General features: G+C 43.8%; 2 protein-coding genes across 3 annotated transcripts; both read right to left on the bottom strand.

The window, feature by feature from the left end:
• Window positions 1-49,624: 49,624 nt before the first annotated feature.
• LOC136487176 (uncharacterized) lies at window positions 49,625-58,148 on the bottom strand. Of its 2 annotated transcripts, XM_066484306.1 has the most exons (13): window positions 57,351-58,148; window positions 55,962-56,391; window positions 55,210-55,831; window positions 54,709-54,749; window positions 54,558-54,626; window positions 53,061-53,161; window positions 51,841-51,919; window positions 51,150-51,248; window positions 51,012-51,080; window positions 50,887-50,936; window positions 50,712-50,793; window positions 50,324-50,418; window positions 49,625-50,149 (listed from the first exon to the last, which is right to left on the bottom strand). In XM_066484306.1, the coding sequence occupies exons 1-9, from the start codon at window positions 57,623-57,625 to the stop codon at window positions 51,033-51,035; spliced, it is 1,764 nt and encodes a 587-aa protein (XP_066340403.1). In that variant the 5' UTR covers window positions 57,626-58,148; the 3' UTR covers window positions 49,625-50,149; window positions 50,324-50,418; window positions 50,712-50,793; window positions 50,887-50,936; window positions 51,012-51,032. The 2 variants fall into 2 exon arrangements, with proteins under 2 accessions (XP_066340403.1, XP_066340404.1); XM_066484307.1 differs by lacking the exons at window positions 49,625-50,149; window positions 50,324-50,418; window positions 50,712-50,793; ... (3 more) ...; window positions 51,841-51,919; window positions 53,061-53,161 and adding an exon at window positions 53,172-53,769.
• On the bottom strand, window positions 50,017-50,927 carry LOC136489562 (serine/threonine-protein kinase CTR1-like). The gene is made up of 4 exons (XM_066486157.1): window positions 50,887-50,927; window positions 50,712-50,793; window positions 50,324-50,418; window positions 50,017-50,149 (listed from the first exon to the last, which is right to left on the bottom strand). Exons 1-4 carry the CDS (start codon window positions 50,925-50,927, stop codon window positions 50,017-50,019), a joined length of 351 nt encoding a protein of 116 aa, XP_066342254.1.
• Window positions 58,149-72,089: the final 13,941 nt, after the last annotated feature.

The following is a 72,089-nucleotide window of genomic DNA, read 5'->3' as shown; positions in this document are numbered from 1 at the left end:
TATGATCAGACCTCAAACGTGCCCCACCGAGAACAGACCCATCACTCTTCTTGCTGATGCGACAAGCACCTCCACCAATCTCAACAATTAGATCAGGATCTTGGGTTAGCTGCCCCACAGATACTTGGTTCATTGTGAGCCCTGGTACATACCACACGTCAGGGAGGACCACTGTCTCTGTGTTCACATACCCTCTGCCACACACCTGCATCCCCTCGCCTTCCCCTGCTTCGACGACTTGGTTGTTTACAGGTACCACCAGGTTGGAGATGAGACTCTGGTTTCCTGTCATGTGGTTGGTAGCACGAGTCGCAATGAACCAATCAGCCTCTCCTGTGTTCTCTGATGGCCTGTGAGAAGAAGTAACAAGTCAGGGTCAATGGACGAAGCAACCAAGAGGGATTGGATATATATTACTCCCTCCATCTCAAATTATAAGTCATTCTAAAAATCTTGGAGAGTCAAAGAATCTCAAGTTTGACCAAATCTATATGATAAGATAATAACATTTATGATGCTAACTATGTATCATTAGATTCTTCATTAATTATATTATCATAGTATATCTATTTGATGTCACAAATCTTTATAATTCTCTCTATAATTTTGGTCAAACTTGAGATGTTTTGACTCTCCAAGATTCTTAGAATACAACAACAACAACAACAAAGCCTTTAAGTCCCAAACAAGTTGGGGTAGGCTAGAGTTGAAACCCAACAGAAGCAATCAAGGTTCAGGCACATGAATAGCTGTCTTCCAAGCACTCCTATCTAAGGCTAAGTATTTGGGTATATTCCATCCTTTCAAGTCTCCTTTTATTGCCTCTACCCAAGTCAACTTCGGTCTTCCTCTGCCTCTCTTCACGTTACTATCCTGACTTAGAATTCCACTACGCACCGGTGCATCTGGAGGTCTCCGTTGCACATGTCCAAACCATCTCAACCGGTGTTGGACAAGCTTTTCTTCAATTGGCGCTACCCCTAATCTCTCACGTATATCATCGTTCCGAACTCGATCCCTTCTTGTATGACCGCAAATCCAACGCAACATACGCATTTCCGCGACACTTAGCTGTTGAATATGTCGTCTTTTCGTAGACCAACATTCTGCACCATACAACATAGCAGGTCTAATCGCCGTCCTATAAAACTTGCCTTTTAGCTTCTGTGGTACCCTTTTGTCACATAGGACACCAGACGCTTGCCGCCACTTCATCCACCCTGCTTTGATTCTATGGCTAACATCTTCATCAATATCCCCGTCCCTCTGTAGCATTGATCCTAAATATCGAAAGGTATCTTTCCTAGGCACTACTTGACCTTCCAAACTAACATCTTCCTCCTCCCGAGTAGTAGTGCCGAAGTCACATCTCATATACTCAGTTTTAGTTCTACTAAGTCTAAAACCTTTGGACTCCAAAGTCTCCCGCCATAACTCCAGTTTCTGATTCACTCCTGTCCGACTTTCATCAACTAGCACTACATCGTCCGCGAAAAGCATACACCAAGGGATGTCCCCTTGTATGTTCCTTGTGACCTCATCCATCACTAAAGCAAACAAATAAGGGCTCAAAGCTGACCCTTGATGTAGTCCTATCCTAATCGGGAAGTCATCCGTGTCTCCATCACTTGTTCGAACTCTAGTCACAACATTGCTGTACATGTCCTTAATGAGCCCGACGTACTTCGTTGGGACTTTATGTTTGTCCAACGCCCACCACATAACATTCCTTGGTATTTTATCATAAGCCTTCTCCAAGTCAATAAAAACCATGCGTAGGTCCTTCTTCTTCTCCCTATACCGCTCCATAACTTGTCTTATTAAGAAAATGGCTTCCATGGTTGACCTTCCGGGCATGAAACCAAATTGGTTCATAGAGACCCGCGTTATTGCTCTCAAGCGATGCTCGATAACTCTCTCCCATAGCTTCATAGTATGGCTCATCAACTTAATTCCTCGGTAATTTGTACAACTTTGAATATCCCCTTTATTCTTGTAGATCGGTACCAATATACTTCTCCTCCACTCATCAGGCATCTTGTTCGATCGAAAAATATGGTTGAACAGCTTGGTTAACCATACTACAGCTATGTCCCCGAGGCATCTCCACACCTCGATTGGGATACCATCCGGTCCCATCGCCTTACCTCCTTTCATCCTTTTCAACGCCTCTCTGACCTCAGATTCTTAGATTCTCCGCACAAAGCGCCTATTGGTGTCATCAAAAGAGTCATCCAACTGAAAGGTTGTGTCCATATTCTCACCATTGAACAATTTGTCAAAATACTCTTGCCATCGATGTCGGATCTCATCCTCCTTTACCAAGAGATGCTCCCTTTCATCCTTAATGCACTTAACTTGGTTGAAGTCCCGTGTCTTTCTCTCACGAACCCTAGCCATCCTATAAATGTCCTTCTCTCCTTCCTTCGTACTCAAATATTGGTAAAGATCCTCGTACGCTCTACCCTTTGCCACACTTACAGCTCGCTTTGCAGTCTTCTTTGCCACCTTATACTTCTCTATGTTGTCCACACTCCTGTCATGGTACAAGCATCTATAGCATTCTTTCTTTTCCTTAATAGCCCTTTGGACTTCCTCGTTCCACCACCAAGTATCTTTAGCCTCATGTCCCCTTCCTTTGGTTACTCCACACACCTCTGAGGCTACCTTCCGAATATTGGTTGCCATCTTGTCCCACATATTGTTTATGTCGTCTTCTTCCTTCCAAGAGCCCCCTTTGATAACCCTTTCCCTAAATACCTCTGACGTCTCTCCTTTTAATTTCCACCACTTTGTTCTTTCAATCTTAGCTTGTTTATCCCTACGGGCACGCATCTGAAAATGAAAATCTGCCACCAAAAGCTTATGTTGAGAAACAACACACTCCCCTGGTATCACCTTGCAATCCAAGCATGCTCGTTTGTCCTTTCTTCTTGTGAGGACAAAGTCAATCTGACTACAGTGTTGTCCGCTACTGAAGGTCACTAGATGAGATTCTCTCTTTCTAAAGAAAGTGTTGGCTATCATCAGGTCAAAAGCTACCGCGAAGTCTAGAGCTTCCTCCCCCTCCTGATTCCTACTACCATACCCAAAACCTCCATGAACTGTCTCGAAACCTGCGCTTGTAGTACCTACATGCCCATTAAGATCTCCTCCTATAAAAAGCTTCTCACTACTAGGTATAGCTCTAACCAGGCCATCTAAGTCTTCCCAGAACTGTCTCTTAGCACTCTCGTCGAGGCCTACTTGGGGGGCATACGCACTAATTACGTTCAAGACCATATCACCAACGACAAGCTTGACTAAGATAATCCTATCTCCTTGCCTTCTCACTTCCACCACACCATTCTTGAGGCTCTTATCAATCAAAACTCCTACTCCATTTCTATTCGTGACTGTCCCTGTATACCAAAGCTTGAAACCTGTATTGTCCACCTCCTTCGCCTTCTGACCCTTCCATTTAGTCTCTTGAACGCATAATATATTTACACGCCTCCTAGTCGCGGTATCAACTAATTCTCTTAACTTACCTGTAAGTGACCCTACATTCCAACTACCTAAACGGATCCTAGTTGGTTCGACTAGCTTCCTTACCCTTCGCACCCGTCGACTCTGATGCGAAGACCCTTGCTCATTTTTCACTACACCCGGACGCCGATGTAGCGCGCCACTAAGGAAGCGACGACCCGATCCTTGGTTACTTGACACCATGCCCAGATCACGACACGGCGCGTCACGGGGGTGACGACCCGGCCCTTGCCCATTTAACACCATACCCTGGTTCCGATATGGCGCGTCGCTAAGAGGGTTACGCCCCAACGATTTTCTTTCGGGTTTCATCTCCATTTAAGTGGCTAAGTTTTTACATTGGCTCGCCACGCCTAACACAACCCTCCTCCTTTACCAGGGCTTGGGACCTGCTATGCTGGGACACCAAAGGCGCCCCACCATAGGCGGAGTTATTCGTAAGTACAATAGCATGAACAAAAGCTTGTACAGAAATTATCAAGAGGGTTACGTTTAAATGCTACTTTCGTTCAGATGAATGACTGCTGGTGGAACCTAAATTGGATGGTCTCTGCGATTTTGTTACATCCGGTTCTTGGTTTCTATATTTGCCAGAAATTAACGATTTTTACGCGCACGGATATATACATATGCTCACCCTAAAGTCCCAAACACACATTATGACAGAAATTGAATAGGGCAGGAGACCACACGAATTAGGAATTCGTGAGAAAAACCTAACCAATCAAGAGGTTGGTGCCTCCGAACTTCTCGTAGTCCAGACTGATTCGAGAAACAATTAAGTAAAAGCTGATGAATCACTCGAATTTAAGCATGAACCCTAAGCCCCTCAATCAGGGCAATCTCTTGCAGTGCTGGAGACCGGATCTAGGAGACGCAGCAAATACTAGTAGCTTTCTATAAGGAACGCAAGAACTAGGAATCTCTAGGCGGAAAGGAACAGTGTCAGTAGCTGTCGGAACCTGGCGGCCGGGGGCGAGATGGAAGACGCCATCTCGGTGCGGCGGTCGCGGCGGCAGGCAGTCAGGCACCGAGCCGGGTCACTTTCCTGCCTCTGGGGCTTGTTTGGTTCAAAGCCTGGACCAAATTTGCCTAGGTGAAGAGGTACCCGGGTGCTGCTGTGCTCCATTTGGTTGGACCTGGATAGCTGACTGGGCCGGCAGGGGCTGCCTCAGCCAGGCGACCGAAAACGAGGGCCTGGGTGCAGCGCCGATGTTGTCTGCGTGGGCTACTGTAGTGCTGTCTTGTCGGTGTCTTTTTCTTCTTTATTTATATTATTACTTTGTTTTACGCTATATTATTTATATTTCTATTTTCTATTGTTCATTTATGATATGTGCAACTGAGATACATTTACATTTAGTACATTTTATTCTGTTTATTCCTTAATCATATGAATGAATTATTAGGAAAATAAAATATTAAAAGTATTTATATTTTATATTACTTTATTAAAGGTATTATTTATATTATTTTGTATTATAATAATATATATTACTCGAATGATGCTAAAGTTTTATATAGAAGAAAATATATTTTCTTTTTTATTAAACTTCTCAGGCATATTCTATTTCTTTTTTCACAGCCATGTGTAAAAACTTTTTGTATATTTTATATTTTCTAGTCTTTCTCCCCTCGGTTGATCATGTTCACGTTAAAATTAGCATAATGTGTGCAGTATAATTATAATTATCTTTCTTCCTCATACGTTCTTTCCTTATGACATTTTTAAATAGCTAGGAAATCTATTAACTTTATTTGTAATTGTAATTTCAAATATATTATTAATTGAGAAAATATGGATGCTTTTATTTATTTATTATTATTTATAACCATAACCGTGTAAGTTTAAATATGGTATTATACCTTTTATTAGCTTTTAAATATGTACCGTATCTTTTATTAGCCTTTCCAGGCACAGGCTTCCAACCAAACAGACCTTCTTCAGACTTGCCTGGCCAGGCAAAAATCATCAACTTTCCAGGCAATACTTTTTGCCAGGCAAGTACTCCAGGTCTCCAACCAAACAGGCCCCTGATGCGGGACCGGTTGCTGGAGCAATATAAAATGCATAATTTATCAATTAATTTGGCATGGTTATTGTTTGCAAAATTCCCGTGGCGTTTCACCCTCTAAAACATCGGTAACGATAAATTTTCTTGGTGGGTAGTAGGCTAGTAGCAAAATTCAACACAATAGCATCTCCAGTAATTTCGAAGAGCCACTTTCAATCTTGGTTTTGTTGGTAGAATTGGAAAAAAAAAAGAAACCTCTCTTCGATCACTTCTTATCCCAACTCCTAATCTTTCCACGGTTAGGAAAACCAACCGATGTGCGTGGAAATATCCGCAGAGTGGGCAACTTCTAATCTCGCGAGGCCTCTCGGATAGGTTGATAATGCAAATGTACAAGAGAAAACAAAATATAAAAATGGCTAAGTGATTTGAAAACAGTTCAGGGCTCCTCATGCAAAACTGTCTTCTATCTTTTAGAAGTGGGATATTGAAAATGATCGGAGAAGGCTAACAAATATGCTCCCTGCTTTCTTTAGCGACTTGTAGGTGTCACGATATATATAGCTTGTCTTTCATCTTTCTTAAATTCATGATAGGTGCATATAATAGCTACTTACTTAAGCTGAGCTAATTTTCTATCAGTTGTCCATATGAGATTAATTCTTTATTTCACTAACATTTATTATAGGTCTTGTAATTTATTTGATTCAATTGAAATAAGGTTTGGATCAGTCCAATTAAATCCAACAAAAATAGCTAACTATTATCATTAGAATAAGCACCACGTGACAAATTGTACGTCTGCAACACACGGACATGATTGCTAGTCTTTAAGAAAAAGACATATAAAGCAATTAGTATAATGTTTATTGGGATATCTGACGATTACATGTACCATAAGTACCTCCATCACCTAGAGAATATGATTACAACTAGGTCCGAGCCCCTCGTAATACCTACCACACGACGCGTACAGGGACTCAGAAATAGTTGGCTCCTAGGAGGACCAAGGTGAAGGGACTCAGGCCATCGGGCCCACCTGGCTGTTGGGAATGCATCTTTAAGTGCATCAATCCTATTTATGGGCTTTGGTAAATTGATGACAATGTATGTAAACAGCTAATGATGTTTCAGGGCCGTCCCAATGATGTATTGATGATAGTTTCTATCCTCATTAAATGACTTGCCACGTAGGTAAAATGCTGACATGGCAACGTAATTAATGAAAAAAGAGAGCAAAAATTCTAGAAATGATTTCCTCATGAAGAAATCAGGTCTTCTCTTGACCCAATGCACCAAGAAACCATGAAATCACCATTGGGGAGAAACCACCAGTTTCCATGGGGCTCGTGCCACACTCTCATTGGAGGAAGAAGATAGAGTTAGGAGAGAGAAAGAGAAAATAATTATTATACAAAGACACCTCCACTGTAGAAGGTAGTTTCTATAGATGATTTCTTATGCTATGAAAACCGCATCAGTTTCTTCTATTGGGACTGCCCTCGTGAAGTATTTTAGTTATGTTGTGAAAAGTGCAAATGGTAGCATATCTGCAGGAATCTTTTGCCGACACGTCTGTGTGACCCTACCAATATGTGCAAGCACAGTATGTATAGAATAACAATATTCTGTAGGTTCAAATGAAGTAAACATTTTAGCATCTCGGGTAGTAGACAGGAGGCCACTACCACATGATTGTTTGACAATAACAAGAAATCGTTTATATGCGATAAGCTCTACACACATAACCAAAAAAAACCAATAGAATGAAGAAAATGGAAAAGCAAAATAAATTGTGTACACGTTAGCAGATCATCAAATCTTCCAACAAATATAATCCAATATATCCGTGAATATTAGAGTTGTAATACAAGGTTCTTATTACTCGATTGACTGACGTAAACAGAACTCTACAAATCCAATGTGGATTATAAATCTCCAAAAATTTTAGGGAAAATTGCGTTCTTGTCCTTGTCCAATACTCAAATTGTGATTTTGCCCCTCTTTTTTAACTTTGTAATTTTACCCTCGCTTTTTTCAAACGAAGCTCCCGTCTACCCCTGCTTTGTAACACCGTCTAAAATGCTTGGATTAAATGGTAAAAAAAGAAAAAGAAAATACACCTACATGAAAAGACAATGATACCCCTCAGTCCCTTTCTCCTTTCTCACCCGTTCGCTCGACCCGTTCCCGACGAGAAGTCGTGGCTTGGTTTTGCGGCCTGGCAGCGGCGCAGCTATCGGCAGCGGCGCAGCTCCTCCTCCCTCCTTCCCGCTCCCCCCGGCGTGGCTCATCCTTCCTCCATCCCGCTCCCCCCCGGGCGTCTCCTCCTCCCTCCGCCACACTCCGGCGGCGCGGCTCGCGTGTTAGGGTTTGGGGAGTACTGGCGGCGGCGCGACTACTGGCGGCGGCACAGCTCATCCTCACTCCGCCCCGCTCCTCCCCAGGCTCGCGCCCGCAGTGGCTGGGGCGCCGCGTGGCCTGCGGCGGGCTCTGCCCCGACCCCTCCCCTGGGCTCGCGCCCGCTGCGGCGCGCCTGGGGGCCTCGGCCGCCGCCCCGTCCCCCGCCCCATAGGGTCGCGGCCGCACCATCTCTGCTCCAGTCGGGCACCTCTGGGATAGCTGGAGGGCGGGCGGAGCGGGCGGCTCCTGTGCCTGGACGTGACTTGTTTGAATATGTAGTTTACTAGTTTGCGGGTATAGTCAGGTGCCTGTCTTTTTAAACATGTGGCTGTGCACAGTTACATGCCCGGCAGAGTGGAATCTGCTCATCGTTACATGTGTTGGCTCTTGACATGCTGCCATGTGTTCCATTTGGGCAGAAAATATCTCTAATTTGATGCTCACTTCGTTTGTTCCTTTTCTGGTACATTGTTTTGTTTTTGTGGGGTCTTCTGAATTATGAATCATGCTTTGAAGCTGCATCCTGTGTTGTACAAGTGTGCTGCTGTCGTTTGTGCCCTACGTTCCTTGATTACACTGTCTTTTCACTTGTGTTTCATAAGCTGGATGGTTGTTTGCACATGCTTTTAGTAGAGCACAAGGGGCAGCACAGGACCATTGGATGTCCTTTCACTTTCTGTGTTTCATTAGTCCTTTGTCTTGTTCAATTTTTTATGCTTTATCTCTGATATGATTTTTCATGTTCTCCGTCCTTGCACAATGTTTCTCCAGTCTGCATATAGATTACATATATGTTGATATGCCACTTGTTTCAAACCAATTATCAATAACTGGCAGCTCATCCTGATTTCCTGCAGCACCTTCAAGAAGAAAGCCCCCAATGGGCACCACGAACGTCAGGATCCATGTGAAGCTCAACAAGCACGTCTGGAGCAGTGGTATCCGGAGTGTGCTGAGGCGCGTCCGCGTCAGGATCGCACGCAAGAGGAATTGCTGAGATCCCCCCGGAAGGGCCTCTCTGGTCAGGATCGCAGAAGCAGAGCAAGGTGGAGGCGTCGCGTTCGGACGGCGCCGCTGACTCGGCGGTCGTGCTGGTGCTGCCTACGACCCGGAGCGGCCGCCCTCCCGCTCCCGCGCACGCGCTGACGGCGAGGAGCCACCACGGGGCCGACCTGTCGGCTCGTGCACGCGGCCGCGGCCAAGCTACTAGACCCGGGCACACGCGCAGGCCCCAGACTGGCACTCGCGTACGCTTGCTCTTCCCCGCAGCACCGCAAGGATGGCCACGCCGGCGCCTTGCTTCACGGCTCGTCGGGAATGGCCGACGACTTCCTGTCTTGCTCTGACAGCTTGCCCTTGGAGCGTTCCACACGGCTATAGGTACAGCCTCCTGGTCTTCCTGCGGAGATAGATTGCGGAGACAGATTGCGACACGTTTATCAGTGCATGCATTTACTTATACAGTTTGTTAACCGATGTTCTACATGCATTCTTATACATTGAAGATTTTTGGTCCCATACAAAAGATTATATCGAAATATTTCTTATGGTGTTACATCTGTCATCATTATGAACCATTTGATCCCAAAATTTTGAATATTTATCAATATTAAATCTAAGTTCAAATAATTGCAAGTTGTGCCAAATATGTTTGACCAAATTTAATCAATTATTAGCATACAATAAAAAAGTCTAATTTCAAATCAGGATAAAATCACAATTAGGCATAACAAACAGGGGCAAAATCACATGGGCATTCATGTCCTTTTGTACAAAGTTTAACACCGTAAGGGGTGGATGACGGAGCAGGGGCAAACTGGTGCTTCGTTTTAAAATCATAGGGGTAAATTCACAAAGTCAAAAAAACAGGGGCAAAATCACAATTTCGATAAAAAAAAGACTACAAACGCATGAGCCCCAAAATTTTAACATCTGGCTCGTCAGAAAGGAAGTAATGGGAAGTAGACAATACAATATCTATGCAATAGTGCAGACACCAGGGCTACTGCTAGGGATAAAAACGGTACGGATATTTTCCGACCATATTCGAAACCGAATCCGTATTCAACTACCATATAAACTACGTCTACTTCAGCGAGGACGTGGGGCCTCGAACCATCATCTCCGGGCCCGAGTTGGATTTGCTCGGTTACAGCTTAAAGTTCGAAGGGCGCACGTGCGAGGTCCGGGACAAAGGGATTCTGGTAGGGAAAGGCTGCCTTTGTTGAAAAGAAAAAGTACTTGATGGATTATCTAAAGATCCCACTCGACAGGGTTCCTGTGCAGGTGCCAAATGTGGAGAACGTTCCACTTCCAGATGGACCCGTGGGGCCACTGTCAGTGCTTACCCCTGTGTGGACAGCTATCCGTACAGTTTGGCGCAGGTTCTCTGCTTAGGCGAGCCGGCGAACAGGCACCGCGGAGGCCTCCGGTTTAAGATAAGAAGAGGCTGTGAGGGTGCAGACCTTCTTAATCTTATTCAGATGTGAAATTGGGACTCAGGCACTCAGGCATCAATATGGAATTTTGTGTTTTCTTTACGTACGTCTTCTTCAATATCAGCAATGCCGATTAGGTATTGCATATGTTGATCCTGGTCATATCTGTACACTTATTTCAATATTCAGATTCACTAAGGCTGTTCAGAAAAGCGAAGACCAAGGGCTGTTTGGATGCGGATTGAGGAATCTTGTTTGATGTACACATGTGCCAGCATGTTTTTAGTGCCTCGGTTTGGATACATATCAATCCAATAAAACTAGTCATGTCTCATGCTCACCTCTCGAAATGTGTTGGACTTCAAATCCCATAGCATCCTATCGTGATAGCCATATTGCCCTAAGTAAAAATTTAACTGAAACCTCACGCGCGCGCGTCAGTGCACTGTGTTTACTCGCTGAAATTGGTTGTGTCTACGTAATAAACAGCCATTGAAACTAGTACCATATGTTTTGCTTCCATGGTCAGCTGTTGCATTGTGTTGAAGTACAGCGTGGATTCGGCCAGCTCGCTATATCGCAGCCCCTTTCTAGGCCGCCTCCCTTCTGCTTCTTGTACGTGTATCTAATCTAATTTATTCTATTTTATTCCATCAGAATGCTTCAGAACAACGTCTCAATCACACTGACAAACTACTTCCTTCAGAATACGTGACTTGGGTTCCCTGGAGGATACTGTCGTGTCTTCAGATTATGTCCCTAAACAATTGGACTTACCAACAGACATGAGCAAAAACCAAAAAACCACACAGAAAAGGCATTAATGAACAGCTAAAGCAACAAATCCAGTCAGGCCGAAAGTTACATCACAAAGGTTGAGGCAGATGGCTGGAATAACCAGTACAGCATCAACCCACCAAAAACATATAACAATAAATCAATACAGTATATGTATATATAGCCAAATTCAATATCAGACATGGTTTGCCTTGGGCCCAGACCGCGTTCAAACTATAATGTCTGCTCAACAGTCAGACAAACCCAGCTTGCAGAAAACATCACACACAAAGAGTAGAAGAGCAGCTGGCTAATATGATCACTGTTCAGAAATCTTTCATTCAGTAGCAAAATCAGAATCAGCTGCAATGAGGGTGTGTTTGGTTTGAGGACAAGGGTAGATGGGATATGGCCATCTATGGATTTCGGGATATGGATATCCATGTTGTCTGTTTGGTTAAATTGATGGGGCGAACCATTTTTCTGTTTGGTTGGATGGATGAGATTACATGGAATGAGAATACTTGACTAATTATATCTATTATTTAAAAATAATAACAACTAATTATACCCTAATAAATATGCATAGACACTAATCTTGTCATTATAATCACTAATGAAAAATAAAATATGTTAATTAGCACTATACTACTCTAATTGTCACACAAAACATGCGCTAATCAACACGTTGATATCCTCATCCGCCAGACTTTTGAGGGCTAGGATATCCAACATCTACCCAGAATATTCCCTATCGTAGATATCTAGATTCAACTTGTCTATCCAACCAAACAACATGTATCCATGGATATCCACGTCCCATCCATGGATATCCATGGAACCAAACACACCCTGAGTTAAGAGATCATGGGCTCATCCAGTACTTCTCACAACCTCCAATGAGTGAAGAGTCTTGGTCCTTAACAGCTATAAAGGTGTATAGATGCTGTGAATACAATATTCTAAAACCCATAAAAGTTGATAATCTGAATTTAACAGAAAAACTCTTGAACCTTACTCATTCCCATTCAGCACTACTCTACTATTTAAAAGGAAAGAAGCAGCCGACATCCCTACCATCTTTCTATGCATCTGAAGACACTATCATGCTGCCAAACAAGGCACCTAATTCAGAAAGTCCATCTCGTATAGTACTACATGTTATCAAATATCAAATGGACTCTGCCGATGACGGACACGTCAGGCCATCACTGATCTTGTTGATACGACACACACCACCAATCTCGATGATTAGATCAGGATCTTCAGTGAGCTACCTCACTGACACCAGGTTCATAGAGAGTCCAGGGACGTGCCCCACGTTAGGGAGGACCACCGCCTCCCTGGTCACTGACCCAGGCACGACAGTTACCCACATAGTTAGAAGCAGTCCACTTGCCTTGTTTCTTGGTAACTTTTTAGAAGCACTAGACTCATTCACACTAGGCTAGCTGCGCGTGTTTAGTTCCCACCCCAAAATCCCAAAAAGTGCTACAGTAGCCATCACATCGAATCTTACAGTACATTTATGGAGCATTAAATATAGACGAAAAAAAATTAATTGCACAGTTTGGTTGAAAATTGCGAGACGAACGTTTTGAGCCTAATTAGTCCATGATTGAACACTATTTACCAAATAAAAACGAAATTGCTACAGTAGCCAAATTTCCAACTTTCACCCAACTAAACAACTGTAGTATATAAATAAAAAGATCGGTCGTACCAACCAGTATATGCACTCTCTAAGCACAGCTAAAGAGACAAATGCAAGGGGATACTGTGGGATTTGCAACCATCAGGCAGAAAGTTTGGTTAGAAATTTGGAAGCGAAGTGCTCAAATCACGTTTGTAGTTATAAGCACCACTCAACCCACCAAAAATAAATAAAACCATATGTCAGGAATACAGTATATGCCAAGAATCAAATTCATCAAACAAACATTGTTTACCATGTGCATCAAAACCATATAGCACAGGTTCACAACCGCGGCACCAACAGATTGCAGACAGATAGTCACACATAAAAAACAAATTCAGTAGCAGAGCATAGAGCTGAAACCAGATCTCACTGGATTATATTATCACTGCCAAAAAGGACTTCCCAAGTTGCATAAATTAAATGCCCAAGAGGTCATAGACTCATTAAGTACTTCTTATATAGTCAACATGTAACAGTTAAACATATGCACAGATACCGTGCACACAATATCCTAAATCATAGAAATTGCAAATACCATATAAACTCCAGACCTTAGCCATTTTCAATCCAGCGTTACCATATAAAGGAAAGCAGTAGCCAACATCACTATCACCCCTCTATGCATCTGAAGACACCCGTCAAGCTCCACACCTAATTCAGCTTAATTTTCAGGAAGTCTACCACATACTTATGATCAGACCTCAAACGTGCTCGACCGAGAACAGACCCATCACTCTTCTTGCTGATGCGACATGCACCACCACCAATCTCAACAATTAGATCAGGATCTTGGGTTAGCTGCCCCACGGATACCTGGTTCATTGTGAGCCCTGGGACATACCACACGTCAGGGAGGACCACTGTCTCTGTGTTCACATACCCTCTGCCACACACCTGCATCCCCTCGCCTACCCCTGCTTTGACAACTTGGTTATTTACAGGTACCAGGTTGGAGATGAGACTCTTGTCTCCTGTCATGTGGTTGGTAGCAAAAGTGGCAATGAACCAAGGAGATTCTCCTGCGCTCTCTGACCTGCAGGTGCCCAGTGCCCGTGGAGGCAATATGACAGCAACATGTAAGTAACAGCAAGTCAGGAGTCAATGTACTGAAACAATCAATAGGGCAACATACTAGATTAAGGCCGCGTTTAGAAGCCAAAAATTTTTGGTTTTGGGTACTGTAGCCCGTTTGTTTGTATTTGGCAATTAGTGTCTAATTATGGACTAATTAGGTTCGAAAGTTTCGTCTCGCGATTTCTCACCCAATTGTGCAATTAGTTTTTTTTTTCGTCTACATTTAGTACTCCATGCATGTGCTGCAAGATTCGATGTGACGGATACTGCGCAAAAATTTTTGGGAACTAAACAGGGCGTAACTGGAGAGTATAACAGCAAGAAACAAAAGCAAGTTAGCAGATTGCAAGGTACAGAAACTCAAGAGGTTTGCATTTGCATCCTACATTGCCTCAGATGAATGGTTACTGGTGGAACCGAAATAAGATGGTTTCACATCGTTACATCACGATTGAAGATCACTGATTCTTGTTCTTTATATTTGCCAGAAATTAACGATTTTTGGCGCACGGATATACAGATGCTCGCCCCCCTAACACACATTTAGACAGAAATTGAACAAGGAAAGAAACGTACAGTAGCAATTCGTGAAGGAACCTAACCAATCAAGAGGACGGTATCTCTCCCAATATCTCGTACTCCAGATTGATTCGAGAAACAATCGATGACGGTTCACTTAAGCATGAACCCTACGCCCCCAGTCAGGGCAATCTATTGCAATGCTGGAGACCAGATCTAGGAAACGCACCAAATACTGTAGTTTTCTAATAAGGCAAACAAGAACAAGCAAATCTATAGACGAGAAGGAACTGTAGCAGTAGCGGTCACAACCTGGCGGCCGGCGGCGAGGCGGAAGACGCCATCTCGGTGACGTGGCGGCGGCGGCGGCGCGCGGTTGACCTATTCCTACCTCTCTACGGGACCAATTCCTGCGGGAATAATTAATTGCAGTAAACCCCTTGACATGGCCCTCTTGGCTTAAATATAAAAAAAAACGTTACTCCCACGTGCTCGGCTATGTTTGCAAAAACCCCCTGATGTGCTTCGTGTGTGTTTTTGACAAAAAACAATATTGGAAACGACATATTTTCGTAGTAAAAAATGCAAACTTTATAATTCAAAAAAAGTGCTTGAACCAATTTAATAAAATGTTAAAAAATCAAATTACTTTCCTGAAGTCTGACCAGTGTCCAAATAATTTTTTAAACTAACGTTTGGTTCAATTTGCCATTATGAACTATTCATTAAGCGCGGCCTGTGGCTATCTTCATTCGTCCGTTCCTTAAGCGCGCGACCTGTGGCGCCTTATCTTCATTCGTCCATGACAAATCCTCTGTTCTGGGATGCAAACCAGAGCATCGATGGGAGGAAGCAAGAACAGAGGAGCACATACGCGCATAAATGGCTTTTTTTGCAATATATTTTAGCATTAATGTTGCTGATGGACAAGGATAGAGGCCCACTACCCCATGATTCTTTATGATTAACCATAAATCATAACTTTTTTTATCATCAGATCAACTACACACTCTACCTTAATAACCAAAGGTGAAGATTGCAGAGAATGGAAAGGCTCAAAAACTGTACATGCTAGCAGTTCGTCATAAAACCTTGCAACAGAGGTAGCAGTTCATATACTGGAGTATAATTCTGATCCCGGGTGCCGATTGCTGACAATGTAACCATGGTCCGGTCCGGTTCCTTAGCTGTAACAGATTACAGCTATGGTGGAAGAAATTCCGTACCGTATATACAAAGCCGTTTCGGTTGACTCAATCAAGAGTCAATATTTATGTATTGTCAGTTATTAAATATGGAGCACCGGCGCCAAGTCGATTAATAAAGACATAAGAAGAATTCTATAGAGTATAGATATACTTACAGAATTCTATAGATATACAGTACTTATTATACATATATATACCCTAAGTAAACTCGAGTTCTATTAGAACATGTATTAATTACGCCAATTATATCACGGAAGCGCTTGGACGTCCGGCCCCAGGCCCATGTCCGGCGCATCTCCGCCACACCCTGTCCCGTCCCCGCGTAACAGAGCATCCGCCGCACCCGCGTAATAGGGGACCCCGCCCGCTCGCCGTGCCCGCAGGAGGTCTCAACCTTGTCGCGCCCGGGTCACCTCCATAGCTAGGGTCTGCATCTTCGTCGCGTGGGGAGATGTCACAAGCTTCTGCTCTAGGACCTCTGGCGGGGCCAGCGAAGGCAGCATGTCATATGGGGACGGGCCATGTGCGCCAGCGTGGACGCTTGCGCGTCCTCCGACAGAGCGCTGCCGCCAGCTTACAGCCGACATCGCCATGGCTCCCGCACGAGCCCTCTCTTCCTCGCTGAATAGGCCTACATTGAGATCTACTTTTGCAACACTCAGATTAAACAATTGCAACATATGACTGAAACAGACAAAACATTTGGAACATACACTTACAACATAGTCATTGTAACATATGCACCATCCAGATAGAACACTTGCAACATACATCTGAAATAGATGAAACATATGGAACATGTTGTTGCAACATATGTGTGAAACATATGCAAACATCCGGATCAAAATGCTTGCAACATATGTCTGTAATAGATGAAATATTTTGAACAAACTCTTGCAACATGCCTTTGAAACCATATGCAACATGTGCAACATCCACGGTCTACTTTCGCAACATCTATAAGAAACAACTGCAACATACCTTTGAAAATGCTGAAACACCTGAAACATACATTTGCAACATAGGGAAGTGGAAGCCAGGGCCGGTCGATTCCAGTCGGCAGCTAGCGGCGGCGCACGAGCACCACCAACACCTAGCACAAGTGGTGCGCGCGAGCACCACCACCAGCTAGTGCCACTGCACCGGCCTTGGCTCAGCCTGGCGGGCGGCACGTGCTACATGAGGGAGCTGCAACGCCGCGCGTGGCCAGGAGCGAGGCGTGGGTGGTGCACGCGACGGCGTGTGAGCGAGGAGCGAGCGAGCGGCGCAGGGTCAGGGCACGGTGGGAGAATGTCGAGCGGAGTGAGCGAGCAGTGTCTGGATGAGAATAGGAGACAGAGGGAGTCAGAGTTGTGGTGCATGCCACGCCACACGTCCATCCGGAGGGACTCGCTGGCGTCGTACGTCCTATTTGTAGCATTATCAATTATATAATGAACACATGCTGCCATTCTCTGCTCTCTGGGCCCCACAAGACTCACGTCACGCCAAGCTCGTGGGCTTGGACGGATGAGCAGAGCCTAGGTATTCTAAGACTGTAACACCCTAAAATTTGCATCATTTTTAAATAGGTAAATTGATTTAATTATGCTTATGTGTGTGCATGTAATGTAGTAAATAATAAAGTTTTATGAAATTAAAATCAACTATAAGGTATAACTACATGTTGATGCACTCATGCTGCTGTAGTTTGTATTTTGTGTTGCTAGAATTTGCTCAAAGTTCAAAGAGATTCAAATCCCTTTTGAAAATGCTTTTAGAAAATGAAAAGGAAAAAAAAATCACCTCTCCCTCCCTCCCTTGGCTTTTGGCCCGAAGGCCATCTTCCTCTCTCTGATTCCTGGCCGTAGGCCCGCTCGGCCGTTCTCCCCTCTGTAGGCCCAGTTGCCCTTTTCCCGCTCTTGGGTCGTCCGCTCCTCGCTTCTTTCCCCGCAGCGGCCCAACCAGCAAGCCAGCCCAGCCGAAGCCGGCACAGCTGCCCCGCACTCCCTCTCTCTCTGACATCGCGGCCGTGCCCTTTCTCTCATCGATAGGTGGGCCCGCCCTGTCAGGGTCACCTTCTTCCTCTATCTTGTGTTTGAGCCGGACACCGCCTCCGCCGTCGCCGAGTCTGCGCTGTCTACGCCGTGTCCAAGCGTGCGCTGCAAGCCAGTCGCTTCATAAATAGCGCCTGTGCCTGCGCTGCTCTCCTACCTAACCCTAGAGCAAGCATCCACCCTCACCTAGAGCTCACAACCACCGCGACCCTAAGCTCTGCCTCCATCATCAGGTCCAAGCAGCCGCCGCGCGCCATCGTCGGCCCCCCGCCCTTGTTTTCAGTCTCGGTGAGTTCGCCTTGATCTCCTCTCCCTCCCCGTGCCCTTGTTTCTCTCAGTGGTGTTCCGTAGGCCCTAAACCGCGCACGCCGGCGAGCTCCTCGTCGCCGTCCATGGAGGACCGCCGTGCTCGGTCCTGTTCTGGCCGGCCGACCACGCTAGCCCTTTCCCATATGTCCAATCTAAGATCAAGGGCCAGGATTAGAACATACCCTTTCACCTACCTATTTTCAAAAGAATCCTTGCAGTTTTGCCTAATCTAACCCGCCGTTCTTGTATTTTTCTAAAGAGCCCCTCGGGTTTTTTATTATAGAACGCGCAGTCCAATGTGCAAATCCAGAATCCGTTTTCTTCTTTAGAAAGCTTAGTTTCTTCGGTTTAGATCCAAAATACGTTTTCAACTATTTACAGTTTTGCCACTAATCTTGTTTTAGCCATAAAATCTTCGTTTTAACTCCGATTTGATCCGTTCAAATTGCGTTAGATTCATAATTAAGTAATCTACATGTTCATACTACTGTTAAGTATGTTTTCAACTTTTAAAATTCACAGTTAGATTTAATCTATTATTTTACTAAAGGAAATCTCGTTTAAATCATAACTTCTTCGTTTTAGCTCTGATTTTTGTGATCTTCGCGTCTATGTGATCTTAGCAAGACGTAGATTTGTTTTACAAACTTTTCATTTGGATTTTATGCTGATTGGTGTACTGTTCTAATCTATAGCTTTTGTTTGCTATGCATGATTGCTTCTGGATACTTGTATGTTGCTGTGGTAATCGAGTATAGACGATGAACAATTCATGTGTGACCAAGAATACTACTTTGACGAGCAGGAACATCAGGAGCACTTTGTTCAAGGCAAGTATAGCATGTGATTATCCTTGTTTCCTATCAACTTTAATACATTTAATTCATGTTGCATGTGTCACCTTGATAGGAAATTCCCTAGAATTAAACTTATACCTTGTATCCTATGGGATATGTATTGGGTAGCTTTGCTAGTGTTCAACTAAACCATGATCTTGTGACTTGACTAATGGTATATGCAATAAATATTAAAACATGACTTTTAGCAACATGGAAATAGGGGGCTGGAGTGTTTAGCTACTTTCTCAATGCTTTAGATTCCTCTCCCTAAGGACTTATCTATAAGCGAATATCCAAAACTTACAGTACAACTGTGAGGGCTACATGGCTCTGGCTTTAGCTCAGTATGAGGACCTTTTCTAGCTTATTAGTGGTTACCTTTATTGGCAAAAGAATGGCTTGCCGAATCGAGTATAGGACATCCTCTACTCTTATGTGTATAGCCGTGATGGAATTATGTCATTTGACAGGAGGGTTCCTATATCTATTTGCCGAGTGAATCTAATGGCCCTAACTTGTTAGGCGAACCTTTGAAAGGCTTCATAGTGACCCCTGCCTACTCACCTTGAAAGTGTTTTGGGAGTAATTAACCCGGGCATATGGGTATCATGACTCACAGTGAAAGTGTACAACCTCTGCAGAGTGTAAAGCTGGTATATCAGTCGTGCTTATGGTCACGAGCAGCCTTGGAACCCTTATGGAATAGAGGATCACTAAGAATTATCCGTTTATGCTATTCATTATCCATGTTTACTATGATCATGTGTTTTACTTTGGGAATTAAGACAACTTGTTGCTACTCTTATACTAAAATTGTGACAATTAAAAGCTGAATGCTGTTAAACCTGTGTCAAGCCTTTTGAGCCTCATGAACCCCATGTTACACTTGTTGAGTACGACATGTACTTACGCTTGTTTATTTTCATTATTTGGATAAAAATCCCGGATGGGTAACATATGTCTATGGTAATGACGATTTTCCTGAGGAATACTAGACTTGGGGTCAACCAGTTGATGTCCCTATAATATGGAGCTTCCATGAGAGATTATCGTTATACTTCTGCTACATTTATGTGAAGACTATGTCTTATTATTCGTAATGTAATAAACACTTGTGATGATACTATTTATAATTTGTTGGCTTATGTGTGTGACTGATCTCTAGGTGCACATAAGATTTTGCATCCTATTTTATCCTTAAAATTGGGTATGACAGATTGGTATCAGAGCTGTGTTAACTGTAGGATGCAAGCCTAGTTAGCGATGGTCATTTTAGCTTCTTTTGCTTTACTCATTTCATGCTTTCCATCCTACCCTTATTATTTGCTAAATTTTATGCTTCTTTTGCCTCACTCTGTTATGAAAATTATTGCTTCTTATCTGACTAAATCTAATTCTGTAGATGCCTCATACTAATAAGACCGCTCGTATTAGCACCGGAGGCTACTACCCACCTCATGGCTTGTACGAGTCCATGGAGCCACATGAGGAGGAGGAACCTCAGGAGATAGAAGTTGACTCGCTAGCATCTGCACATATGCCTGAGCTATTCTAGGAAGAGCCTGAAGAAGAAGAACCCGAAGAAGTGGAGGTCATCATATTATCTGACGATGATGATGAGGAGGACGCAGTTCAAGAGGATGAGCCGATCCCTCCCTTGGGATGGACTATGAAGGTATGGTACAAGCTAGGGTGTGAATCCTCCATTTCGCACCACCGACTTATGGGGATTCTTCAGACCTACTACGCTGATTCAGACGTAGTTGTGGAGTATGTCTGCGAAGAACATACGCACCCTCTAGAGGACACTTATTGGAAGACTAATGTGTGCATCTCCATCAGGGATGAACAGAAGAAAGCATACCAGCTGGACTCAAACTATGCGCATCACGCTCACTATGTCACCATGGAAGATATCATTGAAGATGCAGCCGCTGTAGCTTGCATGGGTCCCCGTGGTCGTCGCTTTGAGGATATGAATGAAGATCAATATTGTTTTCTCCCTTGCCAATACCATGACTTGGGATGGGCAATAATGGACCCTGAAGGCATGGAACCCACTACTCAAGTGATGGTACACTATGCCTATGAATTAGTAGACAAGAATCGATGGCTAGAAGATTAGTTGAAGGCACAGGAGGCGACCCTTAAGAGATATCGACAAGTGATAGATGAGCAAAGGGTGTGCCTCAACCTACCAAGGATCTACAAGGAGCTTCCCCATAAGTTTCACCCATAGGTGTTGGAGTCCCTTCTATGTAATAAGACGTTAGTAGCACGGGTCAAGTTGAGTCAAGTCGAGTCTAGTAGTGTGGTGTGAACTTTGTGTGCTTAGTTGATTTATTATTATGTTTATGTGTGAGTTTGATTTTTGTAATGAGTGCTGAAACTTTGTGGGCATGACCGCAAGTTCCATAGTTAAGAATATTAAAGTTTGAGTCAATAAAGAAATAGTTGGGTTTGGTATATATTGTTCTCTCGGAATCTGTTTTTTGAAGCAGTCTGCCCTTATCTTAGTGCCAATCTAAATGCCTCTGATGCCCTCTGGAATCACCCCTATATTTGATCTGCTTTGAGAGATATAGCTGTTTTAAGTTGAAGTTTCTGCGTAGTCTGGAATCTAGAATAGATTCAGTTATGTTCTGTTTTTGATTAACCTAACGATAGAATCTAGGCATGTACTCTGAATAAAAGTTGTAGATAATTTCTTTAGCTTTCCAACCATGTAAAGCATGCCTCTTTTGGATATCTAAAACTCGAGATATGACTATTTTATCGAGCTACTGATGTTGGAACTCGTCAAGAAAATTTTCAGAATGTATTCTATATCTATATAAGTGCCTATAACTTAGAAATCTCTAAATTTTGAATATTTGTGTTGGATGTCAAATGTCTAGAAGAGGAAGAGGCCAAGGTCATGGAGGTGTTCCCCCACATGCACCCCCACCACCACCGCCACCTACTATTGAGCAGCTTCTAGCAGTGCAGACATAGATTATGCAAGCTCTGGTGCAGAATCAGCAGAATCAACCAATTGATGGAGCACCATGCGACAAGCATGGTGAATTTTTGAAAGGCCGCCCTCGGTGTTTTCTCATGCCACTGATCCACTGGAAGCAGATAATTGGCTTTGTGTAGTGGAAAAGCAACTCAATATAGCATAGTGCGATGACCAGCAAAAGGTGTTGTATGCTTCAGAACAATTCCAGGGAGAAGCTCAAGACTGGTGGGAGGCATTGGAGTATAGATGTCCCACTAATGCTTCTCCTGTCACCTGGCAGGAGTTTAGAGAGAATTTTAGATCTTACCATATATCTGATGTAACAACCCAAAAATCCACACACCAAAAATCACAACTACAAAATTTTTGTTGTTAACCCCATGCAATGTTGAGTGACAACTGTAGGAGCCAACCCTAGGTTTTTCATTAGTTGTAACCCAACTAGACAATTTCATGAGCATAGCATGTCATTTGTTAATTATGTTTATTTAAATTCTAACAAATAAAGTAATGCATACATTGTCAACTCAAATTATGATTTGGATTTCCAATTGCTTTACAACTTCTTTAAAGTAATAAACCACAAAGTAATTATTAATCAAACCAAAGAATAAATGCTTAAAATGAAAACCATTTCTATTTTTGTATAACAAAACTACCACTACTTTTGAATAAACAAAATAGCTAAATAAAGTTCCTAATATATATATAAAAGAGTGTTGTGGGCCTCATATCTAAAAATCCAATGAATAAGGTACACCAGATTTGAATTCAAATTCCAAATAAAATTTGAATTCAAACAAAGAAGAAGAAAAATAAAATAGAAAAAGAAAAGAAAAGAAAAGAAGAAAGCAAGCCTTGCAGCCGGCTCGGCCTACTCGGCCCGCAAACCAGCCCTGCATCGCGTGCAGGCCGGCCCAACTCGCGCGACCGAACGACCGGCCCAGCAAGCTGGCCTAGCACGCTGCTCACGCCCGCGCGCCCATCTACCCCCCTTGCTGCCACTGTCACCCGGACCCCACACGTCAGCCACTCCTAGCACAGTGTCTTCTTCCTCCCCACGCCGGCATCCCCTCCCGACCGAGTCCCGACCAAAGCGACAGGCGCGGGCCCGGGGTCATGCGATTCACCTGGCCCTGCTCCCTTGGCACCGCGCCCACGCAACCCCTACGCCAACCACCCACGCCCATGATACCGTCTGATGCAATCGGTGCATCGTCAGCCGTCCGCCCTGTCTGCCATGGGTGAAGCTCGGACCTCGGGGCTATGAAGCGATGCCCAAAGCGCCCTAGGGATTCCTTAGCCCACGACGCCGCTGCTCGGTGGCCCAATTGCCCATACTACTCCGAGAGAAGAGGGCCGAGAAGGAAATTCAAAAGGGGGAGGCGAGCAGGGAGCTCGGAGATGTCGATCACCAGAGCCCAGAGTGCCGCCCTGAGCACCTACCCCCGACGTGGCCTCCACCACTAGGCAGCGCGTCGCCACCGCACCACCATCGGACGCCACCAGCACCACTCGGTGAGTTCCTTTGCTGAGACCTCCTCCTAGCCCATGGACGCCATAGCAGTGCACGCGCTCGCTGCACTCACAACATCGTCGTCATGGCGCGGCCACCACGTGTGCACCCGGCCGCCTCGCTGGACTAGGACGCAGCCATAGAGCACCGCCATGACGATCGAAGGATAGCTGTGTAGACTAGGACACCGTTAGCTAGCCACAGCGCCTTGGCCACGGGCACCGGACCTCGGCCGGAGCTCTGCCATGCACCACCACCGCGAGCGGACTCCACCGCGCCCTATGGTCGTTGTCGACGCTATATCATGCTTCCCACTAACCGTCTGAAAGAAAACGGGGCACCAGGACCCCTGGAACTGCCCCTAGGTGCCCCATCGGCGAGCACCGCCACGACCGAGCCACCGACCACCGTGGCCAAAGCCCCATGAAGCCCTGGCCGCCACCTTGACCCCACCACCATACACACCGAGGCCTAGTGAAGCTTTTCCCCACCTCAATTGAACGCTAGTGCCGCTGTGGGAGCTTGTCGGTGAGCTCACCACTAGCAGGAGCACACCGGGGATGGAAGCAGAGGAATTCCCCTCGCCGGCCACACGCACATGTATCCGGTGCACGTAGACCATGCCAAAGGAATGCAGGGTGGACTCGGTCCACCGAAGACCTAGCTTACGGTCCATGGACCGTGAACACAAGTCCACCGTGAGCCACGCGGTGTGGGCCGAACTGTGGATGAAGCCTAGTGGAGGCCCTTGGCTATGACATGGCAACGCCACAGCATGCCACGTGGTGGGCCAAAGCCCAGCCCGTATCCAGGCCCAACCGGCCCAGTTTGGACCCGGTCTGTGTTGACCATTGACCAGTCAACATTGACCGATTGACCGAACCCACATGTCAGTGACATAGAGACTCTGGACCCACTTGTCAGTAGGTGACGTCATGCTGACATCATGACGACGTCACGCGGGTCCCACCTGTCAGTAACAACACAGCCGAGGTGACGTCAGCTGCTGACGACAGCAACTCTGGCCCCACCTATTAGTGACTATGATCCGTTGACCATTGACTCGCCCATTGACTTGACATTGACTTTGACCGAACCCACATGTCAGTGACCCAAGAGCCCCCGGTCCCACCTGTCGGAACTGATGACGTTGATGACGTCATGCTGACATCAGCGAGACCCCACCTGTCAGCTCAGAATTGAGATGATGACATCATGCTGACATCATACTAATGTCAGCATGCCATGTGGACCAGTCACAGTGTGACACGTGTCAGCCCAGAACTAATTCAGCTTTTTCCCATTTTCAGAAATGATTGAAACTTCGGAAATTCATAACTAATTCATACGAACTCAGAAAAATACAAGACCAGGACCACAATTCATCTAAAATCGAGCTCTACACAATGAACCCATGTTTGAGTGCATTTGGTTCTTTTGAATTTTCATTGCTCTTTGTGCTATTCTATAGACGTCGCTAACACAACTATAATGCGATCGTTTGCAGAATCGGAGGAGAACCAGACAGACGAGGACCGAGAGTACCATGAGGAGTATGGGGACGACTACACTGAAGGTGCCACATCCCACCCAATCTCGTAGCACCTATTATGCATGGCTAATATAGAACTGCTATTGCTTTACTTTAGTGTTATAATCATACTATGATAGGACTTGCATGGTAGTATGCTTACTTGATGGCCTTTACCTTGACGCAATCTTACCCCTGCATACCCAGCTATTAGGCTAGACACACGCTTGCTGCTATATTTCATTGCTTATACTTCTACTACGCTTATACTACATTAATGCGTGGTGGAAACCGGTGTTATCTGGACTATGGGGAGAGTGCTGCATGTGTGACTTGGGTGTGTGGAGGGTGAGGGTTGTGTCAACCAAGTTGGAGTATACGATGAGCCTGGGGCAAGTCTTGCCATGGGGTGCTACCTAGGCACCCCTGGAAATGGATACCTGTGGTGGGTAAATGGTGTATGAGGTGGTCCTAGGTGGGAACCTGTGATGGGAGGAGCCTAGGATGGAGGTGTTGTGGTGGCATGGTAAATGGAAACCCTGATGAAGACATTCTGGCTTAGTCATCCCTAAGGACTTACTAGTACTCAGATTTACTAGGAAGCCTTACGTACCACTCGCCCTATATGGTGCGGGACGGCTGGACTACTTGGTAGAATATTGCCACTACTGCTAGGTTGATAGCGGATAGCGTAAGGAGGTACGGGGCATGGAGGATTTCCCCCCCACCCTTCCGAGACTTCATGGAGACCTTGTGGACCCGGCTCATGACTCACAGTTTTAGCCACCTCAGACTAAACTTGGGGTGTACCAGGGCTGAATGGTAGAGTGGCATTATCCTAGGCTAGCAAGCGGCCGGAATCAGCCCAGTTGATGACGGTCAGCGAAGAAGGCAGATCTTGTGGTTATGTAAAACCTGTGCAGAGTGTATGGTTGATCGATTGATACATATGCCGACTAGTTGGCTATGGACCTTTCCTGGGTGTCGCTTAAACTAGATAATGAGATGAGTCCTTCTCTTCTTCCCCCGTGAGAGAGTGTCGGTCGTAGCCAGGGGCTACGGCCCATGAGACAGTGCTGAGAGGGAGTTGGCCTATCGACTAAGCGATGGTATGGTGATGATATAGAGATGGTGGTGTAATGATCCTAGGATCAAAACCTGGCTCTGGATGGAAATAGGGTGGAATGTGTGTGGGGATGGTGTTAAAACTTGACTATACTAATATTTACTTGATATGCTACAACATAGGAAACCCTAGCTTTATAGGTTCCTTTTGATTATATCCAACTTGCATCCAATTTCCCCAAAGCATTGCTCATAGGGTGGGAGTGGCCAGTACAAATCATACTGATAAATTTTGGCACACAGGTTCTGCTGAGGAGTATAACTCCAAGGAGTTTGACGGTTGCGGGGTTCGTTCCTACGCTCGAGTTTGGCAATCTTATCTTCAAGCTGTTCTGAATGAATGCTACCTTTGATTCCGCCAATGCGGCGATGTAATAATTTATGTAATTCTACACTTTATGTACTATGATATTATCATTGTATGGATGTGGTATTCGACTAGAATTTGGGTAATATGATCTACAACTGTCATAATACACTTCGACTCTATGGATTTCCCTTCGCGGAAATCAGGTCATTTCACCTGAAGGACTGATAGAGCTCAAGTAGGAGGAAATCATAGCTCTAAAATAGGGATCCATGTCTGTAGCTGAGTATCATCACAAATTTGCTCAGTTGTCATGTTATGCTCCGAATGAGGTGGCTGATAAGCAACGCCGCTTTCTCAAGGGTCTGTATGATGGTGTGCAACTCCAGCTTATGTCCAATACATACCCCAATTTCCAGACGCTAGTGAATCGTGCTATTGTTATTGACAACAAGCGCAAAGAGATGGAGGCCAAGAACAGGAGGCTTCAGGGATAGGCCTCTAGGAGTAATACTCGTCTGTGCACCAACCCTCAGCAAGGCTTCTAGCAGAGGTACCAGAGACCACCCAATCAGTGGAATTGTGGTCAGTATCCTCAATGCAACCCAAACCAGCAACGTCCACTGTACCAGTAGCAGAATGGCAATCAACGTCCCCAGCAGTAGAATGGCCAGCAGACACCACGCTAGGGAATGCCTAACAACACTCCCATGAAGACCAGTGCACCTAGCACCCCCAATGTATGCTATCATTGTGGAGAAGTTAGGCATTATGCTAACCATTGTCCTAGGAAGCAGAATTAGCTAACACCCTAGGGTCAGCATAGTATTCTAAAAGGAATGCCTCAGAAGCCAGCACCCAACACAGGAAAGGTGAATCATGTGTCTACAGAGATGGCGCTTGTAGAACTAGAAGTCATGCTCGGTACGTTTGATGTTAATTCCACTCCTGCCACTGTTCTTTTTGATTCTGGAGCTTCGCATTCTTTCATATCACAAGCAATTGTTAGAACGTATAGCATACCCTTATGTGCCATGAAAGATCCCATATTAGTAAATTCACTAGGAGGTAGTATTCAAGCTTCTTATCGTTGTCTTCCAACTAGTCTATCCTTAAGGGGGGGTAGAGTTCTGTGGCAGAACCACCCGAAATAACTCACTTATAGAGGTGCTCGTCTTCCACCAGACACTAAGCACCTCGGAAGCAAGCTACAACGAGCGGGGTTCGTCGAGCACACCCCAAGGGAGAGCCCAAAAGATCCACATTTTTCCCCAAGGATCCAATAATGAGAACGAGTTACAATACTTAATCCATTTCATACATCTAGAGTTCTTAGAAATTCATTATTACATTGCCAAATTCAGAGTGTGGAATATTAAACAGCTGAATGATAATAAACATCTATCGATAAAGAACAAGGATCCATCTGTGCCCACCAGAAGAATCCTTCACACAATGGGTACTCCTCAAGTTGAACCTACAATAGGGGTAAATAAACCCTGAGCACACAATGTACTCGCAAAACTTATCCGACTAGTGGGAATAATTTTCTGACTCCAAGGGATATGCAAAGCTTTATGGTTTGCTGGGTTTCTTTTTGCAGAAAGCAATTCTAGTAGTAAATCCTTATTTATGTTATTATTAGTAGTCATGATTAATTTATTATCAAGCCATTCTATGTAAGCACCTGTTCTACTTTCAAGCAAGAGTTGAGCAACAGTTCCATTTCTTCACCTTTCATCTTTCAGTTCTTACTATGATGCTAGAGTTTAGACAAGTCGCATCGACATGGTGGCGATTCATGAATTAATGTGCCCAGCTGGGTACCCCGAAAACACACGCTCTGCTTGTATCCCAGGCACAAGTAGGACCATCCCATCACCTTCCTGTCATGGGGTCCAGGTCCCCGTCCAAACTTGGACTCCAAGCTCCCGCTCCTAAGTCTCGGACTTAGTGCGGTGCTTAGACCTCCACCATTCCCACCTCCAATCAATCGGTTCGGAAAGAGCTAGAACCCACGACAAGAGAGCAACAAGTCTTCCCTACGCCCATACCCAAGTATGTGCTCAGGATAATAAATCTGTGACTTGCCTAGCGTCCAATGCAACGGCCGATCCTTAACCGACACAGACAGGGAAAAAGTGTAACCAAGCTATGCTCTGTTGGCCATAGGATACAACCTCTTACACCCACCAATACCTAAACCATATCCCTACCTGGTCACCATTTTCCTTTCCACCATTTTATCATGAGTGATCATAATTATCACCTATTGTGAGTAACGACAGGTCACTCACGCTACCGATACCCTGAGCATAGCAACTACTCGACCTATACTAGTAGGACTCATAGGTAAGTATATCTATGCATGTAGTTTTCATAAAATGCCTATAACGTAAATGCACATCATATATATTCGGTAATCATTCCAAATAGGGGTTATGCACCGGGGCTTGTCTTCGGCAGGCGGTGGGCCAACAAAGTCAGCAACGAATGGCTCCAGCGCTCCCTCTTATACGAGAACCTCCTCCTCGTACTCCTCAATGATCTCCTCATAGTCTTGTTCATTCGCATGCACGAACTCTACCAACTCGTGATCTACATACATGAACTAATGATGCAACACTTAGTAATACGACAACAACAACTTTTAAAATACGAATACATCTGTTAAGCTACTAAGCTAGTTCTACCGACTAAGGTGCTATGCTACCTATTGTTACCACTAACAAGTATGAAACATGACATGTACTACTTTAACAACTAAAGGTATTCTTACTCTTAACACTGATTTACTCTATATATGATAAACAAGGGGTACTAGCTACTCTATTTATCAACCTACTCTAGGGCTACCAAAATTATAGTGAGTGCATAATAATCTAATGAGCGTACTATAAAAATTTCATGACTAAAGCTATCATCAATTTGCCACAAAAATTCCTACAAATATTAAGCTAACTAATACTAAACTTTCTAAATTGAATTTATGAATCTATTATTATCATAGCTAACTGTAAACTAACTACACCAATAGATAGATAGCATTTTTGTGGACCTAACAAATTTTGTTTCACTATTTTTGGATACCTACAACATTTACTATCATTTTTCAAAGTTTAGCTTAAAACCAAATTGAATAAACCTTTACTAATTCACTGGAAATTCAAAAACCGCATTCCACTGCGCGGCCCACTTCACGAGCGGCTCGGCCCACTCCACTCGGCGTGGGCAATGCGAGACATTAGCGTGGCCCACGTGCATGGCACGTGGACACGACCCACGGTGGAGCCCGCGTGTGAGCTGGCTCTTTTGCTAAAGAGCCCCCGTTATCTTTCCTATTCGTGAAGCTCACTTGAACGCTATTTAACTGAGTCACGGTCTTTGCATCAAGTAGCCTGCTCTTACCTGAATTCCTATTTTTCAAGGTCCCTGGCTGGAACTACTAAAGTCCACGGCATCTTTGGCCAAACGCTGGCGAGCATGAACCTCCTCGGCCTCAACCATCACCTCCCTAGAACTCTACGAGCGAAGCACAATCGATCGAGGTATCAAACACTAAAAATGGTACAGCGCATAGATGTGGCCATGCGCCGCGGTGGGGTCTGGCCACGACAACACCGACATTGACAAAATTACCTAGCTCAACGCCTCTACCGCTACACTTTATCCATCTACAGACTACGAGCAACAAGATAGAAGTCCTATTTGAATTGCTACTGCACTCAAACGTGCTGGCCATGGGACGGCATCAAACCCAGCTCGCCGGCGGCAGTGAACGCATCCCAAAAATCCTAGATCTCAACCGGTTCCACCACCTACCATAGGAGCAAGAGGGCCTCACCAGTGACTTGTAGGACAGCCTAGACAAAGTCGTGAGGCACGGCAAGGTGGTTGGCCACGTGCGCTGGGTCGTTCTGGTTCATGGCAAGCGTGGCGATGGCATCCCCAGTGACCTGCTACTTCACCGGTGAGTCTGCTACATGAGCTAGGCAACCAAGTCAACATGATGCAAAAGCACCGTTCAAATGAGATAACGGAGCACGGAGCGACGCCCTGGCCGAGCACCCGCCTCGATAGCCATGGCGGACCACCACGAGGGAAATGCCCCGCATTACCTCACTAGAGGATGAAAGATCATCGAGCCGACTCTAATCATGAGCTAACTACCAGGGCTAGTTGGGTGCATGGTTAATTGGACAGAGCTGGACTATGCACGGCCAATTGGGTCGACGATGCCATTCAGACTTAAGGGGGTCGACGGCGGGAAAAAACTCAAATTGAAGACAGACGCCGTATGACAGCAGCAGTGGCAAGCTTGGCGTGAAGTTGGACTCCAAATCAACCTCCAGATGTGCGTAATTACAAGGATGGGGCCAGCTCTGCGGGTTGGCCTTGGTGTGGCTCTGCCGACCGGTGCGACGCCATTCAAGGCGACGTGATAGGAGCTTGGCGTGGCGCAATCACTAATTGGGAGAGGACAGCAGCGAAGGAAGACAGCTCCATGTGCGTGTACAAGACCGGCACCACAACATGCGACCATAGCGCCATGACTCGCAAGACGATGGTGGCCACGCCATGTGACAGTGTAGAGGGCACACGCAGCAGCGGCAGCAACATCGCAACACAAATGACATGAGCGCAAGCGAGGTGACAACGTGATGTAGAGGCACGCACGTGTGCTGGCAACAATGGCAGTGGAGACAGAGTGGCCAGGCGAATGCAACGGCAGTGGCAGGGCGGCCAGGCCCGCCAGGTGTGGTGTGCGTGTGCGTGCGTCGTGGGCTCGAGCACAGCAATGGCGGTGCGGGTGCGCGCTTAGGCAAGCCAAAGCTGTGGTGCCGAGCTGAACCGAGGCATGGTGACCGCGTCCAGACACAGCAGCCGACAGTAACGTGCCATGCATGATTTTTAAAGCACCCCAAAAATTCAACTCGATGCTTCAATTGCTAAACCACCTATTTTACACTCAAGATGGCATGTTAGGCGACTAAAACAAGCCCTAAGACAATACCACTACTTAATCCAAATCTCCTACAAAAATTGCCGAACTTAGCTTCGTCAAAGCGTCGTCCAACTTAGGAAATTCGACTAAGTCTCAAACGGTTTCGTGTCGAATTCGATTTACAAGCTATTCGATACGCTAGCTAGTGAATTCTGTCCTCGACCACAAGTATTTCACCGTCACCTATGAAGCTTACTACAAACCCTATTAAAGTTTCATCTATGCGTTCTATAGCATTTTTATTCAATAAAAATTCGTCTACAACCCTAAGTGATATAACGTGACATGAAATATAACATTTGTTTCATGTTTTCGACAAACGTTTCAAGTTACGTACATTGCTTTACACCCTATATTACATACATTTACACATAAATATGATGCTCATGCAGTGTTTTAGCAAAGATTGTATAGTGTAACACCGAGGGTGTTACAAACCTACCCCTCCTAAAACAAAATCTCAACCCGAGATTTCATGTGCCTAGTGTGGGAAGGAGATAGGAAATACATTTCAACGTAACAACTACCTATCAGAACTAGAGAGAAGGTGGGGGTAATGCTTCAATATATAGCTCTCTTGTTCCCATGTGGCCTCATCCTCTGAGTGGTTCTACCACTGCACCTTGTAGAACTTCACCACATTGTTCCTTGTCACTCTTTCCTTTTCGTCCAGGATTTTGACAGGGTGCTCAATATACGTCAAGTCCGGTAGGAGGGGAAGCCCTTCAATTTCCATAGCTTCATCAGGCACCCACAAACATTTCTTCAACTGAGATATGTGGAACACATCATGTACCATAGATAAAATATCAGGAAGCTAGAGACGATAAGCAACTGGGCCGCACTGCTTCAAAATTTGGTAAGGACCCACGTATCGAGGAGCTAGCTTGCCATGGACACTAAACCGATGCACCCCTCTCATAGGAGACACCTTGAGGTACATGAAATCCCCAACTACAAACTACAAAGGCCTCCTTCGCTTGTCCACAAAAGCTTTCTGTCGGCTCTGAGCTACTTTCAAGTGACTCTGAATAATGCTCACATGCTCTCGAGCCTCTTTGATGAAATCAGGCCCAAAATATCCATGGTCTCCTACTTCAACCTAGTTAGTTGGTGTCCTACATTTCTTTCCATACAGAGCTTCAAATGGCACCATACAAATGCTCTCTTGATAGCTATTGTTGTAGGAAAACTCAACTAAGTTCAAGCATCCGTCCCACTTCTCCAAAAAAGAATTGGCACAAGCTCTCAACATATCTTTCAGTACCTGGTTTACCGTTTCTATTTGGCCATCAATCTAGGGGGTGATAGGCTAAACTGCGGAGAAGACTAGTACCAAGACACTCCTGGAGTTGCTCCCAGAAATAAGAGATAAAAACTAACCCTCTATCAGAAACAATAGTAAGGGGGACTCCATGCAGGGTCACAATCCGGTCCAAATACAACTCGGCATACTTTCTGGCAGAATATGTGGAATTCACTAGGAGAAAATGAGTTGACTTGGTAATGCGATCCATAATGACCCAAATAGAGTTATAGCCCTTGGATGTGCGGGGTAAACCCACAATGAAATCTATGAAAATATCTTCCCATTTCCAAATCGGAATGGGCAAGGGCTGTAAATATCCCAGAGTATGCATATGATCTACTTTAACTCTCCCACAAGTGTCACACTCCATGACATACTGGGTGATATCCTGCTTCATATTGGACCACCAGTACAAGTGGCGCAAATCATGGTACATCATGTTGCTGCTAGGATGGATAGACAAGTTTGAATGATGGGCTTCATTCAAAATCTTCCTTCTCAGCTCCTCATTTGATGGAACCACCAATCTATCTTTGTATCTCACTACTCCTTGCTCATCAATCCTAAACTGAGGACCACGCCCTTTGGCCATTAATTTCTTGATGTGAGGAATTTCTAAAGGGTCTTATCTTTGCTCTAGAATAATCTGCTCAATCAATTCTGTGACTAAGGCAATGTGAGCTAGCACCTCAGCATGGTTGAGAGACAAAGGTGTTTCTTCAACCTGATATGACTTTCGGCTCAAGGCATCTGCTACCACATTGGCCTTTCCTAGGTGGTAATATACCTCTAAGTTATAATCCTTGATCAATTCCAACCATCTCCTTTGCCTCATATTTAACTTGGACTAAGTAAAAATATATTTGAGGCTCTTATGATCTATAAAAATATGTACTTTGTTGCCCAACAAATAATGCCTCCAAATTTTTAGAGTGTGAACCACAACAGCCAGCTCTAAATCATGGGTGGGATAATTCACTTCGTTCTTTTTCAATTGGCATGAAGCATAAGCTATCACATGCCCTTCCTGCATAAGCACACATCCCAACCCCGTCTTTGAGGCATCACAATATACATCAAAGGGTCTATTAATGTCTGGTTAGGCCAAGACAGGAGCAGTGGTCAGAAATTCCTTCAAAGCTTGGAAGGCTTCTTTATAGGTTGAGCTCCAATCAAACTTGGCTTCTTTTTGGAGCAGCTTGATCATCGGCTGAGCTATCTTGGAGAAATCCAGGATGAAACGCCGATAGTACCAAGCTAGACCAAGGAACTGACGAATCTAGTGCATAGACTTGGGAGACTTCTAGTTTAGCATATCTTGCACCTTGCTGGGGTCAACTGAGATACCATCAGGTGTCAAAACATGCCCCAAAAACTACACTCGATCTAACCAGAACTCACACTTGCTGAATTTAGCATATAGCTTGTGTTCCCTCAATCAAGCTAGTACTATCCGAAGGTGTTGGGCATGTTCTTCCTTATTCTTAGAATATATCAGGATATCATCAATGAATACCACCACAAGCTTGTCTATCTCTGGCATAAAAACTGAATTCATCAGGTACATGAAGAATGCAGGAGCATTGGTGAGACCAAAAGACATGACTAGGTATTCATACAACCCATACCTAATAGAAAAAGCTGTCTTTGGTATATCTTGTGGTCTAATCTTGATCTGATGATAACCTAAACGGAGATCAATCTTGGAGAACACCTTGGCACCAGCTAGTTGGTTGAACAAAGTATCTATATGAGGTAAAGGATACTTGTTCTTAATGGTTACCGCATTGAGAGGGCGGTAATCCACACACATCCAAAGAGTGTCATCCTTCTTCTTCGCAAAAATGGCTAGACAACCCCAAGGTGAAGAGCTAGGACGGATGAAGCCTTTTTCCAACAACTCTTCCAACTGCTTCTTCATTTCAGCCAATTCCTTTGGAGCCATGCGGTATGGGCATCAGGAGATAGGAGCAGTACCAGGCTCTAGCTCAATGGAGAACTCCACCTCTCTGTCCGATGGCAACCCCGGTAGATCTTCAGGAAAAATATCTAGGAACTCGCATACTACCGGAATAGAGGTAAGATCAGGAGAGGCTTCAGCATGAGCAGCACTAGGTATGACTGGATCTGAGGGTATCAAAAGAGACATCCTATCCTCAGAAGAGGGAAGCTATAACTCCACAATTCTCTGCTTCAGATCTATGACTACACCATATACACGCAACCAGTTCATTCCTAGAATAGCATCAATGCCTTGCCCAGGCAGTATCATGAACTGGAGACAGTAAGTGTGAGTGGCTAATACCAAGCTCACTGTGTCCATCTGAGTGTTAACGTACATCTATGCACCCGGAGTGCTGATTCTATAGGCAAATGGTATAGCCATAAGAGGTATATTGTATCGGTGTGCGAATCCCATGTTCGTGAATGAATGTGATGCACTAGAATCAAATAACACATAAGCTAGATGGGAATCAATGGTGAACATACCAGCAATCATCGGTTCATTTTGCAATATCTCCTCAGCCTCCATGAAATTAACCTGTCCATATCGGCTGACTGGCACTTCTTGATCACTGTCCGCTTGACTAGCCTAGAGTTAGCCGATGGCTAAGCAGACTAGGCCGGCTAGTTTTGTGGACACTCCCGGGCATAGTAGCCTTCCTTGCCACATTTGAAACAAGCACTAGGCTTGTTCCCTAGTCCTTGATGAGGTGGGACCTACTGTCCCTGAGGCTACTGATGTTGCACCTACTGAGTGGGTACACGATACTAAGTGGAAGGAGCCTGAAAAGTCTGCTGAGACTGTCTAAATGAATGCCCACCTCAAGATTGATAGGGCACCTGCCTGACAACCTGTACTTTTTGAGCATGGGGGTGACTAGAGGACCCCGTAGCCACTCGCTTGCACTTCCATTCTGCCTAGGAATCTTGCTGCAAGCCCTCCATGGCGATAGCAGCATTCATCATCGCCCCAAAGGTCTGATAGTTCCCAGTATACAACTCCTTCTGTAAGCTGCAAGAGAGGCCACGATAGAAGCAGTCCCTCTTCTTCTTATCTATATCCACATGAGTTCCAGCAAACTGGGACAAGTGATTGAACTTATTGACGTAGTCCATCACTGACATACTACCTTATCGAAGGTCCAGAAACTCTGTCAGCTTCCTATTGAGAACACCCGCAGCAATATAATATTCTCTAAAGGCTGTAGTGAACTCTTGCTAGGTCACCCAATGATCTGACTGCTACATGGCATTGAAGGTATCCCACCATGCACTCACGGACCCCAACAACTATTGCACTACAAAGCACACCTTCTGCTCATCAGTCACGGTGAGCAACAAAAACTTTTGCTCCAGAATGCGAAGCCAATGCTCCGCATCTAGGGGCTCAGCCGATGGTGTGAACGTCGGTGGGTGCGTCTTTAGGAAATCTTGATACGAATAGGGTCCCTTAGGACCATAGGCATCACCCTCGTTCCCACCATTGCCCCCGTGGCCTCCACGGGCGAAGCCACCGATAGCCTATGCCAGCAGCTCCATGGCACGGGCTGACTCATGGCGAGCATCCATCATTTCCACCATCATCTCCACGTGAGTCATTGGAGGTGGCGGTGGTGGAGGAGGAGGAGCCAGAAGTGGAGCCTCATGGCTTTCCCTGTTGCCGTGCTCATTGGCCTGGCCACTTTCACCTTGGCCCTCGCCAAGACCGTGGCCTGCCCTAGCACTGGTGCTCCCACGACCGGATCTCAGGTTCATCTGTAAGAGATAGGAACCATCCATTTAGAACAACCCTCCAGATCAGAAACAAGGGATTAGAGAAATAACAAGATATTTATTAAAGCATTCTTTTAGTTAATCCTATCAATTTACTAATTTAAATTATACGTGTCGGGCGAATTTAGTTTTAAGCAAGATTCTATTATCATGATGCATGCATCGGCCTATATGCTCACTCAGGTCAAAATATAGCGGCATTTGCAAAATTATGGCACATCGCACACTCACTTTCCATATGCTAAGCGATTTCTTATGCAACGTAAGTCAGTGTACCTATAGAAAACTGATTAGATAAAACCAGTGCCGCTATCCTAGATAGACCATATTGCTAGGGCTTATACTTATTTAGATAATTTTAGCGCATCCTACTTTTCGCAAGACTTTTGTTGATCAATTTTTAGGTTTTTGGAAAAGAGTGATGAACTCGTAAACTCATTATTGGCTCTGGTACCAACTGTAGCAGAACCGCCCGAAATAATTTACGGAGGCACTTGTCTTCCACCAGACACTAAGCACCCTAGAAGCAAGCTACAGCGAGCGGGGTCCGTCGGGCACACCCCAAGAGAGAGCCTGAAAGATCCACAATTTTCCCTAAGGATCTAATAATAAGAACGAGTTACAATACTTAATCCATTTCATACATCTAGAGTTCTTAGAAATTCATTATTACATTGCTAAATTCAGAGTGCGAAATATTAAACAGCGGAATGATAATAAACATATATCGATAAAGAACAAGGATCCATCTGTGCCCACCAGAAGAATCCTTCACACAATGGGTACTCCTCAAGTTGAACCTACAATAGGGGTAAATAAACCCTGAGTACACAATGTACTCGTAAGACTTATCCGACTAGTGGGAATAATTTCCTGACTTCAAGGGATATGAAAAGCTTTATGGTTTGCTGGGTTTCTTTTTGTAGAAAGCAATTCTAGTAGTGAATCATTATTTATGTTATTATTAGTAGTCATGATTAATTTATTATCTAGCCATTCTATGTAAGCACTGTTCTACTTTCAAGCAAGAGTTGAGCAACAGTTCCATTTCTTCACCTTTCATCTTTCAGTTCTTACTACGGTGTTAGAGTTTAGACAAGTCGTATCGACACGGCAGCGATTCACAAATCAATGTGCCCAGCTGGGTACCCGAAAACACACGCCCCGCTTGTACCCCAGGCACAAGCAGGACCAACCCATCACCCTCCTATCATGGGGTCTAGGTCCCCGTCCAAACTTGGACTCCAAGCCCCTGCTCCTAAGTCCTAGAGTTAGTGCGGTGCTTAGACCTCTACCATCCCCGCCTCCAATCAATCGGTCCAAAAAGAGGCAAAAGCCACGATAAGAGAGCAACAAGTCTTCCCTGCGCCCATACCCAAGTATGTGCTCGGGATAATAAATCTGTGACTTGCCTAGCGTCCAATGCAACGACCAGTCCTTAACTGACACAGACAGGGAAAAAGTGTAATCAAGCTATGCCCTGTTGGCCGTAGGACACAATCTCTTACACCCACCAATACCCAAACCATATCCCTACCCGGTCACAATTTTCCTTTCCACCATTTTATCATGAGTGATCATAATTATCACCTATTGTGAGTAACGACAGTTCACTCACGCTACTGATACCCTGAGCATAGCAGCTACTCGATCTATACTAGTAGGACTCATAGGTAAGTATATCTATGCATGTAGTTTTCATAAAATGCCTGTAACGTAAATGCACATCATATATATTTGGTAATCATTCCAAATAGGGGTTATGCACCGAGGCTTGCCTTGGGCAGGCGATGGGTCAACAATTTCAGCAACGAACGGCTTCGGGGCTCCCTCTTATACAAGAACCTCCTCCTCATACTCCTCAATGATCTCTTCATAGTCTTGTTCGTTCGTAAGCACAAACTCTACCAACTCGTGATCTACATGCATGAAATGATGATGGAACACTTAGTAATACGGCAACAGCAACTCTTAAAATACGAATACATCTGTTAAGCTACTAAGCTAGTTCTACCGACTAAGGTGCTATGCTACCTATTGTTACCACTAACAAGTATGAAACATGGCATGTACTACTTTAACAACTAAAGGCATTCTTACTCTTAACACCGATTTACTCTATATATGATAAACAAGGGGTACTAGCTACTCTATTTATCAACCTACTTAGGGCTACCAAATTATAGTGAGTGCATAATAATCTAATGAGCCTACTGTAAAAAATTCATGACTAAAGCTATCATCAATTTGCCACAAAAATTCCTACAAATATTAAGCTAACTAATACTAAGCATTCTAAATTGAATTTATGAATCTATCATTATCATAGCTAACTATAAACTAACTACACCAACAGATAGATAGCATTTTTATGGACCTAACAAATTTTGTTTCACTATTTTTGGATACCTACAACATTTACTATCATTTTCAAAGTTAAGCTTAAAACCAAATTGAATAAACCTTTACTAATTCACTGGAAATTGAAAAACCGCATTCCATCGTGCGGCCCACTGCGCGAGCGGCTCGACCCACTCCACTCGGCGTGCGCAACGTGAGCCACCGACGTGGCCCATGCGTGCGGTGTGCGGACATGGCCCACACAACGCGGCCCATGGCGGAGCCCACGTGTGAGCTAGCTCTTTTGCTAAAGAGCCCCCGTTATCTTTCCTATTCGTGAAGCTCACTCGAACGCTATTTAACTGAGCCACGGTGTTTGCATCAAGCACCCTGCTCTTACCTGAATTCCTGTTTTTCATGGTCCCTGGCCAAAACTACTAAAGGCCCCGACATCTCTGGCCAAACACTAGCGAGCATGGACCTCCTTGGCCTCAACCATCACCTCCCTAGCACTCTACGAGCGAAGCGTAATCGATCGAGGTATCAAACACTAAAAATGGTACATCGCATAGATGTGGCCATGCGCCGCATCGGGGTCTGGCCGTGGCAACACTGACGCCAGCAAAATTACCTAGCTCAACGCCTCTACCGCTACACTTTATCCATCTACAGACTACGAGCAACAAGATAGAAGTCCTATTTGAATCGCTACTACACTCAAACGTGCTGGCCATGGGACGACATCAAACCCAGCTCACCACGGGATGGCCTGGACAAAGTCGCGAGGCATGGCAATGCGGTTGGCCATGTGCGCGGGGTTATTCTGGTTCACGGCAAGCGTGACGACAGCATCCCCGACGACCTGCTGCTCCACCGATGAGACTGGTACATGGTTGAGGCAACCAAGTCAACACGACACAAAAGCACCGCTCAAATGTGAAAACAGAGCACGGAGCAACGCCCTGGCCGAGCACCCACCTCGACAGCCATGGCGGACCACCGCGAGGGAAGTGCCCCACATTACCTCACTGGAGGATGAAAGCTCGTTGGGCCGACTCCAATCGTGAGCTAACTACTAGGGCTAGTTGGGTGCACGGTTAATTGGACGGAGGTGGACTATGCATGGCCAATTGGGTGGACGACGCTATTCGGACTTAAGGGGGTCGATGGCAGGGGAAAACTCAAATTGAAGACAGACACAGTACGGCAGCAGCAGTGGCAAGCTTGGCATGAAGCTAGACTCCAAATCAACCTCTAGACGTGCGCAATTGCAAGGCTGGGGCTGGCTATGTGGGTTGGCCTTGGCGTGGCTCGGTCGGCCGGCGCGACGCCATTCAAGGCGATGTGATAGGATCTTGGCGTGGCGCAATCACTAATTGGGAGAGGACGGCAGCGATAGAAGATGGCTCCACGTGTGCGTACGAGACCGGCACCACAACATGTGACCGCAGCGCCTTGACACACAAGACGACGGTGGCCACGCCACGTGACAGCACGGCAGGCGCGCGTAGCAGTGGTAGCGACGTCGCGATGCAAATGATGCGAGCGCAAGTGAGGTGACAACGCGATGTAGAGGCACGTGTGCATGCCGGCGACGACGGCAGTGGAGACAGAGCGGCCAGGTGAACACGACGGTGGTGGCAGGGCGGCTAGGCTTGCTGGGTGCGACGTGCGCGCGCGTGCATCGCGTGCTCGGGCGTGGCAACGGTGGTGTAGGTGCGCGCTTGGGCAAGCCAAAGCCGCGGCACCGAGCTGAACCGAGGCATGGTGACTGCGTCTAGACATAGTAGCCGACGGTAACGTGCCATGCACGGTTTATAAAAGCGGCCCAAAAATTCAACTCGATGCTCCAATTGCTAAACCACCTATTTTACACTCAAGATGGCATGTTATGCAACTAAAACAAGCCCTAAGACAATACCACTACTTAATCCAAATCTCCTACAAAAATTGCTGAACTTAGCTTCGTCAAAGCGTCGTCCAACTTAGGAAATTCGCCTAAGTCTCAAACGGTTTCGCGTCGAATTCGATTTCCAATCTATTCGATACACTAGCTAGTGAATTCCGTCCTTGTCCACAAGTATTTCACCATCACCTACGAAGCTTGTACTACAAACCCTATTAAAGTTTCATCTATGCGTTCTATAGCATTTTCGTTCAATAAAAATTTGACTAGAACTCTAAGTGATATAGCGCGGCATGAAATATAACATTCGTTTCACGTTTCCGACAAATGTTTCAAGTTACGTACATTGCTTTACACCCTATATTACATACATTTACACATAAATATGATGCTCATGTAGTGTTTTAGCAAAGATTGTACAGTGTAACACCGATTGTGTTACAAGTTCAAAGTGAGCCCCATTGTGTTGAGAACATCCAGTATTGATGTGATTCTGGGTATGGTTTGGATGATGCAACAACAAGTAGTGATTCAGTGTAAATAAAAGGCAGTAGCTTTGACAACACCAAAGGGAGATAGAATCAATGTTGAGGTTGTACTGCAGAAACAGCCAACAGCCATAGTAAACCAGCTTGATGATTGTGTCAACAAGGAGGATCCAGTAGTGGATGAGTTTCCGAATGTGTTCCCCGATGACTTGCTAGGTATGCCACCTGACCGTGACATTGAGTTTATTATTGAATTATTACCTAGAACTGCACCTATAGCTAAGCGTCTATATAGAATGGGGGTTAATGAATTAGAGGAACTTAAGAAACAAATAAAGGAGTTATAGGAGAAAGGTTTCATTCATCCTAGTTCATCACCTTAGGGAGCACCGGTTATATTTGTAGACAAGAAGGATGGTACCTAGAGAATGTGTGTTGATTATCGATCACTAAATGAGGTTACTATCAAGAACAAGTATCCGTTGCCTAGAATTAATGACTTGTTTGATCAGTTGAGAGGTGTTTGTGTTTTCTCTAAGATTGATCTTCGTTCTAGTTATCATCAGTTGAAGATTCATGCAACTGACATGCCCAAGACAACTTTTACTATGAGGTATGGTTTGTATGAGTACACCGTTATGTCATTTGGATTGACCAATGCACCTGCATACTTTTTGTATTTGATGAATAAGGTGTTCATGGAGTTTTGGATAAGTTTGTGGTGGTATTTATTGATGATATATTGGTATTCTCCAAAATAGAAGAAGAGCACGCTGAACATCTAAGGTTGGTCTTGCAGAAGCTCAGGGAACACAAGTTGTATGCTAAGTGAAGCAAGTGTGAGTTTTGGTTGAAGGAAGTTTCTTTCCTAGGCCATGTTGTCTCTAATGGTGGAATAGCAGTAGATCCAAGCAAGGTGAGAGATATGTTGAATTGGAAACCACCAACCGATGTGGGAAAGATTCATAGTTTCTTGGGATTGGCTAGATACTACAGAAGGTTTATAGAAGGGTCTTCTAAACTTGCCAAGCCTATGATAGCTTTGTTGGAGAAAAATGCTAAGTTTGTGTGGTCAGAAAAGTGCTGGGCTAACTTTGAAGAATTGAAGAAGAGGTTGACTACAACCCCTAGTATTGGTTTTGCCAGATTTGAGCAAGAACTTTTCGATCTATTGTGATGCATCTCGTCAAGGTCTCGGATGTGTTCTTATGCAAGAAAGAAGAGTAGTGGCCTATGCATCCTAACAGTTGAGAAAGCATGAGTTAAACTATCCTACTCATGATTAGGAGTTAGCAGTAGTGGTTCATGCCTTGAAAATATGGAGACACTATCTTATTGGGCATAAGAGTGATATCTACACTAATCACAAAAGTTTGAAGTACATATTCACTCAGATAGATCTAAATTTGAGGCAACGTCAATGGTTAGAGTTGATTAAAGATTATGATCTGGAGGTACACTATCATCCTAGAAAAGTGAATGTTGTTGCCGATGCTCTTAGCAGGAAGAATTACACCAAGGAGGTGCAAGTGGCAGCTATGTCAACTGAGTTGTGTGCTGAATTGGAGCAACTGAATTTGGGCTTTGTCACTAATGCGGTAGCATTGGTGATAAAACCCACATTAGAGCAAGAAATACATAAGGGCCAGTTATAGGATGCGAAGTTGAAAGAGATAGCGGAAAACATAGTGATTGGCAAGGCACCGGGTTTCCGTATTGATGATAATAGAACTATATGGTTAGGAAAAAGACTGTGTACCTGAGATTAAGGCTATACGAGATGAAATTCTTCATGAGGCACATGAGTCTGCTTACTCTATTCATCCTAGGAGTACTAAAATGTATTTGGATCTGAAGGAGAAGTATTGGTGGTATGGACTTAAGAGGGATGTGGCTGAATATGCTGTTTTATATGATACATGTCAGAGAGTCAAAGCTAAACATCAAAGACCTGTAGGATTACTATAACCAATAAAGATACCTGAGTGGAAGCAGGAAGAAGTTGATATGAATTTAATTGTGGAGTTACCACGCACTCAGAGAGGTTATGATTCAATATGGGTGATAGTGGATCGGTTAACTAAAGTTGCTCACTTTATACCGGTCAAGACTACTTATAATGGACCAAGGTTGACCCAATTATATATGGAGAAGATAGTGTGTCTACATGGAGTTTCCAAGAAAATTGTGTCTGATCGAGGTACTCAATTTACATCTCATTTTTGGCAGCAAGTACATAGTTTGTTGGGAACAAAGTTGAATTTTAGTACAGCATATCATCATCAGACAGATGGACAAACTGAGAGGATTAATTAGATTTTAGAGGATATGGTAAGAGCTTGTGCATTGTAGTATGGTACAAGTTAGGACAAGAGTTTGCCTTATGCAGAGTTCTCGTATAACAACAGTTATTAGAAGAGTCTCAATATGGCACCTTTTGAAGCTTTATATGGATGAAAGTGTAGAACCCCGTTGTTTTGGAATCAAATAGGAGAAACTCAAGTGTTTGGACCCGATGTTTTAAGAGACGCAGAAGAGCAAGTAAGGATGATTAGGGATAACTTGAGAGTGGCACAGTCTTGACAGAAGAGTTATGTCGACACTAGGAGAAGAGAATTAGTTTTCGAAATAGGGGACTATGTTTACCTGAAGTGTCACCTATGAGAAGTGTGAGAAGGTTTAACACGAAAGGAAAGTTAGCACCAAGGTATATTGGGCCTTTCAAGATTTTAGAGAGACGTGGAGAAGTAGCTTATTAGTTGGAATTGCCTGAGAGTTTGTCAGGTGTACATGATGTGTTCCATGTGTCTCAATTAAAGAAGTGTTTGCGTGTACCTAAGGAGCAGATACCGTTAGAGGAGTTTACAGTTAAGGAAGATCTTACATATGAAGAATTTCCGGTAAAGATTTTGGAGACAACAGAAAGACTTACAAGGAGCTGGGTTATAAAGATGTGTAAGGTTCAGTGGAATCAGTATACAAAGGATGAGGCTACGTGGAAAAGAGAAGAGGATCTGAGAAAAACATACCCGCAATTATTTGAGTAAGCATCGTCTGAATCTCGAGGACGAGATTCATTTTAAGGGGGGTAGAATTGTAACACCATAAAATTTGCATCATTTTTAAATAGGTAAATTGATTTAATTATGCTTATGTGTGTGCATGCAATGTAGTAAATAATAAAGTTTTATGAAATTAAACTCAACTATAAGGTATAACTACATGTTGATGCACTCATGCTGCTGCAGTTTGTATTTTGTGTTGCTTGAATTTGCTCAAAGTTCAAAGAGATTCAAATCCCTTTTGAAAATGCTTTTAGAAAATGAAAAGGAAAAAAATCACCTCTCTCTCCCTCCCTTGGCTTTTGGCCCAAAGGCCATCTTCCTCTCTGATTCCTAGCCGTAGGCCCGCTCAGCCGCTATCCCTTCCGCAGGCCCATTCGCCCTTGTCCTGCTCTTGGGCCGTCCGCTCCTCGCTTCTTTCCCCACGGTGGCCCAACCAGCAAGCTGGCCCAGCTGCCCCGCACTCCCTCTCTCTCTCTGACATCGTGGTCGTGCCCTTTCTCTCGTCGATGGGTGGGCCTGCCCTGTTAAGGTCACCTTCTTCCTCTATCTCATGTCCGAGCCGGACACCGCCTCTACCACTGCCGAGTCTGCGTTGTCTACGCCGCGTCCAGGCGTGCGCTGCAAGCTAGCCACTTCATAAATAGCGCCCGTGCCCACGCCTTTCCCCTACCTAACCCTAGAGCAAGTCTCCGCCCTCGCCTAGAGCTCATAGCCACTGCGTCCCTAAGCTCCACCACCGTCATCGGGTCCGAGCAGCCGCCGCGCGCCATCATCGGTCCCTCACCCTTGTTTTCGGTCTCGGTGAGTTCGCCTTGATCTCCTCTTCCTCCCCATGCCCTTGTTTCTCTCAGTGGTGTTCCATAGGCCATAAACCGTGCACGCCAGCGAGCTCCTCATCACCGTCCATGGAGGACCGCCGCGCTCGGTCCTGTTCTGGCCGACCGGCCACGCCAGCCCCTTTCCATCCATCCAATCTAAGATCAAGGGCTAGGATTAGAACATACCCTTTCGCCTGCCTATTTTTCAAAAGAGTCCTTGTAGTTTTGCCTTATCTAACCCATCGTCCTTATATTTTTGTAAAGAGCCCCTCGGGTTTTTTATTATAGAACCCGCAGTCCAATGAGCAAATCCAGAATACGTTTTCTTCTTTAGAAAGCGTAGTTTCTTCGGTTTAGATCCAAAATACGTTTTCATCTATTTATAGTTTTGCCACTAATCTTGTTTTAGCCATAAAATCTTTGTTTTAACTCTGACTTAATCCGTTCAAGTTATGTTAGATTCGCAATTAAGTAATCTACATGTTCATACTACTGCTAAGTATGTTTTCAACCTTTAAAATTTAAGGTTAGATTTAATCTATTATTTTACTAAAGGAAATCTTGTTTAAATCATAAATTCTTCGTTTTAGCTCCGATTTTTGTGATCTTCGCATCTGTGTGATCTTAGCAAGATGTAGATTCGTTTTATAAACTTTTCATCTGGATTTTATGCTGATTGGTGTACTATTCTAATCTATAGCTTTTGTTTACTATGCATGATTGCTTCTGGATGCTTATATGTTGCTATGCGTATCAAGTATAGATGGTGAGCAATTCATGGGTGACCAAGAATACTACTTTGACGAGCAGGAACATCAGGAGCACTTTGTTCAAGGCAAGTATAGCATGGGATTATTCTTATTTCCTATCAATTTAAATACATTTAATTTATATTGCATGTGTCATCTTGATAGGAAATTCCCTAGAATTGAACTTATACCTTGTATCCTATGGGATATGCATTGGGTAGCTTTGCTAGTGCTCAACTAAACCATGATCTTGTGACTTGACTAAAGGTATATGTAATAAACATTAAAATATGACTTTTTAGCAACTTGAAAATAGGGGGCTGAAGTGTTTAGCTACTTTCTCAATGCATCAGATTCCTCTCCCTAAGGACTTATCTGTAAGTGAACATCTGGGACTTACAATACAACTGTGAGGGCTGCATGGCTCTGGCTTTATCTCAGTATGTGGTTCTTTTCTAGCTTGGTAGTGGTTATCTTTATTGGCGTAAGAATGACTTGCCGAATTGGGTATAGGACAACCTCTACTCTTATGTATATAGCCGCGATGGAATTATGCCATTTAACAGGGGGGTTTCTATATCTATTTGCCGAGTGAATCTAATGGCTCTAACTTGTTAGACGAACCTTTGAAAGGCTTCATAGTGACCCATGACTGCTCACCTTGAAAGTGTTTTGGGAGTAATTAATCTGGGCATATGGGTATCACGACTCACAGTGAAAGTGTACAACCTCTGCAGAGTGTAAAGCTGGTATATCGGCTATGCTCACGGTCACGAACGGCCTTGGAACCCTTATGGAATAGATGATCGATAAGAATTATCCGTTTATGCTATTCATTATCCATGTTTACTATGATCATGTGTTTTATTTTGGGAATTAAGACAACTTGTTGCTACTCTTATGTTAAAATTGTGATAATTAAAAGCTGAATGTTGTTATACCTGTGTCAAGCCTTTTGAGTCTCATGAACCCCATGTTACACTTGTTGAGTACGACATGTACTTACGCTTATTTATTTTCATTATTTGAATAAAAATCCCGGATGTGTAACAGATGGTTATGGTAATGACGATTTTCCTAAGGAATACTAGACTTGTGGTCAACCAGTTGACGTTCCTGTGATATGGAGCTTCTGCGAGATATTATCTTTATACTTCCGCTATATTTATGTGAAGACTATGTTTTATTATTTGTGATGTAATAAACACTTGTGATGATACTATTTATAATTTATCGGCTTATGTGTGTGACTGATTTCTGGACACACATAAGATTTTGCATCCAATTTTATTCTTAAAATCGGGTGTGTCTGAGACAGGCCAAATTAGTGTAACTTTTTTTTATTTAGTGGACTTGTATTTGTTGGGTCTAGCGATGCTGTTTGTTTGCCTGCGCTTCGCTAGAGGGCTTACACGTCAGTCAGCCACCCCACCCACCACCTGCGCATGGAGCCTGAGCGAGCTGCGCGCGGGTGAAACGAACGTGAGGGCTGGTTTAGTTTAAAAAAAATTCACCTCAAACTATCACATCGAATCTTACGGCACATACATAGAGTATTAAATATAGACAAAAAAAAAACTAATTGCACAGTTTGATTAGAAATCATGAGACGAATGTTTTAAGACTAATTAGTCCATAATTAGCCATAAGTGCCACAGTAACTAACATGCGCTAATGACGGATTAATTAGACTTAATAAATTCGTCTCGCAGTTTCTAGGCGAGCTATGTAATTAGTTTTTTTTATTAATATTCGAAAACCCCTTCCAACATCCCCGAAACATCTGATGTGATATCAAAAAATTTCATTTCACGAACTAAACGCAACCTGAGTTCCGTTTCCCCGTGGCCTGGTCTAGGGTGCTTTCTAATGCATGTTTTGTCGTGATCCAATAAATGCTGACACATGATTGTTTTCGCTTCGGCCATCAAATCTTTGACACATGCATGGAGTATTAAATGTAGATAAAAAAATAACTAATTACACAGTTTGATTGTAAATTATGAGACGAATCTTTTAAACCTAGTTAGACCATGATTAAACAATAATTATCAAATACAAACGAAAGTGCTACAGTATCAAATACGTATTCCTAGCACTCTTCTAAACAAGGCCTTCGTGCCAAACACACGGACACACACAACCTTTCTAGTCTACATTATTGCCCAGCCAAACATGCAGGAAACGTGCAGGTGTAGCACCTAACACTAGACTCAGACCATGGCTAGTACTATCAGACTCGAAAACAAAATCGGAAATCTAGAACTCTCAAAAAGAAAATCAGAAATCAAAACGACGATCGATCGGTGTGGTATCGGATTTGGACTCAAAGACACACCACGTTGGTAATACCCTGGTGATCAAGGCGAGGGCATGTGAGAACTGAGAAGGTAGGCTTCTCCCAGATTGAGATTATATTTTTTCTATTTTATATGCCTATATATACTATTATTTCCTCTAAATCGGAAACAGCTGCAAAAAAAAAAGTTGCAAAACATAAACGAAAACGATCACGTACATCGGAGAAAAGCCAGGAAAAAGCCTTTTGATGCAAAAACAGTTTGGAAAAAAAATATAAAGCCGATTCTCAACCAAAACAAGCCTTGAATTAGGATTTCTATTCAAATTTCTCAAGATCGAAGAGATCCATTTGATTAGGATTCCTACCTATTCCTACAAATGTTAGTTAGAGAGAGGTGGATGAAAAAATATTCTTTAATATTATCTTTAATTTAATATTAGGTAGGTATATAGATAGATTTACATCTCAAGGTAGAAAAATTTCTGTCCTAAAGAAAACCGTTACGGATACCCTGATTCTACTAGGACATGTACCTATCGATATCAATTGAGCTGGCCATATAATGCACACTGGCTCGCGCCACCTGAGACAAAGCCGTCCCAAATATTTTCCATCGGTCTCCGAGCACACACAGGACGCCGGGCAACAAGATCGAGATACGGTGCAGCCGCCGCGCGCCGCTGCGCTCACCTCGCTCGTCGCCTCTGATCCCACGACTGTACCGCCGCACCATGCAGCAGCAGCATCCCTCCACGGCGGCGAAGCCCGGCGATCAGATCCTCCTCGACGTTACCCTGGAGAGCTGCGTCCCGATGCACGCCACGGGTGACGTCGGGCTGCTCTCCGACGTCCGGGCTCCTACTCCGGAAGAACAGGAGGAGGCCTTCGGCGTGCACACCGTCGCCGCGCTGGGCAGGCTGGCCACGACGCACTACGACGTCCCGGACTTCCGGCACGTCCCGGGGCTCGGCCAGCGCACCGTCGTCGTCTCCGTGGGCGAGCTCGCGGCGCGCGGGTTCGGTCCCAGGACCTGCGACGTGACGGTCGCGACCACCGGCGACCAGTGGTGGAGCTAGAGTAAATCCAAGGGGGTGCACTTGCCTTTCTAGGTGTAAGGGTTTGCAATTTGTGGGTACATATAGGATGAAAAATTAGCTCTGAACACTGTTTTTTTTTAACTTTTGTGGGTGCGGCCGCACCCACTAATTTAAACGAAGCCCCGCCCATGCCGGCGACGTTGTCGGGAAAGGCCGCATGCGGGGTGGTCGCTACTACCTGGATTACCTCAGGGTGCCGTCAACCTGAGGTGGCACTCACTCTGCCTCGCTGGCGCCTTTCCTGAAACCCGCTTTCTCCTCTGTTTTGAGTGCCTTCTGAAGTAGCACACTAGCACTGCACGGGGCATTAGAGCATTTACATGTCTTTGTTAGATTTTCGAGTTGTTTGGACTTATATTTTACAGGACAACCTCATTGATTTTGGTCCGTCTCTGCTAGTTTTATGATTATATATAGTTTATTTATAGGTTCTATATGCACACAAGTACATTATAAAAAACTAAGTATAAAATTTAAGAAAAATTCAATTTGTTCCCTTGAAAAATTGGGGCGTCAATACAAAAAGTAGTCCGGCCTTTTTGGCCTTCTTGGCCATTCTCATTTCAAAAGTGTCCGGCCTTCTTGGCCGAAGATTACCGCATTTTGAAGCTTCAGCAAGCCTTGAGATACAGGAAGCCATGCACAACTTTTGCTGCTACCACCTCTAACTCTGACCGCAGCTCCTCCTCTTCTGCCAAGGGGGCGAAGATGCACGGAGCCAGCCTTCGTCATTAGCACGCTACGCCGTCGATGAACCACCATCTTTGCTCTCTCTGGTAGCCGACAATGTCCAGTGCCATGTTCCGTTAGGTTTAGAGCTACCATTCCTCAGTGCTCATTTCACAGCGCCTTTCAGCAGAGCGTCAACAGACAGGTTCCGCTGCATCTGAGCCTGCAGGCTGTACTGCTTTTGCATGTCTCTAAGCCTGTCCAGGAGCTCTAGGAACGAAGGGCGTTTTTGTGGGTCGCTGCTCAAGTAAAGGATACATGTATTAGGGACTGCTAACCACACTGTTCATCAGAATGAAACCATGATTTTCTCAAAGAAGATTTAGGCTTCTATCTATGATCTTCAAACATGAACTCCACATATGCATTCGACTAGTTAACTGTTGCTTAGTAGGAAAAGGCAATATGCTTACCTATCCCAACAACTCTCAATCATCGATGCCCATTTAGGATCTGTATCGCTTGGGATGTCCAACCTCTGATCCATAAAACCAACAGCTCCGATAACCTGAATCATGGGGGTGTCACAGAATTGATTGTATGAGCAGAGCGCAAAAATAGTGCACTGATGGCGATGAATGTTGGTCTAGCAGTCAGACATAAAGGACTGGGCACATAGAAGCAAAGAAACATCAAACTTTAGTTATCACTATTTGTACCTAGTTAGTTGTTCTTCTAAACAAAATTGTCTGCCTAGCTCTACTTCCTAAATAAAGCAGAAAAAAGGGCACCAAACAGTACGAGGAAGTCTGTGCATGCCTAACCAAAAGAGCAACAGACAAATGCTCCGGGACAATTTACCTGCATTGTATTGAGATTATCCCAGGGTATCTTTTGGGTCACAAGTTCCCACAGAATAACCCCATAGCTGTACACATCAGACCTATATTTACCAAGAACAAAAAGATCAGTAACTGCCAATCCTAAAACCGATAGGAGGCACACATAATGTCAACAATGTCTTTGTTGAACGTACTTTTCATCTGAAGGTTCATTACGTAACACCTCTGGAGCCATCCATTGTGGCTGTGTAGAAAAGCTAATTATCAGATTTTGTAGATCAAAGTTCATGACATTATCAAGTAACTTTTTTTTACCCACCGTTCCTTTTCCAGTTTTTGTTCACAAAAACGTTTGGAGTTTTAGATGTGAAAGACCAAAATCTGCAACCTGCTTGAACAACATAAATGAGAAAAGAAAGCATGGCGATTGGAGAACTAACTTGAATTCAAGTGTTACCTTTACAGTCCAGTTCTTGTCAACCAACAAATTTGATGATTTTAGATCACGGTGAACAATAGGAGGGCTACAATGGTGAAGATAATTCATACCCCTTGCCTGCAAAAATAGAAACAGTGTGTTCTAAAACCAATAATGCTACATAAGCTCGTGTACAGCCAAGATATTACTTATATTTATACAAATTACCAAGCCATTTTTTGTATCAAGTGATTCAGAGTCCCAGAAAGAAACTGAGTGATGATGTGGTTCTACACCCAGACCACCAAAGTTCAAGTCCTCATCAGGCGAATTTGGGTTCTTAATATCGAGCTACCTAGTTCCTCGTAAGTTGCTCTAGTTTTTCTTATGTCACAGAAAAATCACTTAAATTGTGAATGTATTTTCAAAATCACGTAGCACTGCATTAAGTACAAGACTATATACCATGTTATACGTATTTTCATACACGGAAGCTAACTGATATGGCAAGTTTATGTTTATGTGAAGTTTGACTTCTCTGATACATGCCTGTCAACAATTAATGACACTGTAATGCTTCTCTGTTTATTCATTATGCTTCTTGTCAGCACAATAAAAGAATGTTTATCCAGTTCTCTGCTAGTTCACTGTGTTAATTACAAAAAAAAATACTAGAATTTATTTGGCTTGCAATTTCCCAAAACTTTATGGAAAGATAAACAGCACTCACAATGTCTATAGCCATGTGAACTCGCCGTCTTGGATCCAGCTTGGCAGTGTTCTTTTGAAGTAAGCGGAACAAACTCCCCCTGCGACATGGAAACAGCAAAGTGTGGAATGGAGCAAGGGAACAATAAATGCTTTGCTCTTTTGTGCTTGTAAACAACTGTAGAAGATTATAAAAGCTGATATTTAATTGTAGTACCAAAAAATATTGCAATTGATGGGAAAGCTTGTTCAGTTAGTGCAAAAATGATGCAGGAATAATTTGACAATGAAGTGTAGTGATCTAATACTGAAAACGACTGTTACTATTAACTTTCACTGAATTAGTAACTCCAACCAAGCAACCATCTTCACGAAAGAACTACAAGTAACTGAAAAAATCTCATATCCCAGTTACTGAGTGGCTACTTAAACAACTGGGTAATAGACCTACAATTAGTGAATGTGGTAAGACCGTAAGAACAATAAAACAAACAGTTGATGGACCCAGATTTTTTTGTCAGTGCTAAATACTTTAAACAAGGATATCCCCAAAGATTACAATCAATATTACAAGCATTACACTTAGGTCTAGAGGCATTAGAATAATTGCAGCATAAGCCAAGGGTCTTAAATTAGGTCAAGGTATATGGCCCATTGGTTTATAATTGGATAATGGATTTCTGCAGACTAATCCTATCAATATACAAGGGACTACAAGAATACAAGATGCACCATGTTAATTGGATGTGAAGGACATGGGAACTTCGGAAGTGTCAGATTGACAAACCATTTCTGTCATCATTGGTAAATAATCTATGCTTTGGAATTTCCAATTCTTCAATATGAGATGTACATATTTGAAATTTCACACCTGAAAATATTAAACAGGACATATCCTTTGATTTCCAGCCCAGTTTAGAAAACCAGGTGTTTACTACTCAGATTTCACAACTTGACATAGGCCCCTTAACATTATAGTGACTCATATTGGTTAGTAGGGGTGGTTGTGAGCCAAGAAGGGTTTGATTCTCACCTTCTATATATTATTAATCCTAGGGTTGACATTTCTCCCCCTAGATGAGTTTTTTATAAAGCTATATAATAAATCAAACTGTATAGGTTAATCCCATTATACCAACAGAATAGAAGTAACAATCACATAAGAATATGCAAATGGACAAATGGTCCTTTAGTCATAACTTGGTGTTCTGACAACTTTACTTGTAAGAGATTAAAACACACCGTGGAAGAAATTCTGTAATAATACAAAGTCGTTCTGGAGATGCAACTGCACCCATGAAGAGTATAATATTTGGATGATGTAGTTTCTTCATCAGTGATACCTGCACGTATGAAGGATATGGATTTAGAAAATTAACAACATAATGAATAGTATAGCCTATAGTCTACAGAAACACAATAAGCAAAAGATAACACTAAGAATTGTCAACAGTGTATTCCTTTTTCGGTTTTACAGAAAAAGCATACAAGAGCGAAAAGATTGTTTATGGTTTCTTTGGGTACATGAAAGTCCTACCAACATTTTCCCTTCAGAAGCTTACAAGTCATAATGGAAGCAAAATATTGCACATCTGACACAGATCAGTATAAGCATATAGAGAATATGAAATTTTTAAAAAATTCAAGATATGAGAGCAACAAAAAAGATCCCGCTACAAGATAAAAAAAACTTTATTTTAACTCCTGCAAGATGGAAAGCAAAAACTTTAAAGCAGTTCAGTGAATCAAAGCCTATAACACCCTCTGATATGTAACACCTGTCGTCAACAATATAAAGTCACCAAAAATTCTTACCCATCCTGCAAAACTAGCAGGAGACTTCCTGGATGTGCATTCGATCAAGGAAAAATATATTAGAAAGTGGAAATATAAATGCCAAGCATATCCCACCCAGTTATCCAGTGATTATACAACACCATCATGTTATGTCCTGAGTTGACACATAGACATAATTTCAGAATTGTTCAAATCTGTTCAGTTTGTGAATGCATCAGAGCAAAACAAATCTTGAGTTACTATAAAATTATGCTGAAAATGGCCTCAAGGAATTGTTCAGAAAGTTCTTGCTTTCTGCTTCTGCGACTTAGTAATCAACCTAACCTGTGTCTGTATGCTTCGTTGTGTGTCCTCATCCACAGTGACCAACTAGTGCAAGAATGCTTTGCAGCATGACTCAATCGACTGACATAGAAGCATCATACTTGGATGAGCTAATTGCCAACATGGTGATATTACTACAACATGGTCCATGCCATGTGTTTGCATGTGTCAGTATTTTGTGTTGCTGAGTTGATTTATACAATATTGATCTCCTCTCTTTATTCCCTCTTTGCTTATTTCTCCTTGTCCTTCCTATGTGGAAGTTAAAAATGGTTTGCCTAAACGTAAGTGTTGTAATGCACTAACAAGATGAGGAGTTACTTTGTATATCTAAATATCTCATGATATGCCTTATGTGAGTGCAGCAGTGGTTGGCTAACAATGGTCCAAGCATGCTGCAAAATGTTTTCAAAAAACTAAGTGTGTTGTGGAAAAAACTGATAAAGAGTGTGTGATGATGATTTGCATGTCAAGTAATGTGCCATTTTTCCATGGTATGTATCGTAATTTTAGTACTGAAGTATCTACATTGACAATTGCTATAGAATTGCTTCAAGAAAAAGAAGAAAAAGGAAATCAAGTTCATATGCATGCATATATAGATTAATAAATGTCTACCTCTTGTCTGAAGGTATCTATCATTTCTTCTGAATATTCTTGCTTAGAGAATAGTTTAACTGCTACATCCTACAAAGAAATAATATAAGAATCTAAAATCAGTCACTAAGAATAAAAATTCATGCATATTCACACAGGTAAGGTTACATACCGAGCCATACCACTGAGCATGATACACTGTTCCGCAAGAACCTGCCAAACATGAATAGCATAAGCAAAATATATCTATTATAAAACAGAATGATAAGTAAACAAAAGATTTATTGTTACTAATAATGTCTGATTATATGCATGATCATACGGAGGAAAAATGCCATCCCTGTCATGATATGCAAGACCTTAAAATGTAACATTATCATGATATGGGGTTCATGCCACCAATTCTATAGTGAAGCATGGAATTAATTAAAATGCTTTGAAGATTTCAGGAAACAGTGATATGGATTCAGCCAAAGAAAAACACATAAACCAAAATTATTAAGAAACTGCAAAATTCATATCCAGGGGCTTAGGTGTCCCCATTAGCAAATTTAGCATGTTGCTTAAGTAAGGTCTGTGCATGCATAAATCTTTTGGAGCACGAGTAAGCAAGAGAAGTGTGTTTCTACATTTGCAGACAAATAGAAGCATTTGCAGAATGAGAAGCGAATACCTTGACCTACTTGTTCTCCAATTACTAGGTCTTCCCACAGAATCTCATAATCTAGGCAATCTGCTTCATGATCTACTCTCTCAATAGCACTGCTATCAGAACTTAAACTGCTGCCCAAACTATTGAAGCTATCATTGGTGAAAGACCACCAGTTACCCGTTACTTCATATTTGCTTTCCTGGGTGCTATCAGAATCTTGGTAGTCTGGAATTACAATTGACTCTGGACCAGCCAGATGTATGTGGTCATTGTCTTGCTTATCATGGAACTGCAATGGGTTCATGTGACCCTTGTCAGGACCATTCTGTTCGTGCCCTTTCCAAGGCCACGATATCCCCTTATTGGCCAATAATTCCTCTGCCTTTGAACTAATCTTGTAAAGCCTTTCATTTCCGTCCCCTGAGTCACCACTACTTGTTTTACTCGACTTCCCAGGGGAATGGTCTCCTTTAACAAAGCCATCATGCAGTACATCACCTCTAGGGGTGTTTGTTCCACTAGATGCCAGTTCTTCCTTGGAATCATCTTCAGAGTACTGACACTCAGAACCGCCACCATATTGTTCATTGCAGTTCTGACCTGTCTTCATCCGAGAACGAACTCTGTTTGTAACTTTGCTAGCCTGTGGTGTTATTCTAAAAAATCAAGAAAACAGTACACTAGGACATAAATTAAGAAGAAATGACACAAGAGAAACTTTCTACTGCAATTGAGTAGTAAAGCCTTTTTTGTCTGTTCAGAAGTACACGTACCAAAGTTGTTATCTTGGAGGCTATAGAAGATTGGACAGGTTGCTCAGACTCAAAAGAACTTTTATTTAATAAATTGCATTTAGGCCGATTGTTGACTTGAAACCGGGGCCTCGCTGGATGTGTATAGGACCTCATTGAAGTTGAAGGGCCCATTATATCCTCTAATGTCTTCGTATCAACTGAGAGACAAATGAGACCCACCAAACTGCCATCATCATCATACAAAGGAGTATTATTGGCCACAATGAAGAACCGTTCTCCTGACTTCTTTTTAACAGGAAACTTCCCTCTCCAACATTTCCCCATAAATATATTTCCGATGATATTGTTTGCTGCCTCAGCATCATTAGGATGAACCAATAATTCAACGGCATCTTGACCAACTGCTTCTGATGTAGAATAGCCATACATTTGTTCGGCGTACCGGTTCCTAGATAAAGATTGGAGTGTTTTGTAAAATAGGCAGTAGCAGTAGGGTTCAACAGTGAGGTAGTAAGTATAGGCTAAATTGCAGATTACATTAACAATTTTACATGCTTCCTGAGCCAACTAAACAACAATCAGAATGAAATGTATGTACAGTAATTGAATATATCAAGTAACACCATGAGTTCGGACCCAAATATGTACCAACACAACATAAACCAACATTTTCTCGCTACACATTCTGTTAGTCCCATACCAAACATTCAAGCTGCGTTCCAAAAAATTGTACAATTGTGCATACAACCTTTTAATAAGTTTTAAAATGTATACTGAATAAATACTCATAAAGGCCACATGATATATCTTCACCATTGCCACCCAGGTTGACCAAATAAGCAGCATAGAACTTTGACTTAGGATATAAAACGGTCTATACAATTAGCTAATCAGCTGTAAGTGATGCATCAAATATCCTGACACTAATTATTTTGCGCAGATATTAAGCCAACTTTTCTGACTTATTCTACTTCCATGCGCATGGTGAACTGAACATGGTCACATATAATAAAACACTGTTGCATGATCACTAGAAACCAGCTAAGAGACATAGCATCCATTCCAATATTAAACCATGTTTACTGCTGCAACAGGTTCCCTCCCACTAAAACTATAGTTTCCTGTAAATTACAAGGCTAACATTCGCAAAATCAGTTACTTCTTACTCAAAGGCATGCAGCAGGAGTGGCTAAGGCCCTAAGCTACAAGCGACCAACCATCACTACAATGGTACCTCCACTAGAAAAAAGTGCAAATTGATCGAAATCGTTTTCCAGCCTTCAACAGAAATAACGAATGCTTACTGTTCTCTAAGATTGGTTTGAGCCTCTGCATAACGCTTATCAGACATTTCACCGAACACTCCTAGTGCAGAGTACACAGACAACCAAATGCAAGGAACCTCACCAGTAAATGAGTTTCCCGCCGGGGGCAACGATATGCACGGCCTGTCCCAGCGCGTGCAGGGCCCTGATGTGCTGGCGGTCAGTGAGCCCGATGCGGCCCACGCGCTGCAGCCGCGACGACAGGGACGGCGCCGCGGGGAGGGCGCGCCGCGGCGGGCGGCGCGAGGCGTGGTGCTGGTGCTGCTGCTCCGGCACGAGCATGGAAATCTCCCGCTTCAGGTCCGCCTGGCCCTCCTCCAGCTCCCGTATCTTCCGCAGCAGCTCCTCCGCCGCCATCACCGGCAGAGCGCCCGGTGCTGTGTTCTTGTATCAAATGGCAAAGCATCAGGGGCGTTCCTTGAGCTCGCATGGTGGCAGCAAAGTTGGCGCCTTTGGAGAGGCTTCCGCGACCCGGTTGGCCGCAAGAAAGGCACCTTTTATCGATTTCTCGAAGATTCCTCTGATCCAAGAAGCATAAAGCGGCGGCTTTTGTTGGTTTCCCGGCAATCCGGGGAGCAAATTTGGCTCAATCCTGCCTTCTGGAAGCTTCTGAACTGGATGGAATTCAGAGCTACTACGCCTCCTAATAAGAAACAGAGAAAGGAATCCAGGAATGGGAGGAACCCAGCAGGAGTTCTTGCTCCCTGCTGCTGCCGCCGCTGCTGGTGGTGGCGTGGTCTGTTCTGTTTTTCCGGCTGCAGGCTTGTTGCTTAGATATGCAGCAATGAGGATTGAGGGACGGAATCTGTCAATCCCAATCTCTCTTGGCTTTTGCTTTGGTTGTTCCTCTCGCCTGCCTTTGTTTCCGGACTTTCTCTTTATTATTCCCTCAGCCCCAGCTTATTATTTATACTTTCTTTGTCCTAATTGGAATTGGATGGTGGTGCCGGGGATGATCTCTACAGCGACGGCTCGTGTCTCTAGCGCCGTTCGTTTGGAATTTGAATGAATGAAGATATTTATGAAAGTAAAATACAGTTTTAAATAAAAAAAAAGAAACGCTTGAATGGGGCCTCTGTCGACCCAACTGTGGCAAGCAGCAAGTCTGCTCCATCATCACCGGAAAGCACCTTTATTCCTTTATTAATCCCTGATCGTGTGGCCCTGCAATATTCTTCAGTATACTACTCCGGAGTCTGGACGCATGTGTGTGTTGGAAGTTACTGTATCTGCTCTTGTCAAGTAGTGCTACCCTACTTGGGCAGTAACCAGAGTGTCTGGATCCATGCGGCTAAAAGTAATGTGAACCAATTCCAAGACTAATTGAGTAAATGATAATTAATTGGCAAGATGGATCTAGTAATCCTAAGGGCACTCCCAATGCAGAAACCACTATAGTTTCTATGGGCATTAATTGTACTGCCACCTAAGCATTTTGCTGATGTGGCAAGGTAGTTATTGAAGAGAGAGAACAAAAATCATAGAAACCGGGTCTAAGTTAGAAACCATGTCTACACGAGAACCAAGACACGAAGGGATGTGATTGGTAGCGAATGGAGAGAGAGTGTATGTGATTGGATAAAAAGTTGTTCTGTAGAAACTATCCATTGGAACCATGATTTCTATACATAGTGTCTATGAAAATTAATAGGTATAGAAACTATACGTAGTTTCTAGCATTGGGACTGCCCTGGTGCATTGATGATTGTTTCTATCCTCATTAAATGACTTGCCACGTAGACAAAACGCTGACATAGCAACGTAATTAATGAAGAAAGAGAGCAAAAATCATAGAAATGGTTTCTTCATGAAGAAACCAGGTCTACTCTTGATCCAATGCACCAAGAAACCATGAAATCGCCATTGGGGAGAAACCACCAGTTTCTAGGGAGCTCGTGTCGCACTCCTATGGGAGGAAAAGATATAGTTGGGAGAGAGAAAGAGAAAATAGTTATTACTCATAGAAACCATGGGTTGGAAAGCAGTACTTTTTTGGTGCGATATCCTATGTTATAGAAACTACTAGTTTCTTTCACTGGGACTGCCCTAATTAGTCCATAATTAGCACAGGTTTAATGTAGCGCCACAAGAGCTAATCATGGGCTAATTAGGATTAATAGATTAGTCTCACCAATTAGTCATCGCTTATGCAATTAGTTTTGAAATTATTTCACTTTTGGTCCTTCTAAGCAGCATCTAAACATAGTGCTATTTTTTAACTGGATACAAACAGGCCCTAAGACTGTGGAGGACATCTAGTGCTTGTTTGCTTCTTCATCGGAACAGCATTTTCATGTACCAAAACAAGATAAGCATTTTCGTTTATGTTATTTTTAAAATAAATGGAAAATCTATGCTATTATATGGCTGATACTTTTAAAAACAAAATAGAAAGCCATTACATGAGGAAGGAGTGCTTCTTTTTATATGGGCAATATTTATATATCATCTATGTTATTTTTAAAGAAATGGTTTTCCATGTATTAAAGTCAAGCAATCAAAGTGTTTTTTTGGTCAAAGATTTGACTGAATGGATGGGCAAAATAGCATTTATTTCAAAACAGGAAGTGTCGGTTTTTCCCAATGCACCAACCAAAAGTCCAAAATGTCTTTGAGCACATGCACAACTAGTAACTTGTCTTATACCGAAACTTGTCCGGGGCCGGGGACCGCGTGGTGAAATTCCCATGGAAGATGTCAGTTTCGGTAGCACTGATTTTTTATTTTTATTTTTATTTTTTGCCAAATGCAGGAAGGATATCAATGTACTCCTCTGAACAAATATCGGTTTACATGTTGTCCAAAACCAATTTTTTTTCGACAAAAATTAGTAACATTTATTGATGAAGTGAAAAAAAAACGGTTAGTGCAGGTATGTAGAAGAGAGGCTGGGAATGTTCTCCTTTTCCTTTACCCTTATACTGCATATTGTATACACAAAATCCTTTATGATTTGTGGAGTGCCAAGAACTGCAGAGACATTAACTAAACTAATAACCCCTCAGCACATTTGAATTTGAGGATACGAATAGAATAGACATATAGAAAAAAACCAAGCATTACTGATGAAGATAACACAAGACCAACCATTTTCTAAACTTTGTTTTAAGTAAGGTAAGACCCAACGCTGTTGACGGCCAGAAGTCAGCAAAAAAAATGATAAAAAGACGCATGTCGGCGAAGAAGCCCCCAGAGGCGAAGCAAAGCAGCTTCGGTCATGCCTGACATATATGGTTGGTAGCAACGCCGACCGCGGTGGTCGTGGCATGTGGCGCGCGGTTGATGCACCATGCATGCATGGGCCCACCTTGCCGGCCTCGTGTCGCCGATGTTGCGTTGCATGCAGCAGCTGCAGGACCAGTGCAAGCAAGCCGGCCGGTGGCCTCCTCTTCGGGAACACAACCCAATGCAAGCCGATAATATCCATCCGAGACCGTGAGCTCACCTCCTCTCGTTGTAGTATTTGCATTCTTTAAGCTGATGGATGGACGCCATTCATGGATCTGCTTTGGTGTGCATGCGGCCACGCAGCGGCATGCCTGTCGCTCGTCGGCGGCGTCTCGTTTCTCGACGGCATGCCTCATGTATCACCTACCTACTACAATCTCAGTATTGCAATACGTGAGGCTGAGTTTGTATACAAAAGTATTTTTAGAATTTTAGGAACATAATAATGGTATTTTGTAAGGTACTTTGGCTTTAGAGTGCTACAAAGTCTTCGGATGCAGCGAACTTTCTGGGATTGAAAACCATAGTGTTACCAAAATTGTAGTTTTCTTGGAGTTTTATAAATTCCAATGTAAACCATGATTTTTCCTTTTAAAACTGTAATTTCTTGATACTACAGATTCTTTCCAAACAGGGTCTGAGATGGTAAATTCTTCACATAAGTATGCAAAGAGTTCAGCTTCTAAAAAGTGCTTTTGCTGAACGCCAACAAAACAGCTAGAACCTGAAGCTGCTTTTCTAATTTTCGTGTAGTCTAGCTTGAAACCTTTTCAAATAAAGAGATGTTTCATAACTATTTGAAGATAAGAGAAGGGAGTAGCTAGGTTTCCTAGTTTCAATCAAATAGATTTTACAACTTTTCTGCGGCACATAACATAAAACATTTTTTCACATCTCATAGCTAACAATAGATTTTCCGCAGCTCACGGTTAAACCAAACAAAATCCCTTAAAATTGTAGGCGTTGCGATGGTAACAACATGCATACATCGATGATCCAAGTTTATTTTCTTCACTCCAAATCGTATGTCAAATAAGTAAAACTTCTTCAGTACTTTTTTGGAGTGGACTTAAATTTGTCCTTCTCCACTTGCATCTGTGGCGATCAAAATGGAAGGAGTATATCTATAGTACTATATGGAGTCTAGAGTGAGGACACAACCAAGCAACTTGCGTAGCTAGTTGCCTTACATGAGAGGGACTCTTGCCTATCTTCCGAGCCACTTGCATTATTGCTTGCAGCATAAGCGTTTTTGACTGGCTCGTATCACCAGCGCTCCAAAACTATTTATGCATTGAAGAAAGTTATATAGAAGGTGAAAGAAAAAACAACGTGCTGGACTAGCACAGTACGGTATGCTGAATGAATTCTCAGAGAGTGTAGTCTAGTTTTTTTGAAGTTTTATAAACACCACTCTAAACCTCTCTTTTCTCTAAATCGTAGTTTTGCTCATCTATGTGTTTTAAAATTGTAACTTCTTGATACTACGGTTTCTTTATACTACAACATTCAAACAGGGCTTGAGACTGTAATTCTTAATTCTTCGCACAAGTACACAAAGAGTTCAGCTTCTAAAATGTGCTTTTGCTGAACGCCAACAAATTAAAAGAGCTGGAACCTAAATCTGCCTTTTCTAATTTCATGTAGTCAACTTGGACTCTACTTTTTGCTTTTAGCTCTTTGAAATAAAGAGATGTTTCAGAACTATTTGAAGATAGACATAGGGAGCGGTTGGTAGGTTTCCTAGTTTCAACCAAACAGAGTTTATAACTTTTCTGCAACACATAACTCACAATAAGTTTTCTCCCATCTCATAGCTTATGACAGATTTTTTTATAGCTCACGGTTAAACCAAACAGATCTCTTAGAATTGTAGATGCTGAGATGACAATGACCATGCATCCATCGATGATCCATGTTTATTTTCTCCACTCCAAAATCCTGTCAAATAAGTAAAATTTGTTAATTTTTTTTGGGTGAACTTAAATTTGTCCTTATCTACTATATGGAGTGTGGGATGAGGACACAACTAAGCAACTTGCATAGCTAGTTGCCTTACATGAGAGGGACTGGTGCCTATCTTCCGAGCCACTTGCATTGCTTGCAGCCTTGCAGTATAAGCGTTTGACTGGCTCATATTGTTGAAATATAAGTGAATTGTCCACTTTTCCCATCAGCTTAAGCTTTTGTGTTGAACTGGTCGGTGTATGCAACTCAATATGGTATCAAAGTCAGAGGTCTCGAGTTCCAGTCTTGGTTAGCGCAATTACAATAAAATAATTGCTGATCTTTCCTATTCTACGTTTGAGGCTTGAGGGAGGCTCCACGTGAGAGAGTGTTGGAATATAACTGAATTGCCTACCTTTCTCCATCAGTTTAGGCTTTTGGGTTGGACTGGTCAATGCAACTCAATACGTATCTCCAGCGCTCCAAAAATATGTATGCATTGAAGAAAATTATATAAAAGGGTGAAAGGAAAAATAACGGTATGCTGAATGAATTCTTAGAGAGTGGAGAAAGAGGCCAGTTTTTCGTTTGTACCCCATCTAGCTATACTAGCCCTTTGTTCTCCTCTGCTTTACCTCCGAATATATTTCGTAGCACGAGAATTCCATGACAGTTTTATAAAGAAAAGATATTCCATGCCCTTTTATTGCTCTTTAGATTTGGATTTTGGAAAGTTAAGAGCATCCTGGAAAAAAGAAAAAAGAAGACGAAGAAGAAGCTGCATCTTCCGCGCGCCGCTAAAATCAAAGTAGCTGACAGTTAGGTGAAAGTGAGAGATAATTAAGCTGGGTGGGTGGATGACTGCATCTGGATTATGTGCATGCTGCTTCCTCACTTTAGGTATATTATTAGTTAGTATCTGGATAGATAAAATCCCCATCAGTCAGCAAAAGCAACAACTGACCAACCAATAAGCTAAGCCAGCAGCAAGCTTACGCTTTTCCCTGGCGGGAAAGCGCACACGTGCACCCCCAAACCCAGAAGAAAAAAACGGCGTGCAGTCGCAGTCGCAGTCCACGTCCGTGGCCACAAAGTTCAGCTGGATGACTATGCCTGCTGCGAGAATGTGAGGAAGCAGTCGCAGTCGCAGTCCACGTCCGTGGTCGCAGCCCAAGCTCGCAAGGCCCTCTCGGTCCGCAGTCCGCACGTCACCACTCAGTAGCGCCCTCCACCCTAAGACGGCTACATCCATTGCCTCCTGCAGTGTAAGGACTTGTTTGGCCGGGCTCCTGCGGCTCCGGCTCCGGCACTGTAGCAAGGTGTCGGCCGCTGGGCGGCCGACAGGAGGCTGAGCGAGCCAGAGCCGGCGAAGCTCGAATTTTTGGCTCCGGCTGCTGCGACGGCGTCTGTAAGTGGGGAGGAAAGGAGAGAGAAAAACGGCTTCGATAAACAGTGAAATACGTGTAGATGAACAGTGATTTCGGCGCAGGAGCCGGAGCCGCCCGCAGCCAGCCAAACGGGTCCTAAGTATTTTGCTGACAGATATGATTAAGATTTGATTCAAGATCTGAATATGTGTGTCACTTCAATTATTTTGGGTATTGGTTTTTCGATTCTACCTGAACCGAACCAAAAGAACCGATACCGAACTTGATTGGTTCTATATTTTTTGAAGAACCGATCGGTACTAGTTTTTTGAGAACCGAACTTCTTAAAAAAAAAACAAAGAACAGATCAGTTCGTTTCAAAAAAACAAAGAACAGATCAGTTCGGTTCGGTAACCGAACGCCCAGGGCTAAGAGCAGGGAGGTGAACACATCGCCGCCCTGCTCACCACACCTTCTTGCACCATCGTCTCCTGCAAGGATGTACGATCGATTAATTCCACGGTCTTTGGGCAGGCAAATGGGAGGCTTTTACCTGTGTACCCTTAAAAAAGATGTCACACTCCTGCGTACCCCTCAAAAGTTGGTCGTCACCTACATGCCCTCGCTCGAACTTTTCTTTTCCCTCACGCCATTCCGTCGACATTCTGTTAGATTTTGGCCGTTTGACGGCTCTGACATGTGGGATCAGGTTAGAAAAATATCCTCCTTGCCCTCTGGGTCACGGCGGGAACGACGACGAGGCCGAGTCCGACGCGCACAACACGCGGGGGTTCGCGTCCGGGCGGTGCGGGCTGCTGCCCACCCGGTGCGTGAAGAGCGCCCTGCTGCTCTCCTGCGGATCGCGGCGAGGGACGGGCAGGCCGTTCCTGTCAACCTGCGGCGGGAGCAAGAGGGTAATGGATCCGCTGCTGCAGAACGCGCAGCAGCTGCAGCATACCGGAGACGATTTCCAGCTGGACAGGACGGTGCGCGAGCTCTACAGACGCCGAGGGGGGCAGGCCGCGGTGCACCCGAAAACGAGCCATCTGGGGCTGCTCCTGGTTCTCGACAGGTCAAACGAGGATCGCGGCCACGGCTCGTCGGCGCGGAGGAAGCAGGTCTCGAGGACCAGCGACACCGCGCTGCTGCTGCCGGCTGCAGCAAGCTCGCCGGCGAGCGCCGAGAAGAAGCTCGGGCGTGGCCCGGCCGCCGGTGGATACGGCTTCCCGCTGCTTCTGGAGGACAAGGAGGCCGTTATTGACGGGCGTGAGATCGTGCTGTCGCCGCCACAGCCGCTGCTGCTCCAGCCGCCATTGCCCAAGTAGCCGTCGGAGTCGTGGCTCTCGCGCGCGCTGCCGTCCGTGTCGACTCGGCCCCCGGCTACGTCCTTCCTGGGGCTCCATGTGCAGTCCAGGAAACACGCTCCGTTGCCGTGGTGCTCCATTGATTCGGCCAGGGTGGACGGTCATGGCGGCCAACGGCACATACGTGTGCACGGTCCGCTGAAGTGACTTTAACTTGTTCTGGCGTTTGTTGTGATCGCACCACCTGCTGTTTACTACTGACCGACACTGTCCGGAATGTTCAGGTGACAGAAAAAAGGCTGGTTTAAATGGATGACCACGGTGCCAGTGTTGCTCCGTACAAGGTAGTGCTACTGGGTAATATGCCGATCATCATCATGTGCTTATCTAGGAATATGTCTGTTGTAAATTGTAAGTCATGCTTATGTCTGCAATGCTCCACGCAGCAATGCAACTATGCAAAGAGACAAAGTAGATGTAGGTAAATATCGGTATAGTACCCGTATATATATTGGACAGTAAATACAATACATCATATCACTCATGTTTGCTCCCTACTTGGTTGATCAAACATTAGCACGCGGCAACCACAACTAGATGCGGTTCTACGTCATCTATAAGATAAGGTGACGGGTATCAGCACACTGGATTGGAGGAAGGCATTATGAGTAATCTCACCAAAAGAAAGGGAGTGCCATTACAACAATAAAGGTCCTCGTCATCTCTTCAACAACATAGATGAGCATCCATGTACTCGATCATCGGCCGACCAAGAAACTGTCAAGCTAGGGGCACCGTGTGCCCTTGTTTCTCGTAGCCTTTTCTACCCCAGATCAGGGTATGCTAGTTCAGACTATATCAGCTAATCCGTGACCCCCACATGACTGACGGCCCAACCGAGCAAGTTATTCACAGGCCAGCTTCGTGCCAACAGCGGCGCCAAAGTCAATTGGCCTGGCAATGGCACAGGGGAAACGAAAAAGTTCAGACGCCCATACAAGCCCAAGGGCAATTGAGTCATTCTCCAGAGCTGTTACCCACCGTTAGGAGCAAATGCCGACGGAATGGCGTGAGGGAAAAGAAAAGTTCGAGCGAGGGCATGTAGGTGACGACCAACTTTTGAGGGGTACGCAGGAGTGTGGCATCTTTTTTAAGGGTACACAGGTAAAAGCCTCGGCAAATGGCTGCTAGCCAACCGTACTTAACTACCAATAACCTACTAACTATTAGTTTACAACTGCTGGATCGATGTGTGGCCCAGCTAGCACTAGAATTGGACATCACTGTCGGTCTCATCACTGCCAAATTTTAAAAAACCGATAGTGATAGACAGTGATAGACCATCATTGCCGATTTTTAGTTAAAACCGATACTGATATTCAGGTATTCACTGTCGGTTCATATCATGATCGATTTTAGCCAAAAACCGGCAGTGATATTGGGTCTTCACTGCCGGTTTTAGCTAAGAACCGACACTGATATTATCATTATCGGTTCGTGGCTTGAATCGACAGTGATATGCTTCAAGAAAATTTTATAAGTTTCTCATATGATGTCTGATGAAGATGAACTTTATATCAAAGTTGTAGTACTCGACGATATCTACAACTTTGTAGTTCAAACTTTTTTAATTTGAGATCGTTTGAATGTCCAAATATTTTCATTTGAAATAATCTATCTAACGAAAATTACGTTTGATTTCTAAAATTTAAAATTTTAATTTTTCAAACGGCCTCAGATGGAGAAATGGCCAAAACAAAAGTTGTAGATCTCGAAAAGTTATGCAACTTTGTAGTTAAAAACTTTTTTATTTGAGATCATTTACTACTTAAAAATACTGTTTGAAATTAAAATTTGAAATTATTTAAGAACTTTAATTTCTCTTTTTAATCTCTGGCTAAAACTTGTAACTAGTCTTTCTCCCTCGTACTAACTTCAAATTTAATGATTTTTTTTCAAAAAAAATTCTAAAATCATGCTCTATCAATTTATTGTATTCTTACCGCTATTATTTTATCCATCTTTTCATGTGACTGTGTTTTATGTATTTGAATTTTGAAATTCGAAAAATGGCAACTTCAAACATCATTTTGGAACATTAAATGATTTCAGCTGAATAAATCATGAACATAGAAGTTGTAGAACTTATCAAGATCTTCAACTTTTATTTTGGTCATTTCTTCATCCGATAAAGTGGTAATAACATTGTTCATAAAATTTATATATCTCTCTTGTAGTTTCATAAACAATAAGAGGGATATGTAACATTTGTGAATAATCTTACTACCACTATGTCGGATGAATAAAAGATCAAATGACCAAAATAGAAGTTGTAGATCTCGGAAACTTATGAAACTCTGTAGTTGACAACTTTTTGATTTGAAATCATCTTATCAAGAAAAATTACGTTTAAATTTTTAAAATTTAAAATTTAAATTTTGTAAATGACCTCGGATGAAGAAACTACCAAAATGAAAGTTGTAGATCCCAAAAAGTTATGAAATTTTGCAGTTGACAACTTTTTGATTTGAAACCATCTTCTCAAGAAAAACTATGTTTGAATTTCAAAAAAATTGAAATGTGAATTTTTTAAACGATCTCGGATGGACAAACAGCAAAAACAAAATTTGTAGATTTCAAAAAGTTATGAAACTTTGTAATTGATAACTTTTTGATTTGAAATCATCTTGTCTTGAAAAACTACGTTTGAATTTCAAAATTTGAAATTTAAATTTTATAAACGACCTCGGATGGAGAAACTACCAAAATGAAAGTTGTAGATCTCGAAAAGTTATAAAACTTTGTAGTTGACAACGTTTTCATTTCAATTCGTTTAGGATCCCAAATACTAATTTTAAAATTAGATGAATATAAAATGGCTAGGACGAAAATCTCATTAGGACACAAGCAGCTTGCAGGTGAAGAAGGATTGAAGTGCGTGACGGAAGAAAAAGTGGTGGGACTGAGGGATAATGGATGGAGAGATGGACGAAGAAATTTTTGTACTTTAATTGTAAGTCATTTTTGCTTTTCAAGATATACAGTCTTTATTATGTACCTAGATATAATGTATATCTAGATGTATAGTAAAAGCTATGTATCTAATAAAAGCTATGTACCTACGACTTACGATTTGGAAAAGAGGAGTTTGGTTCATGGACGAGACAATAAACCAATTAGGACTATAATCTCTAATTCATCGCAAAATGGCCTTATCCACTTGCATTTAGACAATTGAAATAATGGAAGTCACAGTATATCTATAGTATACTATATGGAGTGTGGGGTGAGGACACAACCAAGCAACTTGCATAGCTAGTTGCCTTACATGAGAGTGACTTGTGCCTATCTTCCAAGCCACTTGCATTGCTTGCAGCCTTGCAACATAAGCGTTTGACTGGCTCGTATTGTTGAAATATAAGTGGATTGTCCACTTTTTCCATCAGCTTAAGCTTTTATGTTGAACTGGTCGGTTTATGCAACTCAATATGGTATCAAAGTCAGAGGTCTCGAGTTCCAGTCTTGGTTAGCGCAATTACAATAAAATAATTGCTGATCTCTCCTATTCCACGTCTGAGGCTTGAGGGAGGCTCCACGTGAGAGAGTGTTGGAATATAACTGAATTGCCTACCTTTCTCCATCAGTTTAGGCTTTTGGGTTGGACTGGTCAATGCAACTCAATACGTATCTCCAGCGCTCCAAAAATATGTACGCCAGTTTTTCGTTTGCACCCCATCTAGCTATACTAGCCCTTTGTTCTCCTCTGCTTTACCTCCGAATATATTTCGTAGCACGAGAATTCCATGACAGTTTTATAAAGAAAAGATATTCCATGCCCTTTTATTGCTCTTTGGATCTGGATTTTGGAAAGTTAAGAGCATCCTGGAAAAAAGAAAAAAGAAGACGAAGAAGAAGCTGCATCTTCCGCGCGCCGCTAAAATCAAAGTAGCTGACAGTTAGGTGAAAGTGAGAGATAAGCTGGGTGGGTGGATGACTGCATCTGGATGTGCATGCTGCTTCCTCACTTTAGGTATATTATTAGTTAGTATCTGGATAGATAAAATCCCCATCAGTCAGCAAAAGCAACAACTGACCAACCAATAAGCTAAGCCAGCAGCAAGCTTACGCTTTCCCTGGCGGGAAAGCGCACACATGCAAGAAAAAAACGGCGTGCAGTCGCAGTCCACGTCCGTGGCCGCAAAGTTCAGCTGGATGACTATGCCTGCTGCGAGAATGTGAGAGCAGGGAGGTGAACACATCGCCGCCCTGCTCACCACACCTTCTTGTATGCTGTTCATTATTCAGAACACCTATAGATTTCCCTGGGTTTTAGTATTTCCTTTTTTTGTATTCACACACCCAACATAATCGTATTTCCTTCCTTTCTTTCTCTTCCTGTGAGTATCGTGAAGGATCTCTTTTTTTGTTTTTTGTTTTTTTTGAAGCCGAAGGATCTCTTTGTTTGAAACAATTATCTTGAAGGATCTCTCGCTTTTTGTTTCAAATTAAAAAGGCCGGCCTTGCCTGTGACTTGGGCTGCTCGCCTAGTTAAGAAGGCGCAGCGTAGTGCGCCTCTTCTGGGCCAGTCGCGTTACTAGCTGTCTGGGCCTGGATCCAACTGAGCCTCGGCCTCAAATTTTCTTATCTACAACTGTTCATGTTCTTCTTTTTTAATTTAGCATAAATATAAGCTGCCGGCAAGCCAATATGGCTTCCTTTGATCGTCTCCCACTCATACGGCGATCCGTATAAATTTCAGTTCGAGCGGGAGATTTATCCTTCCATGAGCAACGTTTCTCAAGGACTATAATTCTTTTTTCACATGCGCTTGGATGAAGATAAAGTTTAAAAAAAAAAATCGGTGAGACTGACATCTCTACAGCCCATACATTTTTTTTTGTTCCTATGTAAAGTCATCTATGTGCCGAAATAGTTTACTACATATGCTCAAATTAAGGGGGTGTTTCGTTCCACATCCTAAACTTTAGTTGCTGTCCCATCGGATGTTTGTACACATGCATGGAGTATTAAATATAGACTATTTACGAAACTAAATGTACAGTTGGCGACTAATTTGCGAGATGAATCTTTTAAACCTAATTAGTCTATGATTTGACAATGTGGTGCTACAGTAAATCTGGAGGGAAACTGCCGACTTTGCAGCTGAGGACACCTAAGAACTCCTCCAGGGCACCCTCCGGCAAGTGCATCGGGGTGATGGTGCTCTTGTCATAGTGGATCTTGAGTCCAGTCGCCGCTGAGAACATGTCCAAAATGCTCCTGAGCCTGGCAACACCATTGGCGTCCTCTCTGATAAGGATGATGGTGTCGTCGGCATACTGAAGCACCGGGCATGCACTGTCGCTCAACGGGTGACGGACTAAGCCATCGGACTTGATGAGCTGTTGCAGGACATCGGCCACCAGTAGGAACAAGTACGGGGACAGAGCGTCGCCCTGGCGGAGGCCCCTCTTGCACTGTATCCATGGACCTGGAACTCCATTGACGAGCACCGCCGACTTGGAGGTTGAAACGAGCATTTTCATCCATCTTTGCCATTTTGCCGGGAAGCCCCTGGACTCCAAAATCTTCAGTAGGCTCTCCCAATTAACCGAGTCAAAAGCCTTTGCGAAGTCCAGCTTGATCACCAACGTAGGTGCACGGCGTCTGTGGCAGCACTGCACCAGCTCGGTAGCCAGAACAAAGTTCTCAGAGATGGAACGACCTCTGATAAACCCGGTCTGATCTACATCGATCAGGCTGGAGATTTGTTGCTGTCGTCTTGACGTTAGCAGCTTGGTTAGGATTTTAACTGGGCAGTTTTGCAGTGAGACGGGTCTGAAGGCCGACGGCGTGGCTGCTGCTTCTGTCTTGGGAATCAGGACGATGAGTGTTCCGTTGATGCGTTGTAGGTCGATCTGTTCGTCGTGGAACGCCCGCAGGAAGCGCATGATCGCCGGTTTGGTGGTCGTCCATGCGGCGGCATAGAATCCCGGACCGACGCCGTCTGGCCCCGGGGCGCTGTCCGGCGACATGGCGCGAGCCGCGCTCGTGGTTTCCTCCTCAGAGAACCGGGCCAGAAAAGGCGCATGATCCTCCCTCTGGTGACCATCGTAGAGCTGGTCGATGTCGAACTCCCAGGTTGTGGCTGCCTCACCGCCCAGAATGGTGGAGTAGTAGGCGGTGAGCGCGGTCACCTTGTCGTCATGGGCGACCAGAGTCGCGCCGTCGACCTGTAGAGCACGAATTCCGTTTCGCCGTGCCCGGCATGACACTCTGGCGTGGAAGTACTTTGTGTTTGTGTCACCCTCCTTTAGGGCACGGAACTTGCCCCTTTGTTTCCAGTAGGCCGCCCGCTGAGCTATTAAGCCCAACCTTTTCCCTGCAAAGAGTGCGGAGGCGACGCTCGCCGGCAGACAGAGCGCGTGTTTCCTCGAACACATCAAGCATTAGTACGATGAAGGAAGCATTATGGCAATCAAACGGTCGCGAGAAGTGTTGCCGGGACCAGGTTTTGGCAGCATGCCTGAAGGCCTTGATCCTCGCAACAAGCTAACCCAAGCATTAGACCAGGCGGGAGTGGTGGATGGGCATTTGAGCCAGGCGTTCTCGAAGCGAAATCTGTGAGTTTTAGGGGTGGAGGTTGGGATATTGAGGATTAGCGGTACGTGATCTGAGGTGGACCCGAAGCGCGTGGTAAGGGAAGCGTTGGGGAAGACGACAGCGGCGAAGGCATTGTTGATGAGCGCGCGGTCCAACCTTGCCAGGGTCGGGGACTCCCTTTTGTTCAACCATGTGTAGAGACGGTCCAGGAGGGGGAGTTCGATCAGAGCTAGCCCATCAATGGCGCTATTGAACTTGTTCGCCAGGCGCCAGTCGAACAGGTCACTGTTCTTGTCAGATGGAGATCTCGTAAGGTTGAAATCACCAATGGCAAGCCAGTTCATGTCCGCCGGCTGAGCGTTGGCCTGGAAC

The sequence above is a fragment of the Miscanthus floridulus genome, chromosome 10 (assembly GCF_019320115.1).
Source record: "Miscanthus floridulus cultivar M001 chromosome 10, ASM1932011v1, whole genome shotgun sequence".
Classification (NCBI taxonomy): Eukaryota; Viridiplantae; Streptophyta; class Magnoliopsida; order Poales; family Poaceae; genus Miscanthus; species Miscanthus floridulus.
The sequence above is the reverse complement of the archived record's forward strand: the minus strand, read 5'-3'. Positions and strand labels throughout refer to the sequence as shown.

Excerpts from the sequence above, each read along its gene's own strand:
- LOC136489562 (XM_066486157.1), bottom strand. The coding sequence starts at position 50,927 with ATGGCTCCAGAGGTGTTACGTAATGAACCTTCAGATGAAAA. Across the intron at positions 50,419-50,711 it reads ATAATCTCAATACAATGCAG|GTTATCGGAGCTGTTGGTTT; the intron begins GTAAATTGTCCC and ends CCCATGATTCAG. Across the intron at positions 50,150-50,323 it reads ATTGAGAGTTGTTGGGATAG|CGACCCACAAAAACGCCCTT; the intron begins GTAAGCATATTG and ends TTACTTGAGCAG.
- LOC136487176 (XM_066484306.1), bottom strand. The coding sequence starts at position 57,625 with ATGGCGGCGGAGGAGCTGCTGCGGAAGATACGGGAGCTGGAGGAGGGC. Across the intron at positions 54,627-54,708 it reads ATGCTCAGTGGTATGGCTCG|GATGTAGCAGTTAAACTATT; the intron begins GTATGTAACCTT and ends ATTTCTTTGTAG. Across the intron at positions 51,081-51,149 it reads ACAAGAACTGGACTGTAAAG|GTTGCAGATTTTGGTCTTTC; the intron begins GTAACACTTGAA and ends TTGTTCAAGCAG.